The following is a 54,240-nucleotide window of genomic DNA, read 5'->3' as shown; positions in this document are numbered from 1 at the left end:
TTTCATGTATTATAAATTTGAATCTTTACTTTTAAATAAAATATTTTTTAGATTTTTTTTATCATTAAATCTTGCATTTCCTAATATATTAAGCATTTCATTTCATTTTTTGTTTTTATTTACTTTTATTATTATTATTATTAATTAAATTTAAATTCATTTAAAAAATTAAAATATTGACATAGCATATCAAATTGAATTCATATTTTATAGCTTTTTTAATTATAGTTCATTTTTCAAAAATTGAATATGATGGAAAATTAGAAAATAATGGAAAATCATTATTTAATTTCTTTGATCATGAATTCATTATATTTTTTTATTAGAATTTATTATATTTTAGTATTTAAATAATTTTAATAAAAATAAAATTAATGAATGACTAAGATTTGAAGAAAATAAATAATTGTGATATTTTTATTTAATTCTAATTCTCATAAAATATTTTTTACAATGGTGGTAACAATTAAGGAACAACCAAAATGAAACTGAAGTTTATAATATTAAATTACAAATGTGGAAAATTTAAATATTAATTGAAATAAAATTTGTTTAAAATATAAATTGTACAAAAAATATTTGAGCATTATTATTTTATTTTGTAAGAGTTATTAATTTAAGCATTATTAATTGAGTAATTAAAAAGTATCATGGAGCACCAATATCAACCAGAAAGAAATTGTTCCACCTTAACAAAGTGACACTTTTTAAAGTTTTTTTTTTTTTTCTTTATACAAGCATCACCGTTGTTATTTTTAACTGAAAAATATAATGTTATTGAATATACTTTAACATTGGCTGTCTTAAAAAAGAAACTAAATTGTGAGCCGTGCATGAAAAGTTATTATTATTTTCATATCCATGTAACATAATGCAGCAAAATTCTTATTCATAAAATACAATAATTGGCATAATAAACCTTTACTTTGGTGTTTAGATTGTTATTTCTCTTACTTTGGTCCTTAATTTTATATACATTTTATTGTAATTTTAACTTAAAAAAAATATCATATGAATAATTTATTTTAGTTTTTAATGTTAGTAAAAATAAATATAAATATTTTACAAAATTAGAACTAAAATAATTAAGCTTATAATCATATTGACTAAAACATGAAAACAAAGTGAAAATCTTTTCAAAGAATCTTAAAAACATCTTTTACAAGCTTGGTAAGAAGATAAATTTTTAAGAGAAAAAAAAATCTCTATAAGGTGAAGGTGGAACATTTTATAAATCATTTTATTTGTATTTAAATTTTGCATGCTTGAATGAAAATAATAAAAAAAAAACATAATAAGAAAATTACTCAATAATGTGTTACTTTTTTTTTTTTTGTCTAACTCTGATTACTAACCAAATATGTATGTGAATGAAAGAAAAAATAAATTTATCTTTTGTTTATTCAACAATTTTTATGTGTGTATTAAAAAAATTATAAATTTTTATTTTTTGTTCTATTATCTTATAATAGTCAATAACTTTAACATATTTTGTTGTACTTTTTTATTTATTTATATTTTACTTTGTTATTAGGTTATAAGATATAAGTGTTTTATAATGTATGATATTACTAGTATTTGAGTATAATTTGCTGTAAAATGTTTATAGTTTATGTTTGTTTATTTTAACATTTTGTTGTAATCAGATATTATTGATTACTTTACAATAATATAATATTTTAATTTATGTTATCGAAGTTGTAGAATATTAGATATTCTATGTGTGTCAACTGGTATAATTAATTTTTGTTATAGTTTTAATTTAATTAGATACTAAAATATTAAATAATATTTTTTAGTATATATTTTAATTAATTATTATTATTGAATTTATTTATGATAACTTTATTGTTAGTATATATGATTTTATTATTATTAAATTGAGTCATAATAATTAAGTTTAACCCTTTCAATTATAAATCAAAGAAACTATTATTTCTAACTGTTTCAAGATAACAGTTGTTTCATCGAGACAAAACATATATTGAAATTGAAAGAATGATAGGAAGAATTTATGTCTCTATATTAATTTTTTGTTAGTTTTTTCTCATAATAAAAAAAGAAACTTTTAGGACTTATTTGATTTTCTTCTCAAAAATATTTTAAAAAAAATAAAATATAATACAAATTTATACCATTAAAGTTAAAAAAAAAAGAGAGTAAATTTTACACTTTGAAGTAAGGAACATGTGAGTTAAACGTTCATCATTGACTTACTTGTAGAATACTTATAAATAAAGTATTTTTAATTTTAGAATTTATTCCTCACATGAATTTTTATTATTTCTCTCAGAATTAGAAATCTAAAAGTCCTGAAAGTAGAATATTGAAGCAAGAATCGTGATTTCATCCATATCTATCATCCTTTTTCTACTCTATTCTCCATTATTTGCTGTTATTATAAATTTATTAAATTATGATATGATAAACTTTATACAATCACGTATATTTAATTTTTGTGATTTTTTTTATCTCATCATACATTTAATATATACTAGCATAACAAATTAGATAGCATTATTTTATTTACTACCCTTAAACAATGCAAAGTAGCACCTTAAAATTTAAATCATGTGTAATTTAGTTATTGACATTTTAGAAAAAAATGCACATAATTTAAAAGCTCAATCAAATGCGACGTAAATTTCAGGGCTTTAATTTATGCTTTGTCTAAGAATAAATTCAAAACCAGATTAATAAAAAAATCATTTTATACATAATTTACAAAATATTAAAAATTAAAATATACATTGAAAAAGTTACGTGACACATAAATAAAAAAAAGTTAAGGTAGTAATTTGTAAATGTTTTTAATTATTGAAGAAGAATGTTTAAGAAAGGAATGCATGAAAAATTTCATGAAACAAATTTTAAATCTAATCATTATATATATATATATATATATATATATATAGTATATTTTTACATTAGTGTAAATTTAAAAAATTTTATATTTAATTTAAATTTTTTATTTAAATTTAATGATTAATAAAATAATAAATTATAATTTGTTAAATTTAAATTAATTAAAAAATTTAGATTAAATATAAAAAATTTTAAATTTATATTTTTCATATATATATATATATATATATATATATATATATATATATATATATATTTGCACTATTTGTACTATGTAGCAAAGTAGTAGCCACGTGAACAATATGACGCTTCTGAAAATTTGGTAAGAATGTGCGGCGGCTTTGATATTATCCGTACGACAATAAAAAAGGACTTTTTTTTTGCTCCTTCAACTTTAAGTAAGAAATAAAAACATCAAGCGTGTGTTAATCAGTGATTTAGAGAATAAATTTATGCAAAATAATGAAGTGATAAATGATATAAATATAATAAAAGGTAAAAGAGAAGTGATATAAAAAAATATAAAATTGGAATAAAAAATTAAGACGTAAAAATGATTATATTTTATCTTTCCATTTCTTAACAAGTGTATACCATAAAATATAAAAAGCAATAAAATGTCTATTTAATTAAATTGTAGATACCTTATTCTACATGATATTCATAGAAGAAATTGTAATATTTGCGAACACTTAATCTTTATTGGGAAATTTATGTTTTTTATTTTTGAAAAAAATAGAAAACAAATAAAAAATAATAGTTTAATAATAAATAAGAAAGAGAAAGAAAGAAATAAAAATAAATAAAACGAAAATGAAAATACTGAAAAAAAACTGTTTGAAAATTTCTTATTTATAAAATATTTCCCAACAAGGGACTTTTTTATCAACAAAAAAAATAAAATAATTAAGGATTTGATTGAAATTAATTTTTTTACCAATTTGTTTAAAGAAAAATAAAAAATCACGTCATTTGATTGATAGTTGAGATTTTCAAGAAAAGGAGCTGGCAGAAAGTCAGAGCACGTAAGCGACAGCGCAGTTTATAAATTACATATAATAAGAGTAGGGATTCAGAGGAAGAAGAAGAGGGAACACTTGAAATAAGATATGAATAAGACCCAGAAAGCAGGAGGAGTGTTCACACTTGGATCAAAACAAGGAGGTAGAGAGCATGCAGAATGTTGAGAGATTTGGAGAAGAACACTGGCAAGAGATAGCAGAAATTTGAGATTTGTATGAAGAAAGAACGATACAAGAAGGGCTATTCCAGGTTCTTTATTTTTCTGAATTGTTGAACTATGACTTGTGAATGAAAGTTCATATATATTATCATGCATGAGTTGATGATTAATCGTGCCATGTGTTTTGGTAATGCTATATCTTTAATTTCTTCATCATGCTTTTTAAACAATCCCCTTAGAAGTAAAATGAAAAAGATCTTCATGAAAGTGAAAACTTTGAGACAACTCTCCTAGGTTGGTCCTATGACAACAACTTCAAAATCTGTGCCCACAAAAATCCCATATTTGTTAATACAAACTACGTGCTGCTAGCAAGCTTCAATTTGTTCTTGTTTGCAATATTGATCAACACCCTATTTAAGTCCATGCCATGTTTCGTTATTGTTTGAATTCATATTTACGTAGACAGGGGACCCATAAGTTGACAAAGTCATTTTGGACAACAAGAGAGGGCTTTTATTTTGGTACATAAGAAGAGGAAAATTAGTATATGGACACTTTTTAGATATTTATTTTAAGAGTGCGATAAAAAAAAGGGTGTGATATGATGTAATAGAAAAAAAATAAAATATGTTCAATTGGTTAATAGTTATGTTGAGGTATTTATAAACTAAAATTTATAAAGAAAAGGATAAAAATTATAAAAAAATAAAACAAAAGCTTTCTTAATCTGATTTTGTCTTGAAGATGTGGTTTAAGTGATAGAAATAAAATGCAACAATTAAAAAATTATTTAAAATTTGAATTAGTTCTTGTTTTCAATGGTTAGTTATATATAAAATATAAAGGAATAAATATTAAAAAGAAAATAAAATAAAAAAAAACATAAACTGCAAATAAAAAAAAATATTCAGGCTGGCTTAGTTTTCTTTTATATATTTTTAATTCAGAAATCTTTATTCAGTCCTTATCCTTAGGTGTTGGTCTTCCTCTTGTTTTAATCAAATCATTCCTAAATATTCTCACCATTTAGTTTTTCTTTTTAATTAAAATCATTTAATCCCAATTATTTTCTACATAAGTAGGCAATTTTGAACTTTTCATTATACAAAGGAGGCATGTAAGAGTGAATTTTATTCGTCAAGTTAAAATGCAATTTTCGTTTTTCTAATTCATTAAAACGGATTAAAATAATTATTTTTGAACTATTTGAATTTGTACAATTAATTTAGAATAAGTACTTTAAAATCAATGAATATAAATCAATAATGCGGTAGGATTACGTTTCTTAATATTTCCTCTGCATAAATAATTCCTGAGTTTAATTATGCTATATATGTAAGTCGATTTTAGATTTATTTTATGAGAGAAGGGAAGTGCATAGTTACTCACTTTGAACAGTAAAAATTTAAATTTATTATATGAAAATAAATTTATGATTTTTCTAAAGAATAAAAAATAAGTATTATATGATATCATTAAAATATTTTAAAAATTAAAACTTTTTAATTATTATTTATATTTTTTAATTTTGAAAAATGACAAATTTGTAATTAAAACAATAAATTACATCCTTAATTATTACTAAACTAAAAGAAGATATAAACATTCAATAATGCTTTTCCTTCCTAACCATCATAATGAATAAAGTCAAGATAAAATTGTTCTCTCACGTGAAAAATTAACATTAATAATTTAATAATCTTTACATAATCTTATAAATTAAAAAGATATAAAATAATTTTTTAAATATAAAATAATAATTATTTTTAATTTTATATTAAATATATAAAAATTAGTAGTTTATTTTTAACATATTAAAACAACAACAATCATCAAATTTAAAAATCAAGTTTATAAACAACTTAAACTTAACAAGTAAACAGTAATTTTCACACGAAACAGACAAGAGAACGTTTGTTGCATTAAGCGCGGTATTACAGTACCCTCTTAAATGACTTGTCCTTTATTTAATTTATTATCATTTCCTCGTACATAGAGTCTATATCACTATATGTTTGTTAAACCTTTGAAAACACAAAATCCTCACACTAAAAAGTCTATATATTTGGTTTGATTTCAGACACGTTGAGTGAGAAGGCAATTCCACTATCACACTTGTCTTATTTTCAACATCATGGCTTCCTTTCTTCCATCTCTGGAACGTTCTTCTAGTGCTAGTGATTCTGAAACTAAACACTATTCAAGTTCAAAATCAGTGCTACACCAAACTGTCCTAGACATTGAGGCCACAACACCGGAGATAGAAACATTTAGTGCTCCAGAAAGGAGCATTGGAGGAGGAGAAGCTTCAGGTTTGAATGATCAGATAGAAGAAATGGGTATCTGCTTGACATGGAAGGATCTATGGGTGACTGCTTCAATGGGAAAAAATGGAAGCAAATCAATTCTTCAGGGTCTAACTGGTTATGCTAAACCAGGACAGCTATTGGCCATCATGGGTCCTTCTGGTTGTGGAAAGTCAACACTTCTTGATGCTTTAGCAGGTATATATATATACATGTATAGTTAATTTCTTAAGTTCCATGGTATCTAGTTTTTTATTAATTAAATTATGTTGATGATATATATGAAATAATATTCCAGGGAGATTAGGTTCAAACACAAGGAAAACTGGGGAGATTCTGATCAATGGAAAGAAACAAGTCTTGGCTTATGGAACTTCAGTACGTACAAAATTCTGAATTCTTTAACAAAGCAAATTGGACTGTTAATTAGTCTCACAGTAGCCACATGATGAATTAACTGATACATGTTGCATGTGACCACAGGCATATGTCACACAAGATGATACCTTATTGACAACCTTAACGGTCGGAGAAGCAGTGCACTATTCAGCTCAGCTCCAGTTGCCTGACACCATGTCCAAAAAAGAGAAGAAAGACAGAGCAGATTTTACAATTAGAGAAATGGGTCTACAAGATGCCATTAACACAAGAATTGGAGGATGGGGTGTTAAAGGTATTAGTGGGGGTCAGAAGAGGCGAGTTAGCATCTGTATTGAGATCCTAACACGCCCTAAACTTCTGTTCCTTGATGAACCGACTAGTGGACTAGACAGTGCAGCTTCCTATTATGTCATGAGCAGAATAGCTACCCTGGATAAAAAAGATGGCATTCAAAGGACTGTTGCTGCGTCTATCCATCAGCCTAGTAGTGAAGTTTTTCAACTTTTCGACAACCTTTGTCTTCTGTCTTCGGGTAGAACAGTTTACTTTGGACCTGCTTCTGCTGCACGTGAGGTAATTAGGAACTAACCCCTTTTTATATTGTCCATCTTTCCAATGATTTTTGTTCATTTCTAGCGATGACGTCCACTTACTTTTTATGCTTTTGTTTCAATGTAGTTTTTTGCTTCAAATGGTTTTCCTTGTCCTGCTCTCATGAACCCATCTGATCATTTACTGAAAACCATAAACAAGGATTTCGATCAGGTAATTAATTAAGCTGATCATGCTTCCATTTCACTGGTGCTTTTTTTCTTAATTTAAATTTTTTAGTGCAACATGCTCCAACATAACTGTTGTCAACAAGGATCATATAAATCTGATAGAAATACTTTTTATTTATTTATTTTATCAGGACATTGAGTTGGTTTTAGGAGGGACAAAAACAATACCCACAGAAGAAGCAATTCATACCCTTGTGAATTCATATAAATCATCTGAAATGAACCAACAAGTCCAAAAAGAAGTAGCAGTACTATCTGAAAAGGTATCCTTCAAGGCTAAATCAGTTTCATAGCATATTCCTACATTTGATCCAAAGTTAATTATAAAAATATTGACATCAAACTTTCATTTCAGGACAACAGTTCAACAAACAAGAAGAGAAGTCATGCTAGCTTCCTTAATCAGTGCTTAGCCCTCACCGAAAGATCATCCATTAACATGTTTCGTGATCTAGGATATTATTGGTTACGCCTTGCCATATATATTGCATTGGCAATAAGTTTAGCCACTATTTTCTATGATCTGGATACAAGTTATCGCTCAATTCAGGTAATAGGGAGAGAAAGTAACACATTGTATAATGACTCACATAACTCACACTGCATTAATATTATGTGGCTTTTAGTTTTGCTAATATCTTCTAACTCTGCTCTCACTTTCAATTATTTCAGGACAGAGGTTCATTTCTCATGTTTGTGTCTTCATTCATGACTTTCATGACCATTGGTGGATTCCCTTCCTTTGTGGAGGACATGAAGGTAATTTAAAACTTTCTTGTTTTCTAATTTTTAAGGAGCTTTCCTGTATCTTTTGATTTATTTTTTTAGTAATCTGTTTATTACTTTAAACACAAAATGAAAATGTACGTATATTTATTATTTTAAAAATATGAAATATATTTAATATCTTTTTAATTTAATAATGAAAAGGATTTATGGGAATAGTATCTGAGTAGTCACTGAATTATTAATTTTATTCTTTTTTGGTTCGATTCCCCGCCATTGATCCAGGTGTTTGAACGGGAAAGACTAAACGGGCACTATGGTGTTACTGCATTTGTCATTGGTAACACCTTTTCAGCTATCCCATACTTGTTGCTGGTTTCACTCATTCCTGGAGCTATAGCCTATTACCTTCCTGGTCTTCAGAGAGGATTTGAGCACTTTCTATACTTTTTTTGTGTTCTATTTGCTTGTCTGATGTTGGTAGAGAGCCTTATGATGATTGTTGCTAGCATAGTCCCTAACTTTCTAATGGGTATCATAACTGGTGCTGGAATTCAAGGAATCATGATTTTGGGTGGTGGGTTCTTTCGATTGCCAAAGGATCTTCCTGGGCCATTTTGGAGATACCCAATGTTCTATGTTGCATTTCATAGATATGCCTACCAAGGAATGTTCAAAAATGAGTTTGAAGGACTTACGTTTCCTAAAAGTGAAGTTGATAATGGCTCGTACATTAGTGGTGAAGAGATTCTTAGAAATACATGGCAAGTAAACATGAGTTACTCAAAGTGGGTTGATCTTGCAATCTTGTTGGGGATGATTGTTCTGTATCGAGTTCTATTTTTGGTTATCATCAAAACTACTGAGAAGGTAAAGCCCATTGTTGTATCATTCATGTCAGGGTCTCCCAAGCGAACAATACAGATCATGGAGAATCCCAATGCCACTCCTTTACATTGAGAAGTTAATGTTAAATACCACTAAAAAAGTGCGATTCTATTAATTTGCGCAATGTTTGTGTATTACTAATGATGGTTAAGTTATGTAGTTGTTCTAGTTAATTTACTTGCATTCAGTAAGTTAATGTATCTACTGGTCTTGGTTGCTGGTAGCTATACCAGAACCAGGTATCAAATAATGACATGAATGAAATGATAAGAATATGGCTTTTAGCTAATATATAGAGGACAAAATCAGAACTAATTCTTTATATTCTTTTTATTAAGTTCTTCAATCAAATAATGATAAAAGGCAAGTTTATTTAAAATTCTGTAACATATATTAATTGAAAATTATTTATTATTAAAAAGAACGTGGATCTATGGCTGAGTCATTTTAATTAAAGAACGTAATGATAATAATATAAAAGAATTTGATTTGAGTTTTGTCTACCTGCACGTTTAGCTTTTTTCTTTCTGAGTTTTGTTGACCATAATAAATTCGTATGATCAATCCAATTATTTGTTTTTGGTCCCAAAGAATGTATATAATTGTTTTACTGCAAATTCAAATTGAAAATCACAGGACCACATATACTGAATTATTTCTGCAAACATGCATATATCTAAATTATGGCAGTGTTTATTGCTATTCTAAAATATCTATTGTTACTTTCTGTTTGATAACGAGCTAGAAGATAGTATATGCAACAAGACATCAAATACGTACTGAATTATTCATTTGCTAACGTCACCACTTTCTATCATCCTTTTCGTGAATTTCTTAGTATTTGGTTTTCAGTTTACGTTAGCCGCCTGTGTTAGAAACAATGATTCCAAAAACATTGACGTCAGAAACAATATCTGCACTTGTGGCTATAGATTCCAGTGTTGATTTTTCCCCCCATTTTCTAGGTTTGTGATGAAACGATATTCAACATTCATTTAACCTTACTAGTCAAAAGAAAAAGAAAGTTAGAAGAGCTCGATCGATCGTACCAATTATCTATCTTTTTTATTTTTTTTCAATATAAATTATGCACCTAAATACAGTAGATAAGTCTGTTTCTGAAATTTTTTTTATACACAGACTAAACCGTTTGACACTCCATCCACCTCCGTTGATAATTATCTACCTATTTAATTGTAGGGTCTAGTGTTAAATTGATTAAGTTTTGAAATTTAAAAAATGTTATAATTATATTCAAAAGATGTGGGGCATTTGATACAATGATGCGTGGATATTTGATAGTCACTACTCACTATTAATAGAAACGAGAAAGCAATTCAAACTTTTCATTGCATCATTTCAGATATATGTTTGGTAGCATTTGTTATCATGCACGCATTTGTACTTCCGTATGATATTTAAATTCAGTCGAATCACTCGCTTGTTTCTTTCATATCATTGACTATATGTAAAATTCACTAATTTTATTTATTATTAAATATTTAATTTTAAAATATAACTTTACCTACTTATTATTCTATATATTAAAATTCAGAATGTATAAAATCATTTGTATTAACTGTACTTATTTATTACTCTGTACATTAAAAGTTAAAATATATAACTTATAAATTAAAATTATTATATTTTATTTATACTTATTATGTTTGAATTATATTTAAAGAATATTTTTTAATATTGATGGTTATATTATGTTACAAAAGATAATATAAATATTTATACTATAAATTAACTTAAATTATCGTTATTAAAATTAATTATAATATTTTTCATAATTTACAAATTAAAATTATTATTATATTTTAATATAATCTATATTTTATTATGTACTTCAAACACTAAAATATATTTTGAATGAAAAAAATTAAACTTACAAAATTATTAGTTTATATTATATGTTGTTAAATTAAATTTATAATAAAAGACAAATTTGCATATTTAAATTATTTTATTAATTAGTTTACATAATCTATATTTCAATATGTACTTCAAATATTAAAATGTAATTTAAATAAAAAAACACATTTATAAAATTATTTTTTATATTATATATTGTTAAATTAAAGTTTTAATAAAAATACAATTTTACATATTTAAATTACTTTATTAAATATTTTAACATAATCTATATTTCAATATTTATTAACAATACTAAATTGTAATTTAGTTTAAAAATACTACATTTATCAAATTATTAGTTTATAATATATATTGTTAAATTAAATTTCTAATGAAAAGACAAGTTTACAAATTTAAATTATTTTATTAATTATTTTAATATAATATAATATATAGTTTAATATATATTTCAAAAACTAAAACTTACTTTAAAATTAAAAAAATTATACTTACATAATTATTAGTTTATATTATATATTGTTAAGATCAAATAAAATAATTTAAAGTTACTTTCATAATTTTCATAATTTATGAATTATAATCATAATTAATTTGTATTTATTTTTTTTGAATTGTATTTAAAGAAAATTTATTAGAATTGATAATTATATAATGTTAAAAATGACAATAATAAAACTACTGTAAATAATATTTAATAAAAAATATTAAAATTATTATAAATAATTTAAACGAATTTCAAAATTTTTTATGTTAAATGTTGAAAATAGAAAAAAGAATATTGATTAAATTGTATAAAAATACTTTTAAGAAAATTTTATGAAATTCTTGAGTTATCTTTTAATTATAAGTAAAAATATATTTTTGTATTTAACTTCTATTTAACATTTGAATGTTAATTATTGTTTTATATTATATATTATTAAATTAAATTTCAAATGAAAAGATAAGTAAACTATAATATAAATAAAAAGATAATTTTTATTATATTAATTTTTTATTTTCTAACTTTTCATATATCACGACTTCATCTCTACTTGTATAAGTTATATTTACAAAACTTTTGAAAAATTGTTCACTGTTCTTTCTATTGTCATTATTTTTCTTTGTATTTTACAATCATGTTAGCTGTCAAGAATTACCTACCCATGTAAGTTTGAGTTTGATATTTTTTAGTTTGTTTCATTAAATTATGTTATATATTTCAATTAATTTTTGAGCAAGAATAAAGCTATATTTTTTTAAAATGATATCATGTATTGAATTTTATTTTTAATTGATTAATTTGTATCAAATCTATCATTATTTTCTATGCTTTTGTAGGAGAATAACAAGTTACAACGAATATAAATAGACTTTTTTTAACGATCTGAATTCAACAATAGATGATTGTATCAAACCTATATCTCCAACCGTAGAAACAACAAATCAAAAAGAAAGAAAAAATTAATGTATAAATTATAAATTTGTAATTTATTGTCCAAATTTCTTAGATAATACAGTAATTTATATATATTTTTTAGGTCGCAACTTGAAGAAGATGAAGCAGAAAATGGAGAATAAAAGACAAATATAGAGGATTTAGAAGATTGAACTATTTTTATTGTAATATTGTATAAATACTTTTAATATTATGTAGAATTTGAAAAGTAAAATGTCATCAAACATTTAAGTTTTTTATAAAATAATTTTGTTATTTTATTATATACATCTCTCTTACTTTATTATTATTATTATTATTATTATTATTGACTTTATTCTTAACATAAAATTTACCTAGATTTTATATGTGACTCATAAACTTTATATTATATCAACTTCTATAATTTTAATAGATATAAAGATTAATATTTATATTAAAGAAAATTATTCTTCTCTTTTAGTTTTTATCTAAATCTTAATTGAAATTTTTTTAACTACTGTTTTTTTCTCTTCTTCTATTATTTTAATTTTTTTTAAAATAATTTAATAAGAATTAATATATCATAATTATGTATAACTTATTAATGTAGAAAATATTTTATTTATATTTTATATTATAATAATTATGATGATAATAATTGATGAATTGTAATTAAAGAAAATTTATTAAAAATGATAGTTATATTATGTTAAAAATGGCAATAACAATATTGTTAATGACATGATGCTTAATAAAAAATTATTAAATTTTAAAAATAAAAAATTTTGAAAATTTCATTGTCAAGTAAAATTTACCTAACGAACGAAAATAATTAAATAGTAAAAAAATATCTATTAATTTCTTAAGTAACATTTTAATTGAAAATAAAATTATATATTTACTTTACGTTATACTTAAATTTGAGTGATATTAATTTAAATTATTTTATTAAGTATTATACATATAATCTATATTTTAATTTGTACTTCAAATACTAAAATATACTTTAATCTATATTACTTTTATATTTAAATTATTTTATTAGTTAGTTTAGAATAATCTATAGTTTGATATGTACTTTAAGCTCTAAAATTTACTTTTGCACTAAAAAATTTACACTTACAAAATTATTATTTTATATTATGTATTGTTAAATTAAATTTCTAGTGAAAAGATAACTTTATAAATAAAAATACTATATATAAAATAAAATTAAAATTGCTAAAATAAGTTATAATATTTTGCATAATAAAAATAATTAATAGGAAAAAATATCTATAAATTTGTTGAGTTATCTTTTAATTAAAACTAACATTGTTTATTTACTTTAAGTTATGTTTAAATTTAAATGATATTAATTTAAATTATTTTAAAAATTAGTTTAATATAATTTATATTTTATTATGTAGTTCAAACATTAAAATATACTTTGAATTAAAAAATTATACTTACAAAATTATTAGTTTAATATAATTTAAATCATATGTTAAATTTTATTTTTAACTGATTAATTAGTATTAAATCTATCATTATTTTCTTTAATACATCATAAGTAATTATTTACTTTTATGTTTTTCACGCTTTTGTAGAGAATAACAAGTTCTAGTAAAGATAAATATATCACCATTGTGGGATACACTAAATATATATAACAAAAAAGAGTTAATTAATACTGATAAAGTACTAATTGATAAAAATGTATTAGTATTTGTATTTTTTTTTATTAAAAATTAATATTTTTAATAAATTATAATTATGTTATTTTTTATATGTTGTTGTATAATAATTAACTAACTTAATTTATTTTTAAATTTTCTAATTGATTAACTTTTTCTTTTTATAAAGCAATTACATACATGCTTCCATAGTACGAGATATTTCTTACCAGTTCAAAGGTATAATAAAGGAAGAAAAAATATACTTCATAACAAATTTTTCAGTGACAACGAACAAAGATAGATTTGCTGCTGTTGAAAATAATTTTTTCATTTTGCAATTCTATGCCACTAACTATTATTAAGGAATTAAATAATGATAACATAATTCTTCACCGTATCTTTGTGTGAACTTTAAAGATTTGAAAAGTCATTGTAAAAATAAAGTCTTAACAGGTATTTTGCTGTAAAATTCTACTAAAATTGTTATATAATTTGTATTTAATTTATCAATTAGTTTCCTAAATTTATTTATTTTATGAATAGATGTGATTAGAGTGGTCATGTACACAAGTTCCATTGAAAATAAAATAACTGCTCAAGGCAAGATAAAAGAAGAAGAAAATTAATGTATAAATTATAAATTTGTAATGTATTGTTCAAATTTCTTAGATTATACAATAATTTATATTTGATATTTTCTATTAGGTCGCAACTTGAGAAAGATGAAACAAAATATGGTGAACAAAAGGCAACAATGGAGGATTTAGAAGATTGAACCATTTTTAGTACAATATTATATAAATACTTTTAATATTGTGTAGAATTGAAAAGTAAAAATGTCACCAAATATTTCTGTCTTTTATAAAATAATTTTATCTTATTATATATATATATATATATATCTTATTTTATTATTATTATTATATATATATATATATATATTATGTATTGACTTTGTTCTTAACATAAAATTTGTTTAAATTTTATATGTGACTCATAAATTTTATATTATATCAACATCTGTAATTCTAATTAATATAAAGATTAATTTTTATATTAAATAAAATCATTATTCTCTTTTAATTTCTATCCAAATTTTAATTAAAAAATTTTTAACTACTCTTTTTTTCTCTACTTCTATTATTTTAATTTTTTTTTAAAATAATTTAATAGGAATTAACTTATCATAATTATATTTAAATTATTAATGTAGATAATAATAATTACGATAACAAATTTAATATTTTTAAATTAAAAAATTAACAATATTTTTACTTAATAATTTTGTTGCAATTTTTTTATAAAATGTTATAATGATAATAATAAATTCAAAAATCTCAAATTAAAACTAATTAATTATAATAATTGAAATAAATTAAATATTATTAAATATCATAACAATGAAAATGAATATAATTTGATATTTAAATCTTTAGGTAACTGTTGATTTTGTATATTTAATAATTTTATATTGTAATGAATAAATATGTAAAGAAAATATAACGTTTGAACTATGAATTATGTTTAAATTTTAGATTTAATTTATATATATATATATATATATATATATATATATATCATTTGTTTCAAAAGTTAACAAATATTTTTTTTACGTACTTTTATAATTTTATGATTTTAAAGTTTAAATCTTCACAACTACCGAAAGAATTACAATCTAAGAAAGATTGAAGATAGTGTTTAAAATATTATAAAAATATTCTTTATATTAATATATCAAATTATATTTATTCATTAGAATTCTATATTCTCACTGTATGATTATTCAAAAATTTTAAATTAGAATACAAGTTCTAATATTTTTGAAAATTTTTCTGAGAGTATTCAATGACAAACGCAGAGAACTATACTTTCTAATAAAAAATTTTATTTATTTTGTGGACTTAAAGTTAGTTCCCAGGATGTAAATCAAAATACAGATATTACATATAAAAATATTAATTCAATACAAATATTTTTTATTAATATAATTATTTATTATGTTATATTCTTAAAATTATACATTTTTTAATTTTAAAAAATATTTAAATCAGGTTTACTAAATATTGACTTTTTATTTTTGTAAGACCATGTGATATATCAAATATTAGACTATAGAAATATATTTTTTTATATGCAAAACAAATATTATTAAAAAAAGTTCAAGGAGAACTCAAAACCCATATACACAAAAAATTACTTACTCAGAGAAATAAAAAGCAAAAATATACTTATGCAAAATTAAGACAGATGCAATTTCGTGGGTTCAAATACCAATCAGCTAACATAATAGCTTCACCCTTACTAACAAGTGATAACCATTTCCAGGATCTCAGAATAATAGAATCTAGGACCTCCCTCTCATCCAAAACACCATTGGAAAATATAATTCTATTTCTGTGCAACCACAAAGACCACACTGTACTTACCCAAATAATTAATAAGCATATTCCTTCTCTTTTACTACAGCCAACACCAACCCAAGAAAGCAAGTGAGTCGATAAATCTGAAGGCAAAACCAGTGAGAATCCAAGCCAACGCGCAATAAAGTAACAGATTTGAGATGAAACTGAGCACGTTAAAAATAAATGAGTTGGAAGTTCCTTCAAACCATGATAGAAGCTTCAAGTTATATCATCAATTTGAACATCACGATCAATCAATAAACCTTTACAAGGAAGTGCATTCAACAACAATTGCCAAGAAAAAATCAGACACTTAAGAGGGACCTTCCCTCTCCATAGCCTTTGCAAGGCATCTACCGTACACTGATCTACACTATTAGAACCACAAAAAAATTTAAATAGCCATGAATACGCAGATTGCACTGAATAACAACCTAAAGAATCTGCCCTCCATACTCATTTATCTTCTTGTAGTAACTTAATAGAAACTTCATCCATAAGCTCCAACAAAAGATTAAAGCTCGAGATCTCATGTTGAAAGAGTCCTCTTCGCTAACTAACATTCCAAACCCATCTAGTGCAATCATGAAAACCATTCTCCAATACACATGATTCAGCATTTCTCGCCACTACAAATAATCGCAGAAATGCTTCACACAATCGCACCCCGCCTACCCACTTATCTCTCCAAAAAAGAGTGTGTAAACCTGCACCCACACTTTTATCAGACTTCTCATCCAGCCATGAATTCCCTTGATGAATAACCTCCAGCAAATTACGCCACCACAAAGAACATTTGTTGTCAACTGATGAACGCTGAAGAGAAAAAGCTAATCTTCCATATCTAGATTCCAACAACCGCACTCACAATGAACTAGAACAGTTAACACCTCGTCACAACCATTTACCAAGAAGCGCCCAATTAAACCACTGCACATTTCTAATGCTCAAGCCACCATTCTTCCGCGGTCTACATACCGTTTTCCATTTCACCCAGGGGATTTTAGATCCATCCTTAACACCCTTCCATAAAAAATTCCGTTGGATAGTGACAATCTCTTTTATTACCGACTTCGGCACCTTAAGAAAGAATAACGAGTGCAATGACATATAATTAAGAACGACATTAATCAAAGTCACCCTACCTCCAATCGATAAATACCTATGCTTCCATGACGCTAACCGCTTTTTAAGAGCCTCTAACACACCCTTCCAGACACTAGGCTTTCTCGGGTTAACACCTAACTGTAACCCAAGATACTTTAATGGGAAACTACCAATCTTACAATGTAGGAACTCTGCAGCCAAGTTTTCAAAGTCATCACCAGTGTTAATTCCCAATACAAAAGATTTATGGAAGTTAATTTTCATACCTGACATTAATTCAAAGCTACGCAATACTGCTTTCAAAGTCCACAAATTCTGCACCGAAGCCTCTCCCATAATCAATGTATCATCCGCAAACTGCAGCAAAGAAATATCTGGTCCCCCTACCCCAATCTTCACACCAGAGAACAACCCACAAGTCACTGCCTTCCGCATAAGAACTCCTAATTCTTCCGCTGCCACAAGAAAAAGAAAAGGGACAAAAGGTTCCCCCTGTTTTAGGTCCCGCTCAATATGAACCTCCAATGTAGGACAACCATTAATCAAAGCTGATAGGCTTCCCCCCCCCCACACAAGCTTCCATCCAATTGACTCATTTGTCTGAAAATTCAAAGCTACGTAACATAAACAAAAGATATCCCTACTCTATCGAATCATACGCCTTCTCATAATCAAGTTTTAACATAAAACACCTCTTATTATACCTCTGCACATAATCAACTGCTTCATTAGCCACAAGCACACTATCTAACATGTTCCTTCTCGGGATAAAGGCTGATTGTTCTTCTGAAATTATTGAATCCAAAACCCCTTTCAACCTATTTGCCAAAAGCTTGGAAACAATCTTATAAAGACAACCTAATAATGAGATAGGCCGAAAATCAGATATCTGTTGTGGACAAGACACTTTTGGCACAAGTGCTACAAAATAAGATAACAAAGACCTAGGTAGCTTCCCATTTCTACAAAATTCAGTAAGCATACCCATCACTTCTTCCTTGATCACTCCCCAAAACCTCTTAAGGAACACAAAATTGAAACCATCAGGCCCTGGACTTTTATCACCCTCACACTCCAAAAATCATCCTTCCCACTTCCTCCTCCGAAAAAGCATTAACAAGCTCCTCATTCTATAGAACAGAGACTCTTGGTAAATTATTAATATCAATAGTATGTCGAAGTCAACTTCTACTACTAAAATGAACCACAAAATAGGACACTACACCTGTTTTAATCTCATTAACCTCTTTAACACATCTCTCCCTAATTTGGAGCGCATGTATATTATTTCGTCACCGCCTCCCATTAACACATAAATGAAAGAACTTTGTATTTAAATCACCCTTCTTCCCCCATCTCACCCGACCTTTTTGGGCTATGAGACTCTCTCTATTCTTCCTAGCCTTCCAAATATCACCCACCAACATTTGTTGACGCTTCTTCTCCACATCAGAAAGTTCCATCACAGAATTTTTATCATCAATCAAGCTTAACTCAGTTGTCAAATCAGAGATCATCTTATCAACATTTTCAAATACCTCAATATTCTATTTTTTCAATGCAATCTTAACATTCCTTAACCTCTGACTAGCTCTCTGGGCAGCCCATGGGAGGGTAATATTTCTTTTCCATGCTTCCTCCACAACTTCTTTATGAGTCAGCTAACAATTATTAAATCGAAACGGCTTCGGACCCCAATTAACCACTTTGTGCTTAAGAATAATGGGACAATGATCAGACACATCTCTGCTCAGAACCTGAATAAAACCATCTCCCCAGTAATCAAGCTAGGAACTAGAAACAAGGACTCTATCCAGCCTGCTCATCATAGAAGCATCCCCTTTTATTCATGTAAATTTTTTACCCACAAGTGGAAGATCCACAAGTTTCATTTCCTAAATGAAAGAATTGAAGCCCTCCATTTCAGAGATACCATAGTCTGCCTGACAACCCTTCTTCTCTGTCACTTGTCTCACAACATTGAAGTCACCCAATATACACCACATAAATTTGTCAAAACCCCTTCTTGTCATGAGCAAATCATCCCATAACTTTCTCTTCTCACTTAGTTTACACGATGTATAGACATTCACCACAATACATAGGTTTCCAGTAGCCAATACCCGCAAGCAAACACCCAGGAATCCAGTCTTAGAAAAGGAGAAAAGTATTTTACATTTGAAAGTATCCCAAAGTGAAAACATACCCCCACTTCTGCTAATGGAAGGCAAGACATACCAATCAAAATTCACAGAACCCCACAAATGCGTACATAAATTACTATTACATATTTCAAGTTTTGTTTCCTGAATCGCCAAGAACTCTAGACCTTCAGAGCGAACAATCTTACACAACTTCTTTTGCTTTATCGCACTCCTCAGCCCTCTACAATTAAATAAGCCAATCTTCATTTAGTATCAAAACGAACCCCATATTCTTTCGCAATCATTCTATCACGTACCTCCATCTCAATCAATTTCTAGACTATAGAGATATACACAAGGATATCACATAAAAATTATATCTGAAAGCAATTATCAAATCTCAAATACACTAGATCTGGGTCAAAATTGTTAGAACACATCTATTTTTTTTAATGACGGTATAATATTTTAATGTGTTTATATTAAATTTATATTTATATTTTTAAAATAATTACAGATCTAATAAATATTTTAATGATGGTATAATATATATATTTAAATTAAAATTTTATTTATTTATTTATTAGTCTTTTTTAAGATGCAACATATTATTAAATCTATTATTATCTTAATAAATATTATCTTAATTTTATTAATTCTATTATTATTACATTAACAAATAATTATTTAAAATTATTTCATATTTTAAAATTAATTTAATTCTTTATTTTAATTAGAGAATAATTATAAAAGTTTATTCATATAATAATAATAGAAATATTTTATAATCTTTCTTGCTGTAATTATATTTAATATAGTAATTTTTTTTATTATATTGATATATTTTTATATTTTAAAATAAATTAATTGAATAAAAATAAAATAAACTCGTGCAATGCACATGCATATTTACTAGTTTATATGTATAGGTGAAATGTAAATATTAATTATAAACTGAATAAGAAGACAACATAACAAAATGATCAATAGAGTTGGTCAGCCTCATCGGAAAACTAACAACATAGACATTTAAAAATTATAAGACAAACCAAAAAAACAAAAAGGATCAATATACAAGGTAGCATGCATGTCCAAATTGATCCATAAAAGAAAAATTAAAAAAGGATAATTTAGTCATATATATATATATATATATATATATATAGAGGAATAAGTCACATTATTAATTTAAATTTTAAATTTTTTATACTTAATCTGTACTCTTTATTTAATTTATATTTAATAGTTGATGAAGTAATAAATTATAACTCATGAAATATAAGTTAAATAAAAAGTAAGTTATTTGGAAAAAGGAAAATTTTCTAAGTTATAAACCTTCCTACCATACTTTTTGTGGTAGGAAATAGATTACGTTCTTTTAAAAAAAACACACCTCATAGTTTAGTGGCATAGACATAGCCTTTAATTTAAAAATCAAAGAGAATCATAAGTCTCTTTACCATGATGAGTTAAGACACTGTAAAAATCTAAGTTCAAAACTTGTCAAATAAACTACTTTTCAACTCATTTCTATCAAGACCAGGAAAGAGCCTTATTCTTTGTTGAATGCTACATTTGAGAGGATTTGGAGAATTGCATAAAGTCTCACCAAGAAGACTATATTTTAAGTAGTTGTGACAAAACATGAAGAGGCCTATTTTTGGTCGAAAAGAGGGTGGTCTTTCAAAGAATTTCTGAGGATTTTCTGGTCTTTGAACTAAAAATAACCAAAACTGGTCAAAAAGTGAGAATTGACAAAGAAAATATTTAAGTCCACGAAACTGAATGAAATATCAGATTTCTCTTAGAATTGCTAAAAAAATAGGAATTGATAGGAAAACATTCTAAGTCTACAAGATTGAATGAGATCTCAAATTTTCTTTAGAATTGGTCGAAAAGTAAGAACTGACAGAAAACTTATCCTAAGTCCATAAGGACTAAATAAGCTCTTAGATTTTTCTCAGAAATAGGAACTAATAGGAAAATTATTCTAAGTTCACAAAATTAAATGAACTCTCAAATTTTCTTTAGAAATTGCTCAAAAAAGAGGAACTCACAGGAAAAACATTCTAGGTTCATAAGAGATATGATTGGGCTCAAAAAGTGATATAGAAAGAGTTACAAAGTTCAAAGCAATTATCAGCAGTTACCATCAGTGGAAGGTTCAAGACACGAAGATGAATCATGGGCGACAACAATTATGGAAGAACCCGCAACTGTCAGCGTAATCATAAGCAATCGTGGATAATGGGCAGCAACGATTGAGACTCACGATGGTTGTTGTTCATTGCTGAGAGTTGTACTTTTATATTCCTGCACATTTACGTTACTGCATTTTAATTCCAATCTGTTTGTTTCCAGTTCATTTACGTTGTTGCAACTTAGATCACGTACAATTTGCTTCTGTAATCTTTTTATATTTAGTTCAATACTGGTCTTATCACTCTATTATTGTTCCTGGTCAATTATATTCAATCTTTCTAATCATAGCACACTTAAAAGAATATAAAGAGGACTTAAAATCTAGTTCTCAAATTTTTTTTAGATTTATTTGTTTAAACACAAGTATAAATTTTTTTAGATTTATACTAATATAAAAAATTATGTTTTTATATATATACTTCTAAAATTAGGGAATACATTTTAATCATTCTATCATTTTGAGTAACAAAAAATTTTGGTTGTTAACAAATTCATAAACTAAGTCCATTAAACAAATCACCTTTTAAAGAATTATCATCTGTATTAAAGTAAATAAAAAATGGTTAAGTATCTCCTTAATTTTTATCCGACTAATCGTGTGCTCTCATATGGCCTGATTTATTTTAAATTTGTTTAAAATAAAACAAGATATTTTGTTTATATAAGATTTTTAAAAAAATTTAACGAATTAATCATTCTGTATCTTTTATAAGAAAGATGTTTTTTCTATAGATTAACACAATAAAAAGAAAATTTATGAAATGGTATTCGATATTTACAAAGGCTATATATGTTCTTTAAACAATGCAAGGACAAACGTTACAAAAATACCTCGCATTTTCATAATTATGAACATTTATTTACATTTCCATGCTCTCTCTCTCTCTCTATCTATCTATATAATTGATTATAAAATTGATTATAACAAAAGTGACTATAATCAATTTTATAGGTATCTTGGACTTTTTTCATATGTGTAAATATATTTTTTGTATTCTTTTGTGCTTCAACTAAAGCATTGGAAAACACCGTTAAATAATATAAAAAACTACATTGATAGGATGCCTGAAAATTAATGTATTTATTATTTAGATTTGAAGATTGATATGTCATTAATTTTTGCTAATGTATCATTGACTGTACTTTTCATTGTATTTACATTTTAAAATTAAATATAAATACAAATATTCATATTAAATTATAAATGACTATAATTTTAACCCAATTAAATTATAACTCAATTGTGTCACATCTGGTAAATTTCGCAGAACATTTCCTAATGTGTAAAGAAATAAGTCTTCAATCTGCTCTCACCTGGAATCAATTCCAAGGAGATATATAAAATGAATTTTCAAAATTAGAATTGATTATGATAGTAACTTGTTTGAATACTTTTTTCTTAGAGATTCTTCGTTGAGAATGACTTGGAACGTTTTTGTTTTGGTAAATAGCTTGACATGCATTTCTCTATCATGAATTATGACAATCTATAAAGACAGGTGAACTCGAAATTAATGCGTGGCTAAGGAAGTCCACACATTATTACAGATTCAAATAGAAGCATCGATCAGTCAAGACCATTGGGAACATGAATATTAAAGGCTGCATTGTGAAAATCATTACATCTGCAGATAATACATTTTAACAAACCTTGATGTGTATTAATTTAGATAGAAAATTTATGAATATTAATGTGTTAGGTATATGTTTATTTTAATTATACCATTAATTTTCAGATAATCAATTTTCATCCATTGATAACATTCATCCCAAGCCTTTAAGTACTAGAAAATTTTTGTTATTTTTGGGTTAAATAAAGTCCTAGTTTTACACGTGTCAGAAACTGTTTTCAACAATTTTTTTTTCAACGCTGATAATAATGCCAAAAAATAATGAAATTATGAGCATGTTCGTTTCTCTTTTTAAAAATCAAAACAAACATGTTTTATTTTGACAAATTTTTTTTGCTATTACATTGACAGTTTTTAATGGTCAAGTATTATATATATATATATATATATATATATATATATATATATATATTCTAGAACAAATGAAGACAATATTTTTAACAAATTTTGAATTATAAAAACAAACATATTGCTTGTGGCAGTTTTAATCCCCATAAACTTTTAAAGGCATTTTCAACAACCTTTACAATTACGTTTATGATAATTTCTAAATTATAATAAATTTATTATTTGAAGCCTTTATAATCTATACTTGACCCAAAATTAGCTTTAACAATTCAAGATTTCTTTCAATTTAATATTATCATTTCAATCACGATATTATTTTTTTCATTAGAACGTGTAACATCAATAAAGAGATTTAAATAAATTGTGTATAAAATAAACTAAACGGGGAATTTTTCATTTTTTTATTTTGTATAAATGTAACGTGGTTAATTTGAATACATTTATTATTTAAATTTATATTAATATGTGTTATTAAAAAAATTTGAGTACAATGATTCTTTATAGAAAGTAATTATACTCGAATTGAAAATATCTATAATACAAGGAATGGGGTTAGCTCTCTCAGCAATTTAACTTATTCACAAAATTTGAACATAAAACCTTATTTATAAGGAATCAAATATATGTATCAACGAAAAAAAATAGTTATTAATATATCAATGAAGAAGACACTTATTAAATAAAATAAATATAAACATATTTTAATTATTGTATCAATATATTTGATTGGCTTAAATCAAAATTTAGTGTAGTTTCAAATTCACTTTAAATAGATATTTATTAATTATAGTTATGTTGAGTTAAGAACTTTATTCTAAATTTATTATAAACTAACTTTAAAAAATAATTTTAAATATAGATTACATTATCTTAAACTCAATTTAAACAAAATTAATTGTATAAAAATAAATTCATTTTAATTCAAGTTTCGAAGGTGCTTAAACAAAAGCAGAAAATTTTATTAAGAACAATACTGTCCTACGATAGCTTGATATTTTACTTGATGACAAGGGTAAAGCTAATCTTTCCCCGCTGATTAAATACTCAATTCATAGTTCACACCAACCCCAACCACAAACGCATTTGAAACTATTTATATCTTCTCAATGTAAAGGCGTGGCATTGGGGTTCTCCACGATCTGTACTGTTTGCTTGGGAGACAATAACATGCACGATAATGATACGATAATGGGCTTCAACTTCTCAGTAATCTTGATTATCACCAAGAATAAAACTCGATAGACAACAATCATGCTTAGCAAAATTGCAAGATCAACCCACTTTGAGTAACTCATGTCAGCTTGCCATGTGTTTCTTAGAACCTCTTCCCCACTAATGTAATTGTGTGAGCCTCCTCCAACTTGATCTGTAGTAAATCTTAGTCCTTCATATTCATTTTTGAACAGTCCTTGGTTGGCAAACGTATGAAAAGCAACGTAGTGCAATGGGTATCTCCAAACTGGCTTAGGAAGATTATTTGGCAATTTAAAGAACCCACCAAGTAAAAGCATCACTCCTTGAATTCCAGCACCGGTTACGATGCCCATTAGAAAGTTGGGGACTATGCTAGCAACTATCATCATAAGGCTCTCCACTAACATGAGACTAGAAAATAAAGCACAAATGAAGTACATAAAATGATCGAACCCTTTCTGAAGTCCAGGAAGGTAATAGGTAATGGCCCCAGGAATGAATGTAACCAATAACAAATATGGGAGGGATGATAACGTGTTCCCAATGACAAATGCAGTAACACCATAATGCCCATTTTGTCTTTCTCGTTGAAATACCTGGGAACCGATGGCATTTTTTCTTAGTGAATACTAATATAATTAACGAAATTAGAAAATAATAATGTTTCAATGATGATCTCATAGTGTAGATAATTTCATTTTAGATGGAGTAACCAAATTAAGACATTATATTAAAACTTGTATGAATATTTTATTTAATTTTTTAAAAATTTTGTTAACTTTATTATTAAGACTAAGTTTAAAATTTTCAAAAATAATTTTTTATTGAAAAATACGCATTTTAATGGAAAATGTGTACGATTACCTTCATGACTTCCACAAAGGAAGGGAATCCACCAATGCTCATGAAAGTTAAGAATCCATTTATAAACGCCACTAGTGAACCTCGATCCTGAAATAATCAGAAGCAACTGAACGATTAGAGAACACTTGCTAAATTTAAAGATTGTGAGCCATACTCTTCCTTACTCAGCCACTCTTACCCGAATTGAGGCATAACTTGTACCCAGATCATAGTAAACACTGGCTAAGGCTATGGCCAAAGCAATATATATGGCAAGGCGCAACCAGTAATAACCCAGATCACGATACATGTTCACGAACGATCTTTTGGTGAGAACTAACCATTGATTAAGAAAGCCTGCATGCTCTCTCTTTTTGTCTGTTGAACCCGTATTCTGAAATCCATTTAAAATTCAATTAATGTTAATGTAAACTAGTGTGTGTCTAGATCTGTTACGACTCTTAAATGTCTATTATCACTCTTTTTCAAGTGAGGTTTTTCTAAATATTATTTTCTCTTTCTTATAACTATATTAATCATAAGGCTATTTTATATAATTTAAACAAATAGAGTGAAAATAGACTTTTAAACACCTCCACTTATACAGGTATTTGCTATATCAGCATCGATATATATAATATATATATATACCTTTTGAGATAGTACTGCTACTTCGTTTTGAACTTGTTGGTTCCTTTCAGATGTTTTATATGAGCTTACAAGGATACGAATTGCTTCCTCTGTGGGTATTGTACGAGTCCCTGCTAAGCCCGCCACAATGTCCTAATGAAATAAATGGTATTTCATTCAGATTTGTATGATTTGAAATATCAACGCACGGTAGCTTAACGGGTCAGCTTGATTACCTGATCGAAATCCTTGTTTATAGTTTTAAGTAAATGATCAGATGGATTCATGAGAGCAGCACAAGGAAAACCATTTGATGCGAAAAACTGCATGAAACAAGAGCATAATCATTAAGTTGATGCTATAATTAGAAATAATGTTAATTTTTGTAATAGTAATAAGAGAAATGCTAGAGTATCCTTATTCAGGGAACTAAGAAATAAAAAATACATTTTTTTTGTCAAAAAATATAATTAATAAATATTCTCCTATGATTTTTAGTGCAGTTAAATGCGTTTTTAAAGAATAAATTTTCATTTTGATTCTTTATCTTGAGCCTCAATAAGACCCTATGGGCTAGTTCCTAATTAGTAATTACCTCACTTGCGGCTGAAGCAGGTCCAAAGTAAACTGTTCTTCCAGAAGACAGAAGACAAAGGTTGTCGAAAAGTTGAAAAACTTCACTACTAGGCTGATGAATTGAAGCAATAACAGTCCTTTGAGTATTATCATTTTGTGCAAGAGTAGAGATTCTTTTCATGACATAATAGGAAGCTGCACTGTCTAGTCCACTAGTTGGTTCATCAAGAAAGAGAAGTTTAGGGCGAGTTAGGATCTCAATACAAATACTCACTCGCCTCATCTGACCCCCACTAATACCCTTACAACCCCATCCTCCAATTCTTGTGTTAATGGCATCTTGTAGACCCATTTCTCTAATTGTAAAATCTGCTCTCTCTTTCTTCTCTTTTTTGGACATGGTATCAGGCAATTGGAGCTGAGCTGAATAGTGCACTGCTTCTCCGACCGTTAAGGTTGTCAATAAGGTATCATCTTGTGTGACATATGCCTGTGGTCACATGCAACATGTATCAGTTAATTCATTATGTGGCTACTGAGAGACTTATTAACAGTCAAATTTGCTTTCGTTAAAGGTAAAAAAAAAAGATTTTGTACGTACCGAGGTTCCATAAGACAATGCTTGTTTGTGACCATTGATCAGAATTTCCCCTGTTTGCCTTATGTTTGAACCTAATCTCCCTGGAATATGAATTCATATCGTTATTTAATTTGTTCAAAGCTTCAAATTGTCTCGATGGCTAAACCTTATCAAAGACTTAATATTATCAATAGAAAGAAGTGTGATTAAAGTGCTTATTCTTCCCTGCAATATTTTTTTCTTTCCTTTCTAATCTCTCAACGGAGACCTTCTCTGCTCAAGTAAACCCTCATTTTAATTTTGAAAGTTGTAAACGTTAGTTACTTTAATTTTATCATATTGAATTACTCCCTTAATCATTTTATAAAAATCTTTTAATCAAATCATATATATTAATTTTTTTTTGAAACTAGTTAATATATTAGTTTTTAAAAAATTAATTACAATATTATAAATTTATTTTTAATTAGAGTCCAACTCCATTATTATATAAAAGCACTATAAGTGCCCTTAGAGTCCTAATTAAGTAATTGAAAATGATTTTTTTTATTGAAAACATAAATAAGCACTTACTTTGGTAATTTTTAATGTATTCTGACATGTTTTTCAAATTATATAAACTAATTATATATTCCTTAAACGATGTCCTATTTTACTGATTAACAAAGACCCTTGTTATATTAATTGTTACTACGTTTTGGTTTTAAATATGAAACTCTTTTAACTATAACTACTTCACAAGCATTAAGAAATATAGTTAACTTTATTAATGGCATATAATTTAGGAACAATTTAGATATATTTTTTTAAAACCACTCTTAAAATTATTGGAACCCATTGTTTGATTCTATCTACATAATTAATTTCTTTGTCTCCACTAAAAGTTTTTTGGTAAAAAAAAATAAATTAATGCACCAACAACTTGCTGGAAATTTAATAAAATGGCCATGACCAACTCCCTAAATTTTTTAAAATTTAATATAAAATATAATAATAAGCTAGAAAGATGAGGGTGAATATTTGTAAAAAAAACATTTCTAAAATTTGTAAAATGCCTTATATATTAAAAATTATTATTTTAAAAATAAAATTTCATAAGCATATTTGATGGATAGATAAGCATATTTCTTTTTCTTGAAAAGGAAAGTTTTAGAAAAAAAAGAGAAGACAAAGTTTATATTTTAAATAATATATTTAAAATTAATATTTTTTAAAAATAAATAATATAAATTAATATATTAATTTAAAATTAAAAATATTTTTTTTTCCTTCAAAAACTCTCTCCCAAACATATTCTTAGAGGACATTATTTTATAAACTAAAAAGTCAAAAAATATCTCATATATATATAAGGGCAGAATTTTTTCATACTGGTGTAAGCCTAAAAACTCTTACATTTGATCTGAGCTTTTCATTTAATAGATTATAATTTATTACTTTATTAGTCATTAGATGTAAGATAAATAAAAAAGTCAGATCAAGTGTAAGAGTTTTTAGACTTACATTAGTATAAGAATTATTCCTATATAATAATAATAACTATATATATACCATATATAATTTATGAGATATATTAGCTCCCTAGATAACAAAACTCACATTAACAGAAAAACCTTCATGGATGATTGATAGTCGCAAGAATGTTAGTGCAGGTGCTTTTTTGAATATTAGTTAAAGAAAAATACTTCTTACACTTTTTAATACAAAATATACATTTTAATAAAAGTATATAATTTATATTAATTTATGCACACATCTAAGTTATATTTAACAGTTTAAAAATAAGAATATAATTAAGGTACATTTAACTGTTTTTCTTTGGTGCTGTGAAGGGCTAAAGACCCTTGATTTTTTTTTTTGGGGTCAAATCTCTTATATATAAAACTCATCTCCAAATTCTTGCCCTCTCTTTTATGTGACAAGCAAAAGTGAAAATTGGTAATAGGACCCGAAGAAGGTCTCTAGTATTATTTGTTAAATTTTTAGTACCATATGTTTTTATTTTTGTTCCTACACAGTGAATGATTTATTTTATCAAAATATATAGGTCTCGTTTTTAATTTAACGTTCACTTATTTTTGTAACTTTTAATAAATTTTAATTAATAAATAAAATTTTACTAAAAGTATATTCTAAAACACTTCTGCTAAATATATTTCATTGATTATTCAGTATTTGGTAATTGTATTTTTTTTTCTTTTTCTTTAGAAAAAAATTTAGTGTACTGGATTTTTCTATATTTATTTATTTGAAGAATTTAGTGTTTTATTTAATTAGCTAGAATTGGTGAGAAAGTATTTTTAAAATGGATGTTATTATTAGAAAGAAACTCAAATTTATAATACAGTTGATTTAAAAAGAGAAAATGAAATAGGGGGAACATTTGCCGCATAAAGGCCAACAGTTAGATGATGCAGGAGATTATTTAAGGAGGTTCAGTTTGAATGTAGAATTAAACCTGCTAAAGTATCAAGAAGTGTAGATTTGCCACAGCCAGAGGGACCCATTATGGCCAAGAGTTGCCCTGGTTTGGCAAAACCAGTTAGACCCTGAAGAATTGATTTGCTTCCATTCTTTCCCATTGAAGAAATTACCCATAGATCCTTCCATGTCAAGCAGATACCCACTTCTTCTGCATGATTGTTGCAACCTGAAACTTGTTTAATGGTCCTCCTTGCTGTGCTACATGTTTCCATCTCCAGTGTAGTGGCCTCGATGTCTAGCACAGTTTCATGACCACATGTAGCAGCAGCTTGAAAAGATTGATGATGGTAAGCCATTCTGTGTCAATAGTAGAAGATAAGAGAAATACAAGTGTGGTAGATAGAATAGATAATTTGTGACAAATCAAGTCAAATATACAGATTTATACATCGTGCGAAAATTTCACAATGTGTTTCATATTTTTCTGTTGTTTTATGCATGCATTGGAGACTATTAACCATTTTGGATTAGGTACAGCATGACAAACGCGGGGGAGGGGTAAGGGGGTCCTACAAAATAAAACATTTTTTCAAATTTGATTCATAATTAATGTAAAATCTTTTAACATACTTCTTAATATCAAAACTATATATTTAATATTTAATTACATTAAATATTTGTCGATCATTCGATATCAAGATTAAACAAATGTTAAAAATTAGACTTCATTAACTTCTTAAAAATTAATGAAAGGGTTTAACATTTTTCAGGCTTATTAATATTAATATAGGATTTCAAACAATGAATTACTGAAATATGAATTTTCTTTTTACAAAATTATATAAATATGATGCTTAAATTTTGACAAGATTTATATAATTCAGAATCGACCTGAGTAATTGATTTCACTAATTTAAATGTTATAGCAGTGCAAGACACATATGAAGAGTTACTAAACGGTTGATTAGGATCAAATGATACAAAAAATTTAAAAATAAACTTAAAGTGGCTGACACAATATCTTGTTTGGCTTCTATCTAATTTCAACATTAGAGTAGCATAACATGTCCATAAATATTTACTATTTTTGTTGAGACTTGTTTTAATGTCAAATAGAATCACTACTTATGCACACCCAAAACTATATATGGTTGTCCCTATAAATGGATTTGCCAATCCCTAACAACAGTTTCCTATGGAGCATTCATTGTCCACTCACAGTAGGAGATCCCACCGCATTCACTGCAACTATTTGTAATTATGTTGTTAATAAATCAAATAAATAAAAAATCATGATTAAATAACATAAATAAACTACAATAAATAAAACAAATAATATATTAAAATTAAAAATAATTAAAGCTCAAAGGCATTTTTTGCCATCCAAATTTTGCTAATAACAATTTCTATACAAGAGAAATATTTAAAAAAATCACTCTAAACTCGCTAAAGATGACCTTCTATTCCAAAAATATCATTATTTTCAGATTAAATCTCACCATATGTGAATTTAAATATTCTCATCACTTTTTACGATATAAATATAGTCATTGACAAGTTTTAATTAATCTCTATAACTTTTTGCAGCTTAAATCTTGTCACTGATGAGTTTTTATCAATTTATATATTTTATTATTTCTTTCATAAAAATGCTTACCGAATCCCATATTTTAGAAAGAAAAAAAAAATCAGCCATTTTTTTAAAGCTTTATAAAGGTTATTGTAAGTTGTACGTATGTTCTAGTTGAATGTGAAACATTGACCACAAAATATTTTGTGGCATTAGTTGTCGTAGTACATTTGTATTTTAGAAGAGATTTTGAAAATTAGATTTTGCATTAAATAGATTTAATTTTTATTTAATAATTTTAAAACTTAAATTTAACCTATTATTTATTATAGGTCTTTTATTAAATTTAGTTTAGTCTTTTTAAAAGCTTAATTTTATTTATTAACTTTTTTAATGGTCTACTTTGTATTAAGACATTAAATTTTAAACTGCTTTATAAACAGACTATTAATCTATCTAAATAGATATATTTTTTTAAAAGTCATAATGCTTATATATAAATAAACTATTAAAAAATAATTTAATACCTTGAATCTATATGATAAAATTATATTTTTTTATTTATCACTTTCAAACTACATATTTAATTTAAATAAGTAAATTATTATACATACAAAAAAAATATAATAAAATAAACATTAATTTATAAATTATTAAACAAATCTAATAGCATAAAATTTTATAAATTAAATCAACAAACACTATATAACTAAATAAATTTTAAATTTTAAATTAACAAATGCAACAAATAAAAATTTAAAATACATAAATAACAATATTTTTTTCATAACAAATAAAAAGTAACAAATATATTATCAGATTTTTAAAGAGATTTCATATTATTTGTCAACCTTTACAATAAAAAAATATTATTAAAAAATATTATAATATATTATTATAAATTTTAAATAAACTATTCTAATAATTTTTTTAAAAAATTTAAACTTAATCTGTTTAATTGATTAAACTTTTAAAAAAAATTAAATTAAATTAATTAATTAAATAAATTAAATTAGACTAAATTTTAAAAAGAGGCCTCTCATATAGCCTCACTTATTTTCATCCGTACTTAATTGTTTAAAATTTGTTGAGGCGTCAGATCAATCGACGTTGTCCACAAAATGAATCCATCATCTCATGAAAATTAGGTAGATAAATGTGAGGATTTAAGACCAAGGATCAACCATTCAGATCCTCTGCATGCCATAAATAATGAGTTTATATTAATAATATGATAATATGTAAAAAAAAATACATAAAATAATGGTCAAGTACATTATTCGTTAGTATAAACTTTTTAGAATCCATATTAATATTTTAATAAAGACTGTATTAAAAGTTATTATTTTAATACTTGACAGTTTTTGTTCATTAATAAATAATATTTTTTGTAATAAATTTTTTTCTATTTTAAGAAATATTTACGTGTGTGTGTAAAATTAATTAAATTAGATGAATAATAATTTTTATTTAATTGGACTAGCATAATATTTCGAATAATTAATACAATAATAAGAGTACGAAAATCTTTTACAAAGAAGGACGTGGCGTGTTCTCCATCCACATTAAATATTTCCACGTGAATTCATGCAGATTCGGACTATTCAGCATTTCTTTTTTCAGTGCAACACATGAACATCATTTTCATTGCTTCCGGAGTTACAGTTGTTGTGCAAGCTCTTTACATAAAACTTTACCTAAAACACGTAAATGGCTAATGAATATATTAGAAAAGCTTGCTTCATTCCAATGATTTAAACATGGAAAGAATACAATCTCCATTTTTCTACCAGAAAAAGAAACAGATACAAAGAATGATGATTAGAAAAGTCTAAGCTCAATAAATGAAAAATACAATGAGAAGGAGCCTCGATCTAAACGAACATGGTGGTAGTGGTCAGAGTAAAATTAGCCAGAGCATGTGATACACGATTTTAAGCTCAGTTCGTGAAACACAGCCATAACTAAACCTTCAATTTTGTAGTTATTTACGATGTTCTAGTTTTGAATCCAGAAATTAATGAAGGAGTATACATGTTTATACACAAACACAACTTAATTTCAGTCTTAAAGGTGTTTTTTTAATTATTTTTAATCAAAATTATTAGTATCTCTACTGTCAGGGCATTAAAACTAAACTATAATATTGATATATCAAATATTTTTATTTTAAAAAAATTCTAACAAATATCTTATAGAATTTAGTAAAAAAAATAATAAAAGGAAAATATTTTATGAAATATAAATTTTCTTAGAATATCTAAATTTTAACTGTTTTATGTATTGTTACTTAAAAAAATTTGTTCTTATGGTACTTGTTAATTTTTTTTATTTTGTAATGATCTTAAGTAACAATGCATTTTGAAGAATCATTAACAAATCTCGTTTGTTTTTTATGATTAATCATAAAAGAAACATTGACTTGTTATTTTTATTTTTACTGAATTAATATTTTAGTAAAATGTGTCACGTAAACTAAGAATAGAGTAATAATATTACTCATAAGGTTTGGACGTACAGTTTTGTGTAATATGTCTTCATTATTAATAATTACAAAATTTTTATTTAATTTAATTTTAAAACAGAAAATAAAATTTAAAATAAAGTCATAATTGTATAATTTTCAATAAAAAAAAATAACACTACTAATTTCACCTCACCAATATGTTGGTTTTTGCCTTAAATGGTAAGTACCTAAAAATAAAATATGTTACTAGAAACAATGTGTGAAGTGAATACATGTCATTATGTCAAAAATTAACAAAAAGAAGAAAGTCAGTATTATATAAAATAAGAAAGTATTCTATACTTTCTTACACGTAAAATTATTATAACCATTAATTTATATAAATAAATAATAAAGTTAGTAATTTATTTAAAAAATATATAAATATTTTTTAATTTTTAAAATATTAAAAAAATTACAATTCTAAATAAAAATATTTAGTTTCTCAAAATAAATATTCAGTTTCTCAAAACAAAATTTATGCTTGGCTTGATAGTAATTATTAACTTATTCCAATTATCAAATTTTATATGTATTTTTTATTCTTTGAAATAAGACAAATTAAAGTTTTTAATATTCTAGCAAATGAAATATTAAAAAAAAATGTTTTTTTTTACTTTTTGGTATTTTAGAAGGAGGGAGATATTAGAAAAGAAAGAAAAATAAAATTGCAGTAACTAAATTGGAATTTTTTCTTATAGCAGAAATCATGTGATTCAAGTGTATTGGTCAAGAAAGATAAATTAGCCGTTTTAAATTAGTTGTTATTTAATTTTAAAAGTTTAAAACTTTATTTGATCAAAATATTTTTTAAATAACTTATAACATTTTCAAAATGTTACTTAGGATATGTTTAGTATAAAATTTTTGGAATATATATATATATATATATATATGTATATTTTAATTTTGAATTAAATATATATACTGATAAATATATTATTAATATATTAAATTTATATATATTATTTAAAAAATAATTTTAAATACATTTATTTAACTAAATAAATGAATATTTATTTAGTTAAAATTTTAAAATTTATGAATATGAGATAATAAGATGGAAGATTACCTATACAATTTGTTTATGAGATTAATTTAGAAAATATTGATAAAATCAATAAACAAATTATAATATATATTATTATTATTATTAATCAATTCATTTGTAAGAATATGTAAATCTAATAAGTTATTTTATTAATTTATTATTATATACTTAATAATTATAATAATACGAAGAAAATCATATATTTAAAATAACTTTATAAATCAAATTTTAATACTATAACTTCAAATATTTATAGAATACGTTAATTTCTTCTGAAAAATAAACTTTATTTTCATTTATAATTTAATAAATTCCCTATTTTTTGTCATTTCATAAAATTATTTAATATCATAATTCTAAAATATCTAAATTAGTATTAAATCTTTTTTAAAAATTAAAGTAAATATGTTAATATCTTTTATAAGCAATATAGAATAATGTATTTATTAAAAAATAATAAAGTATTAATGTTTTTAACGTGTTTTGAAGATCTCTTTTTCTATATCTTTATTTTTAAATGGAGAAACCATTAATGTGTTATATTTTTTAATCTCTATTCTCTGAGAGGTGATACTAGTTATCTCATCGTCTTTAGGATGTCAAATAGTGATGACGTAAGTGACATTTTATCTTATTAAATCAATTAAAAAAAGATAATATATTTTTTTTCTTAATTATATATGTGTGAAATCAATTAAAGAAAGAAATTAATGTTCATTTTGATCCTTTTTAGAAAATTGTAAAATTTTCTTAAATGATTTTCTTTTCTTTCTCTTTATAATTTTGCGAAAATTATTTCCTCCAGGGTTACCAGCATAATTTTACAAAGATCTTCATCCTCTTATTTATTTATGATTTGTTGCCCTTGGAATAATAGAATTAGTTTTTATTCCTTGAAGGGGTATTTTTTATGGAATATTTTAGTGATTGTAGTTCTAGAAAATGGTTGAGATATTACTGAAAATGAGTTTTGACTATATTCAAAATTTGACATCCTAGAAGCAATTAGTTCTAAAAGAAAAATAATGTCTTTTATCAAAAGTTATTTCAAGTTTTTTTGAATTAAATTATTTGATTTTTTGGATTTGAGATGCTTGCCTTAAGAGGGTAGGAATTGTTATTTCCTAATCCATTTTGCTAGGAGTTCTATATCCTCCCATGTAATTATTTTTCTAGAAGTAACATTGACCTTTGTCATATTTATCACAAACAAGGTTGTTTCCTTAGTGTTTAGTCTCAGCAAAATTGTAGAATGACATGGGTTCATGACTTTAAACTAGATTCTATACATTTTAATATTTAAAATAATTAATTTAATATGTTTCTGTATAAAAAAAACTTGAGGTTTTTTTTAGTAACACTTAAAGTATATTGGTCTATGATTAAAATTATTTTTAAAAATTTCTATTACAATATATTATGTTTAGCATCTCTTAGACACATAAAAATAGATGCATTTAAATATTCATTAATCAAAGATTTAACTACTACTTGAATATATCTTATAACATTTTATATGTAAAATTTTATATCTTTTAACATGAATTATAAGAGAATATTTGTTTAATAAATGAAATTTCTCTTAAGAATATCATTCTGGAGAAATATTATTTTCAATAATTTTAATTATGTAATTAGAATTGTTTTTTGAGGCATCCTTAGTTCATCTCAAAAAAGTGTGTCGGCATTTGTTTTCTCTTTCTTTCCCTTGACTTCGTTAAAGCTAAATAGCAACTGAAAGAGACACATTAAAGGATCTTTTCTTTCATTTCCGTGGATAACATTGATCCACAATCTTTTCTCTGGTTAACCAATTATTAAGTTTCTTTAAGTATGTATAATTCATCTTGATAATTTTTTTAATTATTTATTTTTTGATTAATATCTTTAAAACAAATTTTTTTCTATTAAAAATATTATATTTTAGGATATTTTTTCATATTTTAGTTTGCCTCAATGAATAAGGTAAATTATTTAAAAGTTGAGGGAGTTAAAGAAGATCCGAAAGAAAAGTGGAAAAAAGTACAAAGAACTTTTGACTTGATTATATATTTCTAAATCATTACTATGATTTGGTTTCATAAAAACATAATTATTAAGTTATTATTTATCTGAATTTTAAACTTAAGTTAGAAGTTAAAAGTTTGTTTTTGGTGAAAATTGATAAAATTGGAAAGTTTTTTAAAAATGTGAAACTATGGATTAAAGAGGAGGAATTTTGAATTTTTTATTTTGAATGAAATTTGATATTTGGGTAAGTTACTTTTAAGGAAAAGTCCATTTAATTGATTGAGTTTATAATAATTTTTAGTAAAAAAATAAAAATTTAAGAGTTTTAGATAAGAAAATAATAACGGAAGATTAAATTTGCTAAACTTTAAAAATAAAATGACTAAAATAAATAAATAATATTTTAAAAAGTTAAGTAAATTTAATTTACAAAATGCAATTAAATGTAAAGTTTTTTAATAGAATTTTTTTTTTTTACTTTTCTAGACTTTATTAATCTTTTTCTTTTATACAACAATCATGGATAGTTGAAAGCCTACTATACTTACAAGAATAATCAAATCATATTAACACAATACTCCAATCAATACTACAATGTTACGTAATAAATCATTACAAATCAAACCATGCTCACTTATTAACAAGTAAAAACTTTACCAAACTAAACAGTAAAAAATAAATGAAAAATCAGTTACTTCAAAGCTTTGACTATCTTTTTTGAAATATGAATGGTAACTCATTTTCTTCATACTTTATATATTATTTACATGCTTACATCTATTTTATATATTCTACGTAAATTATATTCTCGTATAATTTATGCATAATATTATTCTTCAACATAAGTTTTCGGTCATTTCCACATCCGTCTTTTACATCTTTTAATTCTTTAGTCAGTGCCACATTCATCTTAAATAAATATGACGAGATTAATACTATTGTTAATGAATTTGTTGTGGGATATATGCATGTCAAGTTTAGGGTAGTGCTCGTTCTATATCCTTACTACTTCTCATGCTTGGGAAGAAATATCTCTAGCTTGTTTCACAATAACCATTTCTTACCATATCATCGCAGTTTTGCATTCATAGGAATACAAGAATGCTTCCTTTTTTTTTTGTAATTATCTATATTGTTTTGTGATTCATACAATGCCAATTATTGCTCAAAATTTATCTCACAATAAGATCCATAATATATATATATATATATATACTTCGACATGAATACAATTTCTTTGCCAGCACAGGCATCACAAACAAATATATACAATTTTCATGTATATTATAAGTTTAACTCAGAATTCCATCATCTTGTAAACTTTAGATTCCTTGGTAATAATAAAATGCTTAGTACATAACATATTGCCACACCCCGATTTTGCAGCTCTTATGGGATACCTCAAACATGATTACTGTGCCTTGGGTTACAAGCAATGCAAGCTAATCAATCTCACTGCTCCTTGTCACTTTAGTGAACCTAAAATTTGCTTGAGGACAATTAATTGCTGCAACAATAGGTTTCAACTTCTCAAAGCTCCTGATGATAACAAAAAATAGAATTCTATATACCACTGCCATTCCTACCAAGATAGCAAAATCCACCCACTTTGAATAATTCATTTCCATTTGCCATATTTGTTTCAGTATATCTTCACCACTAATTGTCATGGATCCTCCAACTTGGTTGCTAGTGAATGTTAGACCTTGAAACTCATTCTTGAATAGTCCTTGGTAGGCATACTTGTGGAAGGAAATGTAGTGCAAAGGGTATCTCCAAAAGGGCTTAGGAATATCACTTGGCAGCCTATAAAACCCACCATCTAACATCATTATGCCCAAAATTCCGGAACCAAGGATTATACCCATCAAGAAATTGGGAACCATACTTGCAACAATCATCATAAGACCCTCAACCAAGAAGACAGATATAAAAAGCATAGATATGAAGTACACAAATTGTTCATGCCCTTGTTGAAGTCCCACTAGGTAATAAACAAGTGCTCCTGGGATCAATGACATCAACAACAGAAATGGAACAGCAGATAACGTGTTGCCAATGGTAAATGCAGTGACACCATAATGCCCATTAAGTCTTTCTCGTTCAAAAACCTAATCAAAGATCAAAGACATACATCACTAAAAAATTCAAGAATGTGACATATTATTGATCAGGCATCCAAATTATAAGAGAGGGCTTTCAAGTGTCTCAAAAGCTAAGATTACAAAGACCCTAAGAAGTGACAATGTGAAAAAATCTTTTTAGAGAAACTACTTTACCTTCATATCCTCCACGAAAGAAGGGAACCCACCAACAGTTATGAAGGTCAGGAATGTAACAACAAACACAAGCAGTGAACCTCTGGCCTGAAACCATCAAAATTCGGCTTTAAATTAGTTTTTTCTTTGGGATCATGACTATAAAGTAGCTTATATTGAAGTTTCGTATTATATTTATAACACATACTCTGCCTCACACTATGTCTTACCTGAATTGATTCACTGCTTGAACCAATATCAAAGAACATGGTACCAAGACTTAAAGCCAAGGCACCATAGATAAGAAGGCGTAACCAGTAATAGCCTACTTCACGATACATATTCACGAAAGATCTTCTTGTAAGAATGAGGCATTGGGTAAGAAAGTCAGCATGACATTTCTTCTCCACTGGGTCCAAGTCCTGCATCCATTTGTTCATCACTTTTAATGATCCAAGCTCACATAATTTCATTTTTGTATAGAATATCCTTATTAAATTAAATTTTTCTACAAACAATACAAACTTTTGCAATACAAAAAATTGCTTCCTTCATGTTTATGATTTTCATGTTATGATAGGGCCTGGTTAGGAAAAGGAAAAAATGAATTTGCTTTATTTATATAATTTAGTAAGATTTTTTCTCTACTCTCCTCCCTTTCCATCCTTCTAAGGGAGCAAATAGACTCACCCTTTTCTTTATTTGAGCAATTTCTCTTTGAACTTGATGACGAATCTCAGATGAGTCATATGATTTAACAAGAATATGAATCGATCCTTCAGTGCTGAGCCCTCCAGCTAATCCTTTCTCAGGGTCCTGCAAATGATGAGGTGAATCAGTTACATTATAGAGGCCACTGAAAACTGAAGTAATTTGCACTGAAGATCAAAGAGTGATTCCCCTACCCACCCAAATGTTAGCAAAGTTCTAAAACAAGTCTGTATTTACCTGTTCAAAATCCTTGTTAATGGTTTTTACGAAGTGATCAGCAGGGCTATGGAGACTTGGGCAGGGAAAACCATTTGATGAGAAAAACTGTAGCCAAAATTAGAAGTTAATCAGTCATTGTTTTCATTAAAAAAAAAAAAGAAGAAAAACTGGTGTGTGGACACACAAACACTGGTTGTAGTTTCCAACCTTATTTGCAGCAGAGACAGGTCCAAAGTAAACTGTTTTCCCAGAAGAAAGAAGACAAAGGTTGTGGAAAAGTTGAAAAATTTCATTACTTGGCTGATGAATTGATGCAATAATAGTCCTTTGAATTCCATCCGTTTTGTTTAAGTTAGATATTCTACTCATAACATGATAGGAAGCTGCACTATCAAGTCCACTAGTAGGTTCATCAAGGAAGAGAAGCCTGGGATGTGTTAAGATCTCAATGCAAATGCTAACTCTCCTTTTTTGTCCACCACTAACACCTTTAGATCCCCACCCTCCAATCCTTGTGTTGATAGCATCTTGAAGACCCATTTCTCTGATTGTGAGATCTGCTCTCTCTTGTTTTTCTGACTTGGACATTGAATCTGGCAATTGAAGGTGAGCTGAGTAGTATACAGCTTCTTTAACTGTCAGAGTTGCCAAAATAGTATCATCTTCTGTTACATATGCCTGATTTCAATGGTAAGAGGGAGAAGATAGATTAATAGACTGTGTATATATATGACTCCTCTATGGCTAATTAAAAGAAAAAGTGTTGTATGACTCCTCTATGGCTAATTAAAAGAAAAAGTGTTGTTTCTTTGTGTGTGAGTGTATAGGGGGTGGGTGGTTCTTCAAACGCTTTACAAAATATTCTTACAGTTGCTCCATAAGCTAGTGCTTGTTTCCTGCCATTGATTAGAATTTTCCCTGTTTGCTTTGTCCTTGAACCTAATCTTCCTGCAATTTCACATGAAGTATATGATATTATGATGTTTATGAAGTTGATAACTGTCCTGCTTGTAACCCTGGAAAATTTTTGCAAATTTTATTTCTTTCCCTTTAAATTTTTCTGAGACTATATGATTTGTGAATTTGTTTTCCCTTTGATAACTGGTAAGCACGGTTTCCCTTCTATGCAGCATTCTAATTTCTAAATATAATTTGACCAGCAAAAGCATTTTATAATTTAAAAGAACTCAAACACAAGTGGAAGAGAATGTGAGATTTTGAAGGTCATCATAGGCAAGAAAATGAGCATGCTTGTATGAAATATGCTTTAATTGAGTGATATTAATATATAGTTGCAAGCACAGTACAAAACAAACAAAAATCCCAATCATTTGAGGCCCATGTATTGCATGTACATATTTCATTAATAAAACCCATGAAGTTAAATGCATGTTATAAAGTCAAAGTATCATATTGGATGGTCATCTAAATATCATTACCCGCTAAAGCATCAAGCAGTGTTGACTTGCCACAACCAGAAGGACCCATTATAGCCAAGAGTTGTCCTGGTTTGGCATAACCTTTTAGGCCCTCAAGTATTGGCTTCCTTCCATTCTTTCTTTCATTTGAAACAGTCACCCACAGGTCCTCCCACGTCAAGAAAACCCCCTTCTCTTCATTTGCATGATCAACTTTCCCATTTTCGATTGATTTCATCCCTTCCACATCAAATGTGGTCTCAAATTCTGAAAGGGGTGGCAGATTTTTAGAGATATTGTTTGGTTCACATTCACTAGTATGAGGTTGAAGTGGAAGGCTCATGATGAATTTTGTGTGTGTGTGTGTGTGTGTGTGTTGGGACTATGCTACTGAGAGTGAGAGGGTGTGCATTAGGATGGTAGAAGAGTATGGTCTGTTCAAACCTTCCAAAGCCTACTTGCTATATAAAATGTTTGGTTTGTAATATAGAATAACTGTTAAAGAAAAAGAGCACTTTTTTAGCACACTTTTGGATGGTCAATATGAAATTGGTGATCAAAAAAGTTCATAAAGTCAAAGAAACAAATCAATATAGTTGTCAGACAAAAAAAGACTCTTGTGAAGTGGGGAATTCTACTGTAACCCTACTTGTACCTACCTCCAAATCATTTTCAACAAAAGAAAAAATATTATTTACTTCTTGCTGGACAATGTGTTAAATTTTATCAAACATGAAAAGAGTATTATTTTATTAACATCAATTATATTTTACACTCAACTCGAACAGAACACTGAGCTTCGCACATGAACCGAAAAAAGAAACCAAAAATCCAATAAAATCTTTGCCAATGTTGTACAAAGTATCACAAAAACACCATTACATTAGCGGGAAGCCAAAGTCACATGTTATAATAATGTGGGTAAATTTATTATAATTATGTATGGATTAAAAATTGATATAAAAGGTCACTACTATACAACAATTTGATGACCTCTTGAGGTGAGTGATTAATGAGCTTGAAGAAGCATGCTAATTACTAATTAACACCTGACGCCAGCCTCATACATATGATTTGATATGTCTCTACATTCAACAAATACAATATTCATACGTTTACATAAATAATATGAAGTTGTAGAAGCCTGATTAATATCAAACCTTCACATTCTTGTCTTGAATATTCAGGGGAAGGTAGAAAATAAATGTTGACACTTCCAATACACATACTGACAAACAAATACGAGCCACCAAATGTAAGTTTTAATTGTATTTGAAATCTTAAACATTACAACTCGTTCCTATAAAAAAAAGGAAAAATGGAGTTTCTATACTAAATGTGATAAATTTGATCTTTCAAAACATCCCATTCGAATATATTGTATCATCAAGGAACGCTCACGTTCTTATGGAAAAAGACAAGTGTATTATTTGTTGTATTTGGTACGAGTAATAAAGACCAAAATAGTAATGGATGCGGAGAAAAAACAAAACAAAAACTGATTTTGATAATAACAACTTTTAAGATTCATTTTAAGTATTTTAAAATCAGTAACTTTCACTACAAAAACAAAATATTCATTACATTAAATGTATAAATATATAATAAATATTTTGTTTTCAATAAAATGTTATTAAATATTTAGAAGTTCCATTTTTAAGTAGTCACTTATATGTGGAGGATAAATAAGAAATCGAGAGTATCATTACTCAGTGGAACACAGTAAAGAATACACAATACACGTCTATTTCATTTTCCCCCTACTCCTATAAATAAAACACACCTAACACTTGCATTTCACGCATGCAGTCATTGAGCAATTCAAAGTTTGATTAAAAAAAATTAGATAAATTGGGTTTTATAGACAGACCAAAATCTGAATACGCATTAAGATTTAATTAACGCTTACATATATATATATATATATATGGTTGATTGTTAGACTAAATGGGAGTCCCCTTGTTGATTAGGCTTTTGTAATAATTTATTATTAATATGATAATATTTAAGTTTCTCTGATCAAACTTTTGTGCGGTAAGTTAGAGTTTTGTCCAAAATTTCAAGTGCAAAGTTTTTTCGCGAAATAATCTGTAAACAATAAAAGAAAGTTCTTTAAATACATTGAATGACTTTAAACTTTTAAAATAGTTATGCAAAATGAATTTCAAATTGTGTAAAAATAGATCAATGCATAAGAAATTTTTACACGATCATATCAGGTAAAACATTACCTACAACCATATTAAATGAGAACATTTTTCGTATAAGAGTAAGAAAAACATATATTAATCATTAAATTTTATGATTAAACAGACAAATTAAAATATAAAAATGACATAACTTTTTAAATAATCATGTAATCTTAATTATTTTTTTACTTTCATATAAAAGATAACTTTAATAAAATATATTGTCATATATATATATATATAATTTTGAGAAAACAAAATGATATAAAAGTGAAGATAAATCATTCTTTTAAGAGCATGGTGACATTTAGACAAGAGTTGGTAGATCCTGATGAGATCACAGCACATGTACAACTTCTGCAAGTTCCAGAGAGTTTTCAGCCAGAAGAGCTACCAGATTAGGAACTTTCTTCTATGGTCCCAAAAGAAAAAGCTTTTGCCTAACCACATTTTTTTAATTAAAAGAAGCGGAAACAGCACTGTGTAGACTCGCCAAAAGGCCTAAAAACAAAGGGGTCTTGAATGTTGAGTGTGAATAGTAGATGAAGTTGGTAGTGTCCACACTTAATGCTTGGACACACCCAAAGTCCACCATTACATCTTGTGGCTCCTAAACCACCCCAGAAACAAACGTAGTTGACAGGTCACCCCAACACTTTCAGACCACTATATACTGTTCTTCTATCTATAATCTTTTCCCAATAAATCCATATCCTATACACACAGATTCCAATAAAAAGAAAATTAATATATAATTAAACCTTGGTTTCATTAAGATTTCACTTTGGTAATGTTGGTGTGATCTTGTCATTTCCTGTTGCGCTTTGCATGAGTCTTAGTTTGATGCTTCTTATTGGAAGAGTAAAAGGTTGGCAGGTACAAGGTACCCGTGCATAGAGTGTCATATTGGACTTTCTCAGTAGTTAATATATAAGTTTGGTTTGGATAAATTCTTTAATAAATATTTACAGGAGCGAAAAAATTGTAAAATAATTTTAAAAATTATAAATTAAAAACAACTTATATTTTTATTTTCTATAAACATTCATTTATTTTTATAAAAATTGAGTGGATTTTTAATAAATACTTATTTAGAAACTTACCCCAGTTAGTTATTAGTGAGTTGAATTCAAAAGACAAATGCCAATTAGCATAAACACTAATATAGTACTGTATATGAAACCCTCCCACTGATTTTCGTCAATTTTAATTTTTTTTTTTATGATTATTTGAACCTTTTAATTCTTTAGGCTACTTTTTAAGGGTATATAAAAGATATTTGTGATGAGTTTAGTAAAATCATAAATACATTTATCATTAAATATTGATCCATAATATGTTAATAAAAGAGTACGACAATTCTAATTTGTTTGGCTAAATACGGTTAAATTAACAAAATTGTGTAACTTGTAATTTAATAGATCCAACTAAACATAATTTTAAATATGTTGGCTTGAGGGTTGGCTCAAATTAATATCGCCACCATATATTAATGTATGTTAGATTTAGGGTTTGTCTTAAAGAGATATATTATAAAAATAAATTATTACTTTTGTAAGCTGATGTTAATTTATTTTAATAATTTTTTATATAGTTTATTAAAATAAGTGATTTTTAATTTATTTTAATAAATTATCATTTAAATAAATTTTATTTTAAAACGCATCCTTAAGCTGATATTGTTTTGAGCTTATTTAAGATGTAGGTCAATCTCTTCATATCCATCTAGCTACTATCAATTAGTTAGACAACAATATAGGGTGAATCACTACATCTACTTACCTCTACTTCTATCCCCAAAAATAAAGTCATGCAATTAATCTTAACTTATGCTTCGTTAGCAGTTTATTTCATGTGTTTTGTGTGATTATTATATAAATTATAAATATCTTCGACAAGAACCAATTTTATATAAAATAAAAAATTTATATTATTATAGGGATAGCTTTTTTTTCATATGTAATTTAAAAAAAAAAAACTATATACAACTTGAGCTAATTTTTATTAATATATTATAGGAATTTATTATTTTACTAATACTAGTCTTGTTATCGTATGTCTATAAATTTAGTCTCATAAGCATTTTAAAAGTTATCCTGAGAAATATTCAGGAAAAAATATGAATAATTTTTTTAAGAACTTATCATATACGAGTGCTATTTTTCTGAAAAATATAATTAAATATGTTACAAAATCATGACCAAAGCAAAATTTAATTAAGAGGTGGTACCTTCAGAGTCTGCTACGGTAATGGATCCATGGCCCATGAGCCCATTTCCTTATGAAATAAATTGACCTGAACGTGGAATCTAATAATAATAATAATAATAATAATAATAAAGGGTTTCTATTGAAATAAAAACCCAAAGTGGGTTCTAAATCTGAAAAAATGACTAAAACAAAATTGTCAATTACTAATAAATAAAAATGATTAATTGTTAAGCTAGTATTTACGTCTAATCTTTAATAAAAGTCAAAATTTTACTATTCAACTTGAATATACAAATTGTGTATTTTACATTCAAATATAATTTAAGAATGTTAACAAAGGAAGGCTACCCACTGCGAGTAAAAAATAGCTTCGTACTCAACCTATGCGATTATTTGTTAAGCATATTCATTATTATTTGTAGTTATCCATGAATATTTGTGAATGTTTATTACAATAAGTATAAAAAAATCATAAAAATAAACTAATGTAAAGTAATTTATATATATAATTATAATTAAAATAATAAAAAAAATAATGCCCTCAAGTTATGAAAATAGTACAATATTTTATTCTAATAATGAGAATATAATATCAAGTTAAATACATATCAAAATTATCGTAAAATAGTAATGTTAAGAACATATTTATTTGAATATACATCATAATATTTTAATAATTTTTACAAATACCTTAACATTTTCACTTGCCTCAGTAGAAAGTGAGTAAAAAAATTGTTGAATTAAATTTGTAAATATTCATATGTGTAAATATTTGAATTTTTACTCACGAATATCCATGAGTGTGAATAGTTTTACTCTTTTTGAAATTAATTTGGTCAATTTCTTGTTTAATTCTAACCCAAACTATCGGTTTACGATAAATGGTAGATATGATATTTCTTTTACAAGTTGTCAGTTCTCTCATAACTTGCTTTTATACCATTTATTTTTATGAATTATCTTACAATTATTTTTATTGAAACATTTTAATAAACTTATGAAACACAAAATGAAATTCATCTTATAAACAATCGTTTTTAATCATCAAAATACACTAACATCTTCATTATTAGAGAAAAATTTCCAACACTTTAAATATCTCTCTCACACACACAGCCGGTGCTGAGGTTATCAATGCGCTATTGCTGAGGACTGACCGGTGATGATAAGCTAACTGTTTTCAAAATTTATCTAAGAACTTACATTAAAAAAAATTGTTAATTAAAAATTATAATGTTGAATAATATTCATATTTTAAATGAATTATGCGATATGAATTTTTATTATATACCCTTAAATATATTTCGATAATATTTGATATTATTAATGTTTTAAATTTTTTATATTATAATAACTTTTATTGTATGTATATATTCTTACATACATATAATATAATATGTACTTTTCTGACGGTAATTTGACCGCAGATAACGTTGATCGGCGACGGTTAGGCTGGCCATAAAATGCGCACCATTGATGGCAAAATAAATATTACGTAGCCCTTGCAAATGTCATTAATTGGATGACCTCAGTCGTCAAAATTGAAAATTGAATCGACGGCTGCGTGATTGTGGAAATTGTTGGTCAATGTGATGCAATGTTACAATCTGAAATTATGTTCATAACGTGTGAGATGGATGATGAATGGTACTAGAATTCAAGTACAGGAGAGGAAGTATTGCTCTGAGCATCACATTGTTGAGGTTAACAAGATAATGAAGTTTGCATGAAATTGTTGCGCAATTTTCCACGTAACTGACGTTGAAGATTCTTCTGACTCCAAGCTTGGTTGTCTTCACCATCACCAAGTGAATCCATCTTCTGTAAAATTTTATCAACCTCCTCTCTTACTATTACCAAGAATTTGGGGTTAGCCTATTCTTCTATGTGAAAAATTTATCAAAAAATAGCTAGTTTTTCAGCCTTTATTTTTTAAAAGTGAACTAAATATTTTAATATGATCGGTTTTTGACATAGAAGCACCAATTTGAGGCAGGATAATTTATAGTTTTCTTGATCTTAATAAGATATTTATTAATTGGATTCCCTTTCTTCATTGTGTGAAGCTGTAATTTCAACTTGTTGATTTTAGCTCAAGTTTGAGACACAAAAAATGCGTCTAGTCTTTTTCATATGTGATGGGAGAATACCATCTTGGTAAGAATAGGTCGAGACACGAGGCCAATCGCCATGCTATTCATAATTGAGGTAGTCATTCCTAACCGGATTTCTTCGTGCTCTTCAAGAAATTTACGTCATCAAATTTGACTTAAATTCGACTAGTAAAGGTATAGATTGAGGAGCCATACAACAAAATGTATCTGGGTATGACAGGATATAAATCAAAGAGAAAAAGGGAAGAAGAAAGGAAATCTTGAGAGAAAATGAATAATTCTATTACATCATATTAATTGTGATTACATGGTCTTAGATAAACTTGATAAAAAAAATATCAATTAATAGAACCATTAACACGAGGTTAACTATTGCTTAGTAAGCGCATATATATATATATATATATATATATATATATATATATATATATATATATATATATATATATATATATTCAACATATCTTTATTATGGTATAGGTTCCCGGCCAAAAATGGTATCAGAGCCTTAGTTATCTGAATCAGGCCCTACCCTTCACGTAATGACACACTTAATATTAACCAACTTCGTCTTTTATTGACCAATTTTAGCCACTTAATATAAAAATTAATGGTCAATATCTTGCTGAAGAGAGGCTGGCGAAGATTCCGGTAGAGTGGATCTATTGAAAACTTTTGCTTGGGGACCACCATTAATGTCACCAGGCATAGGTTTGAACTTCTCCTTGCTCTTAACGATGGTCAAGAACAAAACACGATATAGAACAATCATTCCAAACATGATAGCAAGATCAACCCACTTGGAGTAACCCATTTGCACGTGCCATGTCTCAGCCAATATCATTCTACCACTCTTGGTTTTGGCACCATCACCTTGATCCAAAACAAATGTTAAGCCTTCAAATTCGTTCTTTAACAACCCTTGGAGAGCATATGCTAAGAAAGAAACATAGTACAAAGGGTATTTCCATAATGGCTTAGGAAGATCATTTGGTAGTCGATAGAATCCACCTGCTAAAATCATAAGCCCTTCCATTCCACCAGCAATGAACACACCGATTACGAAATTTGGAAAGATACTCCCAACAACCATCATAAGACTCTCAACCCACATCACAATGGCAAATAGAACAGAAATAAAATATAAAATGTTTTCTAGTCCTTTGTGTAATCCAGAAAGGTATGTAACTATAATTCCGGGAATAAGAGATATCATTAGTATGTAGGGAATAGCAGATAATATGTTGCCTATGAGAAAAGCTGTAATACCGTAGTGCCCATTTAATCTCTCTCGTTCAAATACCTGACACAATGAAAGGAAAATTTTAGTTGAAAAGTAAGACAATTAATCATTAATCAGAATACCTTAATTAATTCTTCAGAGCTGACAAGAGAAGAATTTGTATTCAAAATTCTAATTATAAAAGCATTATTAGAAGGCAGTTGTTTTTCACTTTTTCCTCTCATATATGATTTGACTGTGAAAGATACTTTTATTAGTGTTTGATATACTTTGCTAATTGGTTTTAATAAAAATGTCAGTTTACCTTGGATAAAAAAAAAGTGCCGAGTACAATGCAATGAAACTTTGTTCATGAAACTTTTTGGGAGAAATAAACATTTCTTAAATTATAAAGTTGCTCCAAAAAAGTTGACAAAAAGGGAATGGCAAATTTTTACTCAATTGCTTTAAAAGATAATCTATAATGGTCAAGGTTTATTATTTTGTTCTTAAAAAATTTTATGTTAAACTAATTGATTTTGTGGCCTTAATTTCTAGTTGAAATAGATACTTTGATAAAAAAAATTCTTAACATAGTCTTAGTAAAATTTTAATAAAAAAATGACATTTGGACAAATTTCTTTAAAAAATATGGTAAAAAAACAATTTTGTTTAATAAAAAAGTGACTTTTTTAACAAGTTTTTATCAATTATGATCAATAAAAATTATAATTTTTTAGTTAAAATGAAGAGATATTTTAATGAGTTTTATAAGAAATTAATGACTTAAGAAACATATTTTTGGTAAAAAAAAATTAACATATTTTACAAATTTATATGAAATGATGGTTAAAGAAACATTATTTCTAGTAAAAAAGGAAGTGATTTTTTTGACGAGTTTTTGGATAAATTGTAGACAAAAAAAGTTTTTGTCGAAATGAAGAGAGATGAAATTTTTAGTCAAAATGAAGAAATATTTTTAATTATTTTTTATAAGTGAATTTTGATTAGGAAAACATAGGTTTTTAATCAAAAATGATATTTCAACAAGTTTTGGCAAGTTCATGAGTGATTTGTAGGTAAAATTACAAAGGTACAAGTGTGTCAAAATTTAGTTAAAAAAAGATATTTTGAGATAGTTTTAGAAAATATTGTCTTTATTAACTTTGATCAAGAATTAATTGAAAATTACTTTATCAAAATTTGAACAAGTTATTTTTAAATAAAAAATCTCAAATACAAAAACTTCAAAAAAGATAAAAAAAAAAATTGTGTCAAATTGTCACTGCATCAAGAATAATTATTAACAATTATAGATGAAAATACATAACAAAGATAATGAATAATATATGATAGATAGTATATCAAAATATAGTTTTGAGAATAATTTTTACACGCAAACACTTGAACTCAAAATTTTTACATCGTCAAAATTTTCCATTAGTTAAACTCGACAAACAATAGATAACAATTATGTGTTTATTGTTGTTCAAAAGATGTACGTTTCATATTTTGTAATTTAATTTTAATCAGTTTACTTGTTTATTTCAATCTTACATTGCTTTATTTTAATATTTATTCTTAACTCTTCTTCTTTTGCCTATTCTATTTTTATTTTACTTTTTTTTACATTAATTTATTCATTTTATTAAGAACATACACTATTAAAAAAAACTTATAAGATTTCAAATTTAATCTCAAATTATTCTAAATTTATTTATTTACTTAAAAATTCACCCTTCAACACATAACAATTTTACCTTCATTTCCTCGATTAATGGAGAGAATCCACCAACGAGTGTCATGAAAGCCAGAACTGAAATAAAAAAGCAAAGCAGCGATCCTCTGTCCTGTAGCATCCGTGAGGATATTGTTCACGTTAGCCATAAAAAAATTGCAGGAAAACTATATTTACATACACAAAAAGTACATTCCATAATTTATTTTAATTTAATAACATTAACTTTTAAAAGTAGATTAAATAATAATACAACATATCTAACTTAACGCTGAGTGAAATAAGAAATCTAGTTTGTCAAATTTTATTTTAAAAACTAAAGTATACACGTATTTTAAAAGACTAGAATATATGTGTGCACAAGTAGTAATATGCAAGATAGACAAAATCACATTATTTTAACTCAATCAATTTGTGCATTCCATGTATCTTCTTTTATCATTATAAAGATTTTAAAGTTATAAATATTAAACTAAAATTAAGAACTTGGCAACAAAAGTTTTAAAAAATTAAACATTGTTAGTTTTGAAAATTAAATAGATGAAATAATATATTTTTAAAGAATGAAAATAAGATTTTACTGTAATTTTACCTGTATCGATTCCATGCTTAGGCCTACGTGATAGAAGATAGAGCCCACGCTTGCAGCTATTGCCATAAAGACAACAAGACGTAACCAATAATTGCTTATGTCACGATAGATTTGGAGTGAAGATCTTTTCGTAAGAACGAGGCACTGAGTGAGGAACGCAGCGTGGATCTTCTTCTTACCGTTTGCACCGGAATCCTAATAAACACGTCCCAAAGTTAATCATTCATATAAATGGTACTTCATAAGTCATAATTGATTTGGATAAAGGGTATTATTTATAGTGTTATATAGTAATGAAAATAATGCTACATGAAATTCAACTTACGCTTTCACTTATTTTTGCCACTTCAAGTTGAACTTGATTTCTAATATCAGACGATTTATAAGAATTTACAAGGGTATTAATTGCTAATTCAGCAGTTACTCCATTACCAAAGCCTTCTTCAGCATCCTGAAAACATATCAATTATGTTTCAAAGATTCCAAATAAACTCCAGCAAGAGTTAAATTGCATACACACCTGATTGAAATCTTTGTTTATGATCCTTAAGTAATGATCGGAAGGATTATGGAGAGGTGGGCAAGGAAAGCTATTTGAAGCAAAAAACTGCACTGGAAATGAAGTGTATCACTATGTATCCGATCAACTTAAAGTCAACAATATCCGTTTTTTTTTTTTTTTTTTAAATAAGTGTTTTAGTTCCTAACCTGATTTGCATCAGACGCAGGACCAAAATATACTGTCTCCCCAGAAGACAGAAGGAAAAGATCATGGAAAAGTTCAAAAACTTCACTGCTGGGTTGATGAATGGAAGCAACAATAGTCCTTTGAATTCCATCTCTTTGATTTAGACTTGCAATTTTACTCATAACATAATAAGAGGCTGCACTATCAAGTCCACTAGTTGGTTCATCAAGGAAGAGAAGTTTTGGGCGTGTTAGAATCTCAATGCAAATGCTAAGTCTCCTCTTTTGTCCCCCACTCAGGCCTTTAGAACTCCACCCTCCAACCCTTGTGTTAATGGCATTTTGTAGACCCATTTCTCTCAGTGTGATATCTGCTTGTTCTTTCTTCTCTGCTATGGACATTGAATCTGGAAATTGGAGCTGAGCCGAGTAGTATAAAGTTTCTCTAGCAGTTAAAGTGGACAACATAGCTTCTTCTTGTGTTACATAGCCCTGATTTCACGTATGAATGGGAGAGGTTAATAAAACTTTTTTACAATTATTCTTTCATCTACTAAAAAAAATGCTACATTGTTTTTAGGACTTGTAGAGCTTTATGGAATTTTCTCTTACTGATGTTCCATATGCCAGTTCTTGTTTGCGGCCATTGATTAAGATCTTCCCCGTTTGCTTTATGTTTGATCTCAATCTTCCTGCAACATAGTTTGAATCATATGTTAAATTTTTACATAATATAAATCGCTTCCAACCACAGCAAACAAAAAGAAACTTCTAATTAGATTATACTATTTTAGAATTCAAGAAAAAGTGAAACTGAATACTGATACTTTCTTTTTCTGTCACATATAAACTGATTCTAGATTATTTTATCTACGTCCTAATTTCATGGAAAGTGTTGGTTTTCTGACAAGCAAAGCGCACACGTAATTTACAAAGGTTTAAAAAAGAGAACATATATACTTGCATGTGTTCGTTGAAAAGTCAGTGATTATAACTCGAGACAAGAAACTCGTATATACACATGTACAGTGACATGGATGCAAGTACCCTTGTCCGTTGCTACGCATTCCTGGTATATAAATTGCAGTAGACTAATACTTAACTCACCTGCTAAAGCATCAAGAAGTGTGGATTTGCCACAGCCTGAAGGACCCATTATAGCTAAAAGCTTCCCTGGCTGAGCATAACCTGTTAGTCCATGCAGAATTTGTTTTCTACTCTTTCCATTCGTAACTGTGGCCTCCAAATTCTCCCACGTCACAGTAATGCCGTCATGTTTTTCTCCCATGTCAACTAGACTAACTTGAGTTCATCCTTTTCAATCTGCAGTTGACTATTTATAGTATAAGATTTTCTGTCAGAAAAACAACTAGATTACAAATTATCTTCTTTTTTTTTTTTGGGGGGGGGGGGGGGAGGGGGGGTTGTTGTCCTAATACAAATTATCATTTTTGTAATGAAAGTAAAATTCGCACTTATGTTTTATTACTTCACTTAAAAGGATAACAAAGATTAAAAATATAATTAATATTCGCACTTATGTTAAAATTATTTTTAACTTGTTAATAAAACTTTGGCTATAATTTCTTTC

General features: G+C 26.7%; 3 protein-coding genes across 3 annotated transcripts; 1 reads left to right on the top strand and 2 right to left on the bottom strand.

Annotated features, from left to right (window-relative positions):
• The first annotated feature begins 6,045 nt into the window (after positions 1-6,045).
• Positions 6,046-9,400, top strand: LOC113859308 (ABC transporter G family member 11-like). Its single transcript, XM_027492118.1, has 8 exons — positions 6,046-6,555; positions 6,656-6,735; positions 6,841-7,311; positions 7,417-7,503; positions 7,652-7,783; positions 7,876-8,070; positions 8,193-8,279; positions 8,532-9,400. The coding sequence occupies exons 1-8, from the start codon at positions 6,186-6,188 to the stop codon at positions 9,204-9,206; spliced, it is 2,097 nt and encodes a 698-aa protein (XP_027347919.1). The 5' UTR covers positions 6,046-6,185; the 3' UTR covers positions 9,207-9,400.
• Positions 9,401-24,980: 15,580 nt separating this feature from the next.
• On the bottom strand, positions 24,981-30,463 carry LOC113858503 (ABC transporter G family member 11-like). Its single transcript, XM_027491185.1, has 8 exons — positions 30,188-30,463; positions 27,751-27,830; positions 27,169-27,639; positions 26,810-26,896; positions 26,549-26,726; positions 26,143-26,321; positions 25,965-26,051; positions 24,981-25,696 (listed from the first exon to the last, which is right to left on the bottom strand). Exons 1-8 carry the CDS (start codon positions 30,423-30,425, stop codon positions 25,010-25,012), a joined length of 2,007 nt encoding a protein of 668 aa, XP_027346986.1. The 5' UTR covers positions 30,426-30,463; the 3' UTR covers positions 24,981-25,009.
• An 8,206-nt stretch (positions 30,464-38,669) lies between these two features.
• Positions 38,670-53,937, bottom strand: LOC113858440 (ABC transporter G family member 2-like). The gene is given in 16 exon segments (XM_027491102.1): positions 38,670-39,401; positions 39,570-39,656; positions 39,779-39,970; positions 40,239-40,364; positions 40,497-40,583; positions 40,686-41,156; positions 41,347-41,426; positions 41,918-42,136; positions 49,113-49,824; positions 51,393-51,482; positions 51,963-52,157; positions 52,288-52,413; positions 52,483-52,569; positions 52,671-53,141; positions 53,262-53,341; positions 53,757-53,937. Coding segments are annotated over 16 exon segments (3,873 nt in total). The 3' UTR covers positions 38,670-38,732.
• Between the last annotated feature and the right edge of the window lie 303 nt (positions 53,938-54,240).

This window comes from Abrus precatorius, unplaced genomic scaffold (assembly GCF_003935025.1).
Source record: "Abrus precatorius isolate BTA unplaced genomic scaffold, Abrus_2018 Scaffold2, whole genome shotgun sequence".
Classification (NCBI taxonomy): Eukaryota; Viridiplantae; Streptophyta; class Magnoliopsida; order Fabales; family Fabaceae; genus Abrus; species Abrus precatorius.
The sequence above is the reverse complement of the archived record's forward strand: the minus strand, read 5'-3'. Positions and strand labels throughout refer to the sequence as shown.

What these genes read in the sequence shown, in the direction of transcription:
- LOC113858503 (XM_027491185.1), bottom strand. Translation starts at nt 30,425, where the DNA reads ATGGAAACATGTAGCACAGCAAGGAGGACCATTAAACAAGTTTCAGGT. An exon ending in CTGCTTCAGCCGCAAGTGAG is followed by an intron (nt 26,897 to 27,168) that starts GTAATTACTAAT and finishes TGTTTCATGCAG; the next exon opens with TTTTTCGCATCAAATGGTTT. An exon ending in CAAGTTATGCCTCAATTCGG is followed by an intron (nt 26,052 to 26,142) that starts GTAAGAGTGGCT and finishes TGATTATTTCAG; the next exon opens with GATCGAGGTTCACTAGTGGC.
- LOC113859308 (XM_027492118.1), top strand. Translation starts at nt 6,186, where the DNA reads ATGGCTTCCTTTCTTCCATCTCTGGAACGTTCTTCTAGTGCTAGTGAT. An exon ending in CAAGTTATCGCTCAATTCAG is followed by an intron (nt 8,071 to 8,192) that starts GTAATAGGGAGA and finishes CAATTATTTCAG; the next exon opens with GACAGAGGTTCATTTCTCAT. An exon ending in CCTTTGTGGAGGACATGAAG is followed by an intron (nt 8,280 to 8,531) that starts GTAATTTAAAAC and finishes CCATTGATCCAG; the next exon opens with GTGTTTGAACGGGAAAGACT.